Genomic DNA, 72,089 nt, shown 5'->3' with positions numbered 1-72,089 from the left:
ATTTGATATCAATTTAAGGAAAAATGCTCATCTAGACTTTTTACCCTCGATGTTGAATGTTATTTAAGATTAAGACCGGATTGATTGGTTATGCACGAGAACTAATTGATCGGTTCATCAAGAGTAGTCTTGAGTAAACACTCAAACGGGATTACAAGACGCAAGTGATGTTCTTGTCATCTAAGACCTCCTATTTGTAATCAACTAATTTAACTAGTCTAAAGACTTGAAGAATGATCAAGTCAATGGTGTGTTGATCATGATCCACTCCTATGCCAACTTATGATTTAGCATAGTTCATTCCCTTGGTCCGGTTAAATGCTCAATTCACCCAACCCAAGTAATCAATTTAGTGTGGTAATAAGATCCCTATAAACGTCACTAGATAAGGCAAATTACTAACACCTATTAGTTATATGGAATCGAGTAATGAAAATATGTATAACAATATCTAGGGAATTGATCGTTCACCTATATAACTACACATATCAATTAGGCTATCCTAAAGTATCTACAAGAGTCGTTCTTACATCCCTATATAAACTAACCATTTGAACTCAACTTATCCCTTTTGGTAAAAGATGGATAAACACATGTCACTAGATGTAAATCAATACATTAATTTAACAAGATGATGTTTCTTAATCAAATGAACATATCAACTAGTTGAATCGAAAGGATTAAGCTTTAACAAGAATGGTTCTTGTATTCAAACATCAAACTATCGTGCATAATAACATCCAATCAAAAGTAAACATTCAACATCTCAGTTATTTATCTAGATGAATACTATAGAGTTTAGCCAACAATCATAATTACAAACAAAATAACAATCAACTGATAAGTAGATTTCATTGTTGGAGGACAAGAAAACAACCTAATAGAGAATGAATCTTGGATGGAGAAGGTTTTGATCTTTGAAGACTTGATGTTGATCCTCTTTCAAGAGCTTGGAGTTCACCAAATTTGCTCCCAAAATCGTCTCAGTAACCTCTGGTTTCGTATATGATAAAACAGTCCCTCAATCAGTACGTTTTAAAGTGGAGAAAGTAGGTCAAAAGGCAAAAGTAGCTGAAAACCTACTACATGACGGCGTCCTAAAGGCTGGACGGCGTCCCGTTCTTAAGAGCTGGACGGCGTCCCAAAGACTTGGATGGCGTCCCACATTAAAAGGCTGGACGGCATCCCAAAGCCTTGGACGGCGTCCCAATGTAACGAAAATTGCTGTTTCATTTTCTTTTCAATCTTCTTTCATTTGGACGAAGCCTAACACCTTTGATGCCTTGTTTTACCATTTTAGAGCATAAATTAGACCTTAACTTGTATCGGGATCAACCAAGGTCATAAATCATCAAAACTCTTTATAAATCACTCTCCGATACAAATTTGCACATATTGGCCTATTACTTGTAGAAACGCCTTCATTATCCTTGATTCTAGAGCATTTTTACACGATATTGCGATAGATATATATGATGTTATTGAGCAATATGATGTGGCGCTGATGTGGAAGGTTAAGAGGATGAATAGTTTAGTTACGATAGGGAGTGGCCTAAGGTGGCTAAGACTATATTAGATGCGGAGTTTTTAGAAGTTTTTAAGACCACCCCCTCTGGTTAGTTACCCGTCCGTTACCCGCTCATTACCCGTCATTACCCGTAATGAACTATAGGCATGAGCTAGTTACTCGCTTTGGTTATAGTAATTGTGGGTCCCAATGGCTTTTTATTGTTTGGACTTGATGTTTTATTGCTTGTACATTGTATATTAAGAGGAGTATTTTTTTAGCCATTATAGGGAGTGTTTAGTTATGGGTTAGTTATAGAATATTGGTGTTGATGTGGCGCTGATGTGGAAGGTTAAGAGGATAAATAATTTAGTTACGATAGGGAGTGGCCTAAGAGATTGTAGCTTTTAGTGTTTATGAAAAAACTACTTTATATTATTTAATAAAAAACCCTGTTTGATTAATTAAGCTTAAAACTTTTGTACATAGAAAAAAAAAATTAAAAACTACTAGAAGTAGCGTTTAGTTTTTAGTTTTTTGTCATTTTACTCTTTATTTAACAGATTCAGTTACTCTATCAAACATCAAAATGCATCTAAAAAAACTAACAGCTATCAGCTATTAGCTATAAGCTACATGATACATGCTACCAGCTAACAGCTGGTTTGTCAACCATACCCAAAAGCTTTTAGTTTTTCCCCTATGTCAAAAAACTTTAAGGTCCTTTAACCAAACAAGACTTTTTATTAAATACAAGCTCTTTCATAAAAGCTAAAAGCTCTTAAAAGCTCAGTATCAAACATGCCGTGATGTTTGCAGTTTCTATTTACAATATATGGCAAAATTCACATTGTATTTTTTGTTCACTTTCCTGTTTTACCCCTTAATTTTCATTTATTTTTTATGTCTTACATGCATAAAGCAAGGGTATAAAGGAAATTTACCTTATTATTCTTATATATTTTTGAAAGTGCGCTATTAACTTTGGAAAATCCAAAAAAGAAAAAGAAGCCAATAAATTGGGGACGGATGGAGTCCAATATATGGCAAGAACTCAGCTCGAATTTATTGAAAGGCAATGTATGTGATGTGGGGAAGCTGGATGAAGTGCTTAAAGGCAATGTATGTGATGTGGGGAAGCTGGATGAAGTGCTTAAGTCAATAATTTGATTTAAACTTCTTACGTTGAGATCCAAGAATAATTCCCATCATGCAGCTCGTTTGAAGTCTATATGTGACAGTGTTGTAAACGACATCTGTTATGTCCGTTGCGACGCTCGTTGCAACGTTTTGGTGACCCCCTCGTCTTGACCTGTCTCGTGGTCTAATAAGTGGGTCAACTGCATGTCAGGTCAAATGCGAGAAAGGTCGGGTCAACGCTGGTCATAAGTCAAAAATTCAATTAAAATCGGTCAAAAGTCGATCAAATCAATCAAAATTGACGTAGTTTAGTGTTACTCTTTTGTAGTATTTTAACGATAATTGCGATTATAGGTAGAAATTTGTGCACGAAGGTTTTCAAGCTTTAATAAGTATGTGTGTGTGTGTATGTGTGTGTGTGTATGTGTGTGTGTGTATGTATATATATATATATATATATATATATATATATATATATATATATATATATGTATAAAAGTCAACGTCTGTCGTCTCGACTCCCGTCTCGACCCTGTGTCAACGTTTTAAGGTCCCGACCATCTCAACCCCGTTTCTCGTCTTTTTCAACCTTGATATGTGATATTTCATAGCTCTACTCCTTGTTGAGTTTGGTTTTTGTGTTAGTTTGAGGTCGCCTTTAACCATTTCCAACCGTGCCTGTGCTATCACAGGCGGATGGTGTACTTTTTGGTCAAAAAGTGAAATCTACATGTGTCATGACAATATCAGTTTCTGACATTTTTTAATCCTTGTGTCAGTTTTTTTGGGTCAAAATTCCTGTAAAGTCCAGCAGTTTATGATTTCATTAATATCTTTTACATAAAATTAATAATAAAATACATACAATATTAAAATTAAAATACATTTCATTAAAATTCAACAATACATAAAATTTAACGACTAATTAAGATGAACTAAAAAATATTAAAAATATAGATTACATAACAAACAATATATATCATAGGTCAAAATTTTGACGAGAAGGTTTCATATATGCTTGATTAAATCATCGGTAAGTTGGTCGTGTACCTCCATATCCCTTATCTCTCTTGTGATAATGTTTTGATCTCGTCCTCTATTCCTTATACGTTGGAGACGATTCTCCATGTCCTCGTTAATAAATCTTTCCTCCCACTTACAATAGTGCCATTGTCTTCTAAAATCACATTATGTAAAATGACACTATAATCCATAACTCTTCGCATCTTGTTCACTTGTATAGGGCATGCAGCGAGTCTTAAAATATGAAACCGGCTTTGAAGAACCTCAAATACCCTCTCCTTGTCCTTTCGGGCACTAGCTTAAAATCTTGTGAACTTAATCATTGGCTCATATGTGGAACACGACATTCCTATGATAAGTGTCACCCAATCAGGATATATACCGTCAGCAAGGTAAAAACCTTTGATGTATTGATGATCATTTACCTCAAATGGTGTGGATGGAGCTGTTTCGTTCTTTAGTTTATCGAAAATAGGGGACCGATTAAAAACATTTATATCATTGTTGGAACCTGTCATCCAGAATAAAAGCATGTCAAATCCACAAGTCATATGAAGCCACTACTTCAAGCATAATCGTCCATTTCTTATGGTCACCCATAGTGTATTGTCCTTTCAAAGCAACGGGACAATTCTTCCACTCTCAATGAATGCATCGATACTCCTGAGCATACCCTTGAAACCATGTTTCTTCTCGTGTGCACGATATAATCGTGCAACATCACTTGTAGTGGGAGATCTCATGTATTCCCTTTTGTATAAATCGATGACACATTTACAAAAGTTCTCAAGACATATTATTGATGTTTGCTGATATGACCAAAATGGATGGTTTTATTTATGCGGTGACGTTAAATCGCAAGACGTCAGAATAGTTATCTGGAGAGGATGCAATAGTTTTAAATTTATTTTTAGCGGGGCGTAAGTCGTACTACTCCTTACTATGATGAGTAAGGGAAGTATGACCTAGGGTCGAGTTTTTAAGAGATCGGTAGAATCGAACCTATATTTATAACTTATGATAATTCTAAAGTGGAGGAGTAGTTGTAAATTACCTAACTTCGGGTTTCCTAGTTTATAAGATAAAATAAAGTAAATGCGATAAAATTTGTAATTCGGATAAGGTTGAATCAAGTGCATACTATGATTTCGTTAGTTACTTTGCCGAGATTATAGAATGATGGGTCATGAATAGGTAGTGACTTTGTATTTATTACACTTGTCCTACCGCCCCTGTCATAAGACATGTCACTGGGTAATACGTTAAGCTTGAAGATACTGAATAGATAGCAACGTACCATACCCCCGACGCCCGTGCAGCTTGACTACATGCATACACGTTCAAACGGCTCATTCAATTGAGCGACTCGGTTAGGTGACGTATTAACGTTCCAAAAGGTCTAAACTTTCTTAAGCATAATGAAATACAAGGTATGCCAAATCTGAGAGATGTGATGTGTTTCGATACTTTCGTTAATGATTCGGTTTGAATGATAGTTAGGCCCTTAAAACTTAAAAGAGTTCAACCATAAAGAACACCATGGACAAGTCGGTGCGACTTCCATGAACACTTTCGGTTATCCTAACGGTCCAATCCTTTATTGTCATACCCCCCCAAATAGGGTCGGGGGTAAATATGACTTTTTCAATACCATCACACCGTTATATAAACGAGAACGACTCCAAATGAGACGTTTAATAAAATCAGTAATTTAATTGCAGCAGAAAACGAATTGTTTTACATGGTAAACCCAAATGTAATAAATATTTAACAAATGCTATAATATAAATAATGTGGACTCCAATGCAACAGCAAGCAAGCAACATAGGGCAGCACATAAGCTATTCTTCACCTGAGACAAACATGCTTAAAATGTCAACACAATGGTTGAGTGAACATCATAGGTTTAATAATTAATAAGTTTAGACCCCAAGATTTATTTCAAAACATCAAAATATTCAATATGCCATGAGTTATAATATCGAGCTAAACATTAACCCCTGACACTATACGGGTGTCGGTAATCATTATTATGTACCCCCTTGACGATCGATCAATGGGTAGAGACGTCGCTCTCAATAGGCCTACTCACAATAATTAAGCTTGCAACATTTTAATTCCAACAATTAACGATATTATGGCGGAGATTTTGCATGTAAGAATACAAGTTAACAATAATCTCATGAAGTTGCATATCAAAAGTTTAAGCACTTGTGTCTAAATTGTAAATCATTTAAAGCAAGCATGTGTCTCACCCCAAGATTTATAAAATACATTAAAATATGTAAAAAGCGGGGCTATGAGTTCACCTTAGTAGCACAGAAGAGTTATTCCATAAGAGAAATGAATTGAACGGAAGAACGTGATCGAGATATCAACCTAGAGATAGAATGTACAATCAGATATTGCCTAAAAGACTTAAGTATAATAATTATACTAATGATGATGGTTTTCTAAAAGAATTTCCATTTTCAGAAAGTTACTATTTATGGAAAGTTTCCACTTATAGCAACTTCCTAATTATAGAAAGTTCGGGTTATAATCTACAACAAGACGTTGTACACCTTTACCCAAATCTCGTTGCTATCATACAAGTCACTCTGATGGTCAGTTGTTACCGGGCGCCCAGGATTCTTGACCAGAATCTATGTCTTGGCATTCGAAATCTACAAGCGGTTCCCATAAGGCAACAAGGACCACCCTAGGCCATATGTAGCGGTGAGGTTCGTATATAGTGTACGTTATCTTGATTATAACCTTCACATATTATGGGTGTATAGCCTTTTATTATATAGCTAAGTTAATTATATATATATATATAGTTACTATTTGTTTTTATATAACTATTAATAGTTTTATAATTATATATGTATTATTATTCAAGCTATAATTACTAACTTATGACATGGATTAATTAATATCTATAATATACTAATCATTATCTCATACAATATATGTAACATAAATGTATTATATTAGTTGTTATTTAATTTACAAGATACTTAATAATATAATACTTTATTAACCCAATATTATCCATAAATATCTAAATAATTAATTAAATACCTAATAATCATATACATAATTTTTATAGTCTCAGTTAATTATAAAAATCAGTATAAAAATTTAAGAAAATATTTTTATTGAAATTTTGTATTTATATTTTTTTATCCTTAATTTAATCACAAAACAAGTTTAATTTCACATAAAATACTAAATAAACATAAATAATTATTTTTAAACTTTTTATAAGTTTATTATAGTTAAATAACCTGTAGAAAAATATTTATAAAAATATTTCTTTATTTTTACAATTATTTCCTTATTTACCTCCTATTTACATAATAATAGTGTTTAATTATGTAATAATTATTAATTCGATCCATAAATTAATTTTTATAATTTTCTCAGATCTAGACAAATTTTATGAACCCAGAATTTTTTTATTATTTTTATTTACTGTATATATTTTTATTACCAATTTCACCTTGTTTCTATAATTAATTAACACATAATTCGAGTTAATTCTTATAAATTATTTTCCGACCTAAATAATTAAGTTAAATATCATACTTTACTAGAAAAATATTTTTATAGCTTAAATAGCCTTTTCCCATTTTTTTATAAGTATATACGTATACTGTATATATATATATAAATAAACTATTTTAATTATTAAAAATATAAAAGCGTATTAAATATCAGAAAAATTATTTTTCCTAGATCTCATATTACTTAATAATAATTAACATGCATAATTTATAATTTATTTAACTCAATACATAATTAATATATATATATATATATATATATATATATATATATATATATATATATATATATATATATATATATATATATATATATATATATTCGGCCGAAAATAAACATAAACAAAAATAAAAATAATACAAAAATGAATTAATTTTCTGTAAAATAAATTTTTATAAAACTTATTCATCATGTAGTTAATTACCATGAATTTAGAAAAATTTTATAAAGTGCAAAAGTATTTTTTTTTTCTTTATTGGGGGTTTCGGTTAAAAAAAAACAAGAAAAAGAAAAAAAAATGAAAAAAAAGAAAGAAAAGAAGAAAAGAAACTCACAAATTTTTTTAGAGTTTGAGAGCTCCCAAAAGTTTGATGTAAAAATTATGAGGGGTTAAGGCTCTATTTATAGTTTTTAATTACTTGGGCTCCAAGATAAATACACATTTCTTTTTAAAATAAAATCAATTTAAATTTCTTTTTTTATTCTGCCGACTAGGCTTTTTCTTTTTTTTCTTTTTTTTATTTATTTGGAACAATCTAGAATTGTTTTGTATTTTATTTCCTTTTATCTAATTAACATAATTTATTATATATATATATATATATATATATTTTGACTTATATACATACACATATATTTTTATATTTATTTTACAAATTTAATATTTATTACCCATAACCTACTTAGTTTACATATAAACACATAATTATATATACATTTACATTTTATATGTGCCACGTACAAATTAATACATAATGTATACATTTAATAATAATAATAATAATAATAATAATAATAATAATAATAATAATAATAATAATAATAATAATAATAATAACAATAATAATAGGGTTAGGGTTAGAGTAATAAATACAATCATTTAATAAATTATAGTTAATGTAATACGAGTATTAGGGTTAGGGTTTAGGTTACGAATATTAATTACTTCATTTATTATGTCCGGATAACAACCCTAATATAATATACGAATCAACAATGAAACCCTAGGGCATTATAGTCATTACAGAGTGGAAAAATGAGGGTTGTTATAGTACCTTCCCGTTAATTTAAACTTCGTCCCGAAGTTTCAGGAAGACTTCTCTGATGTATCAGCAATTGGAAAAAGATGAGGATATTTTCGCTTCATCTGGTCTTAATGTTCCCAGGTATACTCGGGGCCTCTTCGTAAATTTCAATGGATCTTAACAATAGGAATAGAGCTTTGTTTCAAGCTTTTAACCTCACGATCCATAACCTCTATCGGTTCTTCAACAAAATGCATTTTATCATCAATACGGATATCATCCAATGGAATAATGAGTGTGTCATCAGCAAGACACTTTTTAAGATTCGAGACATGAAATACATCATGCACATTACTTAGCTCAGTGGGTAATTCTAATCGATATGCCACATGATCAACTCTTTCAATAATCTTGAAAGGTCCAACATAACGTGGACTTAATTTGCTTCGCTTACCAAAATGAACGACGCCCTTACAAGGGGATACTTTCAACATGACTTTATCACCAACTTGGAATTCTAAATCTTTCTGACGTTTATCAGCATAGCTTGTGACAACCCGGAAATTTTTGACCAAATTGAAACTTTATCTTTAAATGATTTAACGTTTCCGACACGATAAGCAAAGTCTGTAAAAATCGAATCTCAAAATTTTTGAACTCTTTAAGTACCCTTCGGTTGTTCTCAACGATTCGCGAACCATTATATGTAAATAGATACATATATATACTATAACTTGAAAACGTAACAAAGTTTTAATTGCATGATACCGTACATTAAACTTATTGGTTTATATATCTATTTGAATATATATGATTTCAAGTTATTTAGTAAACGATAGTAACACTCGATTATTGATTCGATTGATATTTAGATAAGTTAACTAAAACGTTTAAGATGAACCAGTAAAACACTAATTTGCTACAGTATTTTCGAATTGCTATAGTACCCGAAAAGCTACAGTGTTTTCGAAAATCACTATTTGCTACAGTAAAAAAACTTTGCTACTGTAACTTTGCTACAGTAAAATACTATTTCAAAATAAAAATGTATATGTATATACTACGAGAGTTTAAGATACACTTTGAGTGATATAGTTAATTGATAATTTAAGACTATATTTTAACAAAGGTACGAGTCACGAAACGTAAAATGCAAGTTTTCTCAGCGTACGAAAGGACATTTGAAAAACCGGAACTGGGACATAAGTCGAGTGATGACGTACGACTTATCGGAACAAAAATTACAAATCAACTATGCACGTGAATTTAATATAATATATAATTAATTATATAAATTAAATATATTATATTTATATTATTAAAACATGTCGACACACAAGAAAACAACGGAGTGTGAGCTGGTGAGGGAGGCCATGCGATCGCATGGCCATAGTGCCCAAGACCCATGCGATCGCATGGTGAGTCTGGTGGCAAAAACTCTATAAATTCGCTCGAAGTCTGATTCGTGTAATTCATTTTCATTTCATCTCATCATGCACTCTGTATAAATAAATATATATATATTAATATTATTATAAGTATTAATATTAATATTAATATTTAGTATTAGTATTAGTAAATGTATTATTAATATGTACACATAAAATACTACGACGAGGTTATGAGCGTGTCACTTTCAAAATGGTTTTCAAGCGGGATAGAGCTAAGGAAATTATGGGTTATTACCAAGGAGGTTATGGGTAATATTCGGGGTTATATTTGTAAATCAAACATAGTGTTTATCATCTCCTTTACGTCTACGTACTTTTCTGAAATATTGAATCACAATATTGATACGTAAGCATTTATATTTTATCTTTTATATACTAATAGTGTATCCATGTCTAGTGCTCGAGTATATATATTTATTCAAGCTTGTATGCTAAATTTCATCGTTAAACAGTTTATGATGAATCACGAATTAAATACATATATTACTGGTAAAAGGTATATGCTATACATGTTTTTGGAAAGCTGGCGAAAAATCAATAACTTTTCATTTAGACACCGAATAGTTTCGATGAACGGATTAAAAGATATGATCAACTGAATTATGATTGACGTTAATTGAAATTGTTTTTGAATCTGCAATTAAGATTTAAACAACTTGTTTACGAGATTGATAAAATGGATTTTTTGAATATTACCAACCGAGTAAATGAATCCTTATATAAGGTACATCTCGTTTTGTTGAACTATTGTCAAAATTGACGTTTTGAAACGACTTTGGATAACTTTTGTATGTCGATCTCGAGCATTAGGATTATGATACACTATGACCAGACCTAGTTTGATAAATATTGATTGACAAACATATGTTCTCTAGGTTGAGATCTACGATTAATTGATAATTCGAGTTTCGGTCACATTTTGGTGAACAACTTTATATGCTACTAAGGTGAGTTTCATTGATCCCTTTTTAATTGCTTTTGCAATATATTTTTGGGCTGAGAATACATGCAATTTATTTTAAACGCAATGGACACAAGTACATACTAAATTCTACACCGAGTTTGAATCGAAAATCCCTTAGCTTTGGTAACTAGTAACTGTCGGTTATAAGAACCGATGGGCGCGAATAGAGGTATATGGATCCATAGGGCTTGATATCCCCGTCCGAGCTAGAGCACTAGCCTTTTAACGGACGTATGCTATTTGAGAAGCGTATTCGTTCGTTTGCATGTATTATTAAGATGATTATCCAAAGGGTATAAATTATATATACGTTAAGTTTAGTTACCAGGGTGCTCAATCTTGTAGAATATTTTGATAAATGTTTGTAGATGAAACAACTGAAATCTTGTGATCCACTTTTATATACAGATTATGCGAAACACTAAAACTATGAACTCCCCAACCTTTGTGTTGACACTTGTTAGCATGTTTATTCTCAGGTTCCCTAGAAGTCTTCCGCTGTTTGCTTATATGTTAGACAAGCTATGTGCATGGAGTCTTATATGGCATATTTTTCAAGAAAACGTTGCATTCACCAAATCATCACCATGTATCTTATTTTGACTGCATTGTCAACGGAAGTACTGTTGTAAACTATTATTTATGGTGATTGTCTATATGTAGAAATCATCAGATGTCGAAAACCTTTGATTTAAATATTCATTTATGGTGTACCTTTTCAAAAGAATGCAATGTTTACAAAACGTATCATATAGAGGTCAAATACCTAAAAATGAATCGATGAATGACGTGTTCGTCCATATGGATTTAGAGCGATCGTCACATAGCTCTTTTGTCGGCTACGGGCAATCTCTAATCGTTTCTTAATCTGAACGATCTTTTCGGTAGTTTCATGAATGATTTCAGGACCAGTTAACTGTCTGTCCTCTAATTCATCCCAGCATAACGGGGATCTACATTTTCGTCCATATAAGGCTTCAAAAGGTGCAGCCTTAATATTTGAGTGATAGCTGTTGTTATATGAAAATTCAGCTAAAGGCAAGTGTCTATCCCAACCTTTGCCGAAATCGATAGCGCAAGCACGTAGCATATCTTCCAACGTCTGAATGGTTCGTTCACTTTGACCATCAGTTTGCGGGTGATAAGCTGTACTCATGTCGATTTGAGTTCCAAGAGCAGATTGTAAAGTTTTGCAGAATCTAGAAACAAATCGGCTGTCGCGATCAAAAATGATTGAGACTGGAACTCCATGACGTGAGACAATCTCTTTGTTATAGAGTTGTGATAATTTCTCCATCTTGTCAGTTTCCTTAATCGGTAAGAAATGTGCAGATTTAGTAAGACGATCAACTATGACCCAAATAGTATCGTTGCCGTTTGAAGTCTTGGGCAACTTAGTAACGAAATCTATAGTGATACATTCCCACTTCCACTGCAGAATATCCGGCTGTTGAATTAAACCAGACGATTTTTGATGCTCGGCCTTAACCTTCAGATAAGTAAGGCACTTGCTCACATAATCAGCAATCAGACTTTAGATTAGGCCACCAATAGAATTCTTTCACATCGTGATACATTTTACTGGAGCCCGGGTGAATAAAATATCTAGTCTTATGTGCTTCATCCAAGACTAGTTCTCGAAGATTTTCGAAAATTGGGACCCAAATTCGGTTATTGAAATACCTTGTTCCTGTGACGACCCGGAAATTTCCTACCAAATTTAAACTTAATCTTTTTATGTTATCGACACGATAAGCAAAGTCTGTATGTTGAGTCTCGAAAACTTTGAAACTATGTTCATATATTCAATTGACCTTTGGCTATTCCCGACAATTCACAAACATTTGCGTGTAAATAAATATGTATATATATATATATAGGTATATATAATATTGCTAGTACTAATATATATATATATATATATATATATATATATATATATATATATATATATATATATATATATATATATATATATATATATGTAATATTAATTAGAGATATTAAATAAAGTATTATATAATTTGATGATTTGAATTAATAATTTATTTGTTAATTAACATATATTTATGTAATTCAAAAATAAATGGTTTTGAATTCATTTAGGAAACAATAATAACATTCGTTTATCATTCAAAAGGTTAAGTCAAACTTAGGTGATTTTAAAATAAACGGTGATCTGAAAATGAGTAATATAAATTTTAGACTTATTAAAAATATATCTAGGAACTATTTGTTGAATCTTAAAACTTTTTATATTTTACTTAGGATTGGGAGTGAAGAATTAATGTAATTTTTATTTAATAGTTAATGATCAAATTTTATGCCATAATGACTAAAATAAATAAATACAGTTAATTTAAAAATATGAAATTTTTCTGAAGACTTTTTATTCGTCACTGATTAACAACGGAGGGCGATACAACACCCCGTGAAAACTGTCGGTAGTATACTACCAACAATAAGTCACGAGAGTGTAAACTTGATACTGTTTCCATTTCAATTTATATTCTATTACTGTTATTAATCGATTTAAATATCAATCTATTAAATATATACATATAATTCATTACATGATTGAACATGTAACAACCCATCATTTCATGTACAGCTAAAATTCGTCATTCTCACATTTTTTCTTTACCTTTTGACTTATTATATGGTATTATATATGATACCTGCACCACTAGTTTGAATCTTAAAAACTTGCATTACATATGTCATTCATTTTCTTTCTTTGATTACTTGCTTTCATTTGAGCAAGACCCGGAACCAAACCCATCATAAAATAACTTATTAGATCACCATCTCACGAGCCATCTTGCAACCATAAACCGCCCTCCTTCTCCACCCTACAACAACTTTGAACCATCACCATCTTCTTTCTCTCTCTCTCTCTCTATATATCATACTCTTTCTCCTAATCATGTACCAGAACTCCATCGCTACCACCACTTGTCGCCACCAACTACTGTTAATATCGACATGTGTTGTTGTTTTTGAATCGGACCTCGTCATCAAGAGGCCGAACCATAGTTGACTATTGCTTGTTCCTGTTTCTCTGCCGATCACACTCAAAACCCATTTAACTTGCAACCGGTGTACTCGACTTCTTTTGTTTTCTAGTTCTTTGAACACCATACAATCACCCATTGAACAAGACTGCTGTACGAAGGTTCACTTATTACTATTCGAAGTCGTCATCTATTCATGTTATTTGTTGCTTAATGTTGCCATTTATACTTAATTGTGGTGTCAACCGAGAACAAACCCAATACCACCCATATCATCACCTGTGGCTGCTATATATATAACCGAGAATCACCACTTAGAACCACCATACCTCCAGCTATTTTTTTGTGTCTATCGAACCACAAACCAAAAACCAAATCAACATATTTTTAATTGTCACCTTTTGCAACTACACATGTATCATCAAATAACTTAATATTTATCAATGATATTAAAGGAGATAAAGGCAGGGAACCAGTGGAAGTGAGGTCCAGCTAAGACACAAATTAAATATATGAAGATATTTTTTTTTTTAAAAGACCAGCATGTTTCGTTTTTTTTTCTTGCCATGGAGTTATACGCGTTTATTTTTTTTTTGTTAAATGGATTGCTAAACTTGTTGGGCCGTATGAAGTTTGTGTAGTTGGGCCTAAGGAGTTAGGCTTTTAAAACTTGGGCCACCATAAACTAGTCGGGTCGTGAGTTTGGTTGCAAAAGTGGGTCAATATTGCAGTTGGGCCGATTTTATAGGTAATTATAACAAGGATCGGGTTAATTGATTATGATAAATAAGTATGATGATGTTAAGATTAGAGGAATGATGATGAATGATACAGGATACTATGGAGAAGAAGTGATAAGTCGATGATGGTTATTAGAGATGGTGATGACGTTATGATCATTAGAATAATGATGATAATGTTATATAATATTAATTATAGTTGTGATTATAATTTTGTGACAATGATAATGAGATTGATGATGGTGTTGAATAATGAAGAAAATGATTACGATGTTAGTGATGATGGGATGCTAGGAAAATAACAGTGGTATAGGTTAAATATTTAATCTTGCAAAGTATTACAAGAAAGTGTCGGGCAGAGCATTGGTTGGGTGTGTGGTCATTGAACGAGAGGTCGCGGGTTCGAACCCGGGCATGGACGTTTATTTTTGGCTTGATACTTTAAGGTAGTATTACTTTTATTATTATTATAGTAATTACCCTAATACAAATATTTACATATTAGTTATTAATATTATTATCATCAAAATTAATATGAATATTAAGAATATTATTACTATTATTATGACTATAATTATTATTAGTATTAAAATTATGGTTAATATGCTTACTAATACAATAACATGATAAGTATAATACAATATAGATTAAGGACATAAATTTAGAACGATATAATATGACTATAGCTATTATAATAAAAATAACGATATATTAATATTGTTAAGATACCAGGATAATTATAATTATGGTCATGATCATTAAAAATATTAAATATAAATATATTAAACTCTTTATTATTATTATTATTATTATTATTATTATTATTATTATTATTATTATTATTATTATTATTATTATTATTATTATTAATATTATCATTATTATTATTAACATGATTATCATTATTGATGATATTATTATTATCATTATTATGATTATTTTTACAAAAATTAATATTTTGTCTTCAGTAAAACTATCAATATTATCAGTATTATATATATGTCAACACGTTTATGAAAATAAAAGCTTTAAAGATAATATTAAGGTTATAAGTACGTTTTAATCACATTAACAATATTTATATAAATATTCATATATATATAACAAGTTAAGATTTTTATTAAATTACTAACCATATATATATATATATATATATATATATATATATATATAACTATATTAAATATTAAACATTTTGAATATATATACACAAATTAAACATATAATATATAATTTAGGGTAAAATATATAAACTTGTTCAATTACTATTATACATTTTAATATATATATATATATATATATATATATATATATATATACAAATGATATAGGTTCGTGAATCCGAGGCCAACCCTGCATTGTTCAATGTTGTCATATGTATTTTTACTACAAAATACAGTATTGCGAGTTCATTTGATTCCTTTTTACTCTGTACATTTTTGGGACTGAGAATACGTGCGCTATTTTTACAACTGCTTTATTAAATGCTTTTGAAATATATTTTGAACTGAGAATACATGAAATGCTTTTATAAATGTTTGACGAGATAGACACAAGCAAAACATTCCTCGAATGAATTATTATGCAGACAGAAGTTCTGTGGATTATTATTGAATTAGTTGGACGTGATAATTGCCACTAATTGTTGTGAATATTTTTCCCTGATTATTATTGCTTGGTAACCTAAGAATTAGAATCGGGTATGGCCCTAATTCACGCTAATCCTAAAGGTAGCTACCGGGTTTAACACCCCCACCCAGAATGTTCACTAGATGGAAGGGCTAGTGGGCGTGGTGTTTAGTACTTCGAAGTTTATATGATTATTATACAGACGAGATGTTCTGTTTTGGGGATATTATTATGCGCATTATATGTTAAGGTCGGTTACCAAGCCAAGCTATGAAAGAAATGAAAAGTGAATGTTATGTATCGAGAGAATGATTTTATACACAGGTTATGTGTATGTTATTTTTGTGCACAAGATATGTGTACGGTTACTAAGATTTATGAAAGATGATTTCGTACACAAGAAAGATGTACTGTATTTAAAAGATATCGCATGTACATTACAGGTGGGTATAGGATTCTGGCCCATTTGTATCATGCAGCATTTAAATCTTGTGGTCTATCAAAATGATGAATTTTATTGTTTTATGATAAACCTATGAACTCACCAATCTTTTGGTTGACACTTGAAAGCATGTTTATTCTCAGGTATGAAAGAAATCTTCCGCTGTGCATTTGCTCATTTTAAAGACATTACTTGGAGTCGATCATCGCAATGGGACCAGATGTTGGTGACTTCGTCCAGATGGATTAGGACGGGTTATGACAGTTCCGTTTCCCTTGAGTTCAAGTTGCTTTTCGAGACCCTTCAGTCCCTCAAGTTGGACATTCTCTTCCTTCAATGCCTCAAGTTGTGCTTCACGAATTCGAGATGTAAGATTCGTACGAATACGTATATTTAAAGCTCGGACTCGAATCGGTTTGACACAATCCTTTATACTAAGGGCAACGGCTACTACATTCGCCTTGCCAAGATGATATCGAAGTTCACAATCATAGTATTTTAATAACTTAATCTAATGTCTTTGCCTCATGTTTAATTTCTTCTGGTCAAAGATATGTTGAAGAATTTTATGATCGGTATACACCGTGATTCTAACCCCATAGAGGTAATGTCTCCACATCTTTAGTGAAAATACCACGGCTCCTAATTCCAGGTCATGTGTGGTATAGTTCTTCTCATGTTTCTTCAACTGTCTAGATGCATAGTGTGATGACCCGGGAATTTCCGATCAAATTTATACATAATCTTTATATAATTTCGACACGATAAGCAAAGTCTGTAATAATGAGTCTCAAAAAGTTTAAACTATTTCATTTATTCAATTGACTTTCGACTGCTCCCTACGATTCACGAACAAATAAATGTAAATAGATTTGTGTGTATTAAATATATATGTATATATATATATATATTTAAAATAATTTGGAAATTTACTTTAAATATTATATGTTGTTGTATTAAAATTAATTATGTGAGATAAAATAAATAAATAAATATAGTTAATTTGAAAACATGGGATTTTTTTTTAAAGACTTATATAGGTTAACTGTTTAGCAATGGACCACGTTATAACACTCTGTGATTTGATAATAAGCCAAAGGTCCGGCTACTACACTATTACTCCTATAATTCATTGAACCTTTATTTCATATTATAATATTAATTATATCATTTTGTGTAGTGCATCATTTGTATGTATATGTTTGTTAAATGCATATGTAAATAGATAGTTACACAAAGACACTGAACCACCAAATACATTGAATCTGATTCAAAGTTGTTATGCTTTCTTTCCTTTTCATCCGACAAGCGAATATTAAGATTATTATTGTATTAGTATTATTAATTATTATTTGTAATTATCATTAGTATAATATGGTTTAAAGGAGGCCACTTGTTTATATATAAATCGATGGCTGCTGAATATATTGAGATATATATGGACATATGCATTTTCATGTTAAACAACACCCATTCATCTTTCTTTGTTTCTCCTTCATCAAATCCTATATAGTTTATATATACTTACACAATTGATACATGCGAGGACTTACACAACACCCTAACTTAATCTTGTTTCCTTCTTCATAAACACTCCTATCTATCTATCATGGACAACTACCAATCACCTTCTACCACCTTCACCATGGTAAGTCACTTTCCCCTTCCATCTTGATCAAACCGCCGACATCACTTATCTTATCTATCTATTATCTATGTATATATATAACACATAAATATACGTACACCCGATATATGTTTATCAACCCTTCACCACCCGCCATCCAACAAACCACCATTATCAATCCCTATATATATATTTTTTTTCTTTCTTGTTTCATACGTGAATCATCATCCTCCCTCACTACCATCGACAACTATCTTCAATCAAAACCCGCTTATATTTCTAGCCGACTATTACTATTTTCTGTTCTATAATTTAAACCCAAATAACACCCACTTAAACCCGTCAAAACTACTCGAACCTGATGCTAGTGATAGACCAAAACAGACTGTTGTTTGCAACTGTAAATCACACCAAATATCACCTATGACCACCATGATCACCAACCTAAAATAGCTGCTCCATCCTCCTGTTCTTACTACTAATTGCAGATGGAAAACCCCGCCACAAATGGCACCTGCAACAACCACTGTACTATTTCTATTCAGCTGTAACGCCACCTGTAACCTTCTGTTTCTACTGTTCGTCTACCATGCTGCTCGACTGCAGCTACTACTGCACTTTCTCTTCTAACTATAATGATAATGGAAGAAATATTGATGTACAGCGACGTGTTGATAAAACAGATAGTTGCACAATTTAAAGATGTCAACTTGATCATATTATATTACTACATGTTGGAACTAAATGGAATTTAATGGCCGACATTTACTAGCTTATAACCCCACTTCACCCACTTGATACTTTTCTTCTCAAAAGAATAACACAAATATTATTGTTGTCCTGTACGGGTTGATGAGAGAACAAAACAGCCACAAAAACCAACTTGGGCCGTGTAGTTTGTTTATTGGATCTTGTTCTTAGTATTAGGCCGAATCCAAAATTTTCTTAGTTGGGCTGAAAAATTGATTTAATTTGGTTGGGCCAACAAACGACCGGAGGAATGACAATATGATCGTGATGTTACACGATTAAAGTTAGAATAAGAATGATAATGATACAAGGGGATGATGATTAAATGATGATGTTTATGTAGACGTATGATGAAAGATTTCGGAATAATATGATAATAATGATTTTATGTCATGATAGGAATTGGTGAATGATGAGGAATTAGCGATTATGATTTTATAATAATGAAGAAAAGATGATAGATGTTAAGACGACGATCGGTGATAATGTTTTGATGATGTTGTAAGTCGATGGTGATGGATACGAATGAAGAAGAAAGGAAACAGAAAACTATAGCTTAAAAATAATAAAATGGAGATTTAATCAGATAAATTGAATTAGAGGAGTGGTGGAGGGTGTTGTTAGGTTAATAAAAGGTCCTGAGTTCGAACCTTTGCGCCTGCATTTTTTTACTAGCAATAAAAGCTTCTGTTGGGTTGTGCTTGCTGTTGGGCTTGTGCTCACAGTTGGGCCGAGATTTAATTACGGGCTGTGTTTATTTGGTTGGTGGGCCGAAAAGGATAATAGAGAGATATATAGAATGGTGTTCGCTATTAGCTCAGAATATGGGCAACAACCTAGCTGGTTAAGGGTAGTGACGGGTATTCGAGTGGTCGGAGGTTCGAGTCTGGTTCGCGACAACATTTTTTTTTCTAGTTTTCTTTTGAGGTAGTTATTTAACTTCTTTATTACTTTTGCCATTATTATTATCATTATTATTTATTATTTACTATTATCGTTATTGTTATTAATATTATTACTAATGTTGTTACTAGTATTATTATTATCAAAAGTATTACTAATAATATTAGTATTACCATTATTATGATTATGATTATTATTATCATTAGTATCATGAAAGTAATAAAAACTTATTATTATTATCATGAATATTAGAATTTGTATTATTTATAATTATAAGTATTATTATTATTAACATAACTACTATTATTATTATTATTATTATTACTACCATTACCATTTTTGTTATTAGTGTTAACATTATTAATAAAGTTGTTATTATTATTAGTAAATCATTAATATTATCAAAACTATCTTTTTTAAACAAATAAATATTCTGTGCATAAAATATACTTATTACGTATATTATAATTATATTAATATTTTACATAACTATATATATAAAACCTATTAATATTATTTATATAAATACTTACATATAACAAACTATTGATTTTTAAATATAACACTAAACATTTATATATAAATATGGATATATAAATATAACTATATGAATATTAATCATTATGAACATATACACAAATTAAACCTACATAATAAATTAAAGATATAATAAATAAATTTGTTTAATTACGATTATGTGTTTTAATATATATACCAATGATATAGGTTCGTGAATCCGAGGCCAACCCTGCACTTGTTCAATGTCGTCATATGTATTTTTACTACAAAATACATTATGTGAGTTCATTTGCTCCCTTTTTACTCATTACATTTTTGGGCTGAGAATACATGCAAATGCTTTATTAACTGTTTTACAATATTTATATGCGTGAGTTTCATTTGCTCCCTTTTTAAATGCTTTTACAATATATATTTTTGGGACTGAGAATACATGCGTTGCTTTTATAAATGATTTACAAAATAGACACAAGTACGTGAAACTACATTCTATGGTTGAATTATCGAAATCGAATATGCCCCTTTATAGTCTGGTAATCTAAGAATTAGGGAACAGACACCCTAATTGACGCGAATCCTAAAGATAGATCTATCGGGCCAAACAAGCCCCATCCAAAGTACCGGATGCTTTAGTACTTCGAAACTTATATCATGTCCGAAGGAGGATCCCGGAATGATGGGGATATTCTTATATGTATATTGTGAATGTCGGTTACCAGGTGTTCAATCCATATGAATGATATTTTTGTCTCTATGCATGGGACGTATGTTTACGAGAAATGGAAATATGAAATCTTGTGGTCTATTAAAATGATGGAAATGATTATTTATGTTAAACTAATGAACTCACCAACCTTTTGGTTGACAATTTAAAGAATGTTTATTCTCAGGTATGAAAGAAATCTTCCGCTGTGCATTTACTCATTTTAGAGATATTACTTGGAGTCATTCATGACATATTTCAAAAGACGTTGCATTCAAGTCGTTGAGTTCATCAAGATTATTATTAAGTCAGTTATAGATAGATATATTATGAAATGGTATGCATGCCGTCAACTTTCGATGTAATGAAATATTGTCTTTTCAAAAACGAATGCAATGTTTGTAAAATGTATCATATAGAGGTCAAGTACCTCGCAATGTAATCAACTGTTGTGAATCGTTTATAATCGATATGGACTTCGTCCGGATGGATTAGGATGGGTCTTCACACATAGACAATAACCTTTTCACATTGCATCAAAACACATCCGAAACCTTGATTCGAGGCATCACAATAGACTACAAAATTGTCGGTACCTTCAGGTAATGACAGAATCGGGGCTGTGGTCAATTTATCCTTCAGAATCTTGAAAGCAGATTTCCGTTCTTCGGACCACTCAAACTTCCTCCCCTTATGAGTTAGCTTGGTAAGAGGTTTGGCTAGAATAGAAAAATCTTTGATGAATCTTCGGTAATAACCAGCAAGTCACAAAAATTGACGAACATGTTTCGCACTCTTAGGCACTTCCCAGTTTTGAATAGCGGTGATCTTTGCCGGATCGACATGTATTCCTTCACAATCAACTACATGTCCGAGGAATTGTACTGTTCGCAGCCAAAATTCACACTTGGAGAACTTAGCATAGAGTTATTCCTTCTTTAAGAGCTCTAGAATCAATCGCAAATGTTGTTCATGCTCTTTCTCGCTCTTGGAGTAGATTAGAATGTCATCGATAAAGACGATCACGAACTTGTCAAGATAAGGCTTGCATACACGGTTCATAAGATCTATGAATATGGCAGGAGCATTGGTTAAACCAAAAGGCATGACAAGGAACTCATAATGTCCATATCGAGTTCGGAAAGTAGTCTTAGAAACATCGGTTTTCTTGACTCTCAGCTGATGGTAACCTGACCTAAGATCAATCTTCGAATAGATGCTGGACCCTTGCAATTGGTCAAACATGTCATCAATACGTGGGAGTGGGTAGCGATTCTTGATGGTTAGCTTGTTGAGTTCACGGTAATCAATACACATCCTGAACATACCATCTTTCTTCTTGACAAATAGAACGGGTGCTCCCCAAGGAGACGAGCTAGGACGAATGAAACCTTTCTCCAAAAGTTCTTGGAATTGGTTAGATAATTCCTTCATATCCGGTGAAGCCAAGCGGTATGGTGTCTTTGCAATAGGTGTAACACCGGGGGTCAAATCAATCTGAATCTTAACCTGTCGTTGGGGAGGGAGACCAAGGAGTTCTTTAGGAAATACTTCAGGAAAGTCTCTAATGACCGGCACATCTTCAATGCGTTTCTCTTCCGATTCGACTTCCTTAACATGAGCCAAAATGGCTTGGTATCCCTTCATTAGATACTTGCGGGCCTTGATGTAAGAGATGATGTTGAGTTTGGATCCACTCATCTCCCCTTGGACAATTAAGGTTTCCCCATTTTCAAGAGGTATGTTAATGGTTTTCTCATAGCACATGATTGTAGCTTTTAATGGGCGTAACCAATCCATCCCTACGACCACATCAAAGCTTACTAATTTGACTGGCAATTGGTCGATATTAAAGTGTTTGTCAGCTAAAACCAGATCACAGTTTTTATACACATTGTCTACTTTCATAACCTTACCATTTGCTACTTCTACAAGACGCTTAATTTTTAAGGCTTCTGTTTTTCAGTGAATAAGGCACAAAACTCAGTAGACACATAACTTCTATCCGCACCAAAATCGAATAAAACAGTAGCATAGAAGTTGTTAACAAGAAACGTACCTGTTATCAGTTATCACTTCATCATCATCACGGGCTTCTTCAGCAGTCATCACAAATGCCCGGATTTTAGCATTAGCATTTCCCGTGTTGCAATTTTTCTTCGGACACTGGTTGCGGAAATGCCCCTTTTCACCACAGTCATAGCATGTAGGAACGATTGCGTTGGCTTTGGTTGCAGGTGTATCCACTGGAGGAACTGCAACTCTACAATTCTTGACTATATGGCCAATCTTCTTACACTTGGTGCACTCAGCCTTGTACCACCCAGAATGGTGTTTCTCACAACGCTTACAGAAAGGTTGTTTCCCAGAGTAACCTCCTTTTGAATTATCGGCAACTTTCTTATTTGAACCTTGGTTCGATCCCTGAGCATATTCAAACTTCCTTTTGCCCTCATTTGTCTTGGCCTCAGCTTGTTTATTTGCCGTGGCCTTTCTCCTCTTAGCCATCATGAGGTTTTGAGCCATCAGTATCACTGCATATAAAGTCTCCTTACTAGCAGCAATGACATTTCCCTGAATCTCTTCAGGAAGGCCTTCTATGTACCTTTCTATCTTTTTCTGCTCAGTTGGTACCATCTCTAGGCACAAAGTAACCAACTCTATAAACCTGTTGGTATAAGCTTCAATGTCGGTTTCTTTTACCTTCAATTCCCAGAACTCAACTTCCAGCTTTTGAATTTGGTTTCACGGACAGAATTTTTCTGTCATCATTCGTTTCAGAACAGGCCATGGAATGGCGTTTGCAACATCTAGCCCCACAGTTTGGGCATAGCCGTTCCACCATGTTAGAGCTAGGCCACTTAGCATGTGAGTGGCATACTTTACTCGGTCGACATCCGCACAGTTACAGATACGAAAGATGGATTCGAGCTTTTCGAACCAACAAGTCAGTTCGACAGCTTCCTCACTCCCCTTAAAGGATGGAGGCTTGCAATTCATAAACTCCTTGTAGCTGCAAGAAGTGGGAGGATTTCCATGGTTGTTCCCATTGTGATTATTATGATTACCTTGAGCGGCGGCCAACAGCTGTTGGAATTGTGCAGGAGTCAGAGAGACATTTGGGATATTGGTAGCACCTCGAGTTGATTGAGCCATCGTTCTTCAATACATAAATACGATATTAGTTGAAGAGTTCATGGTGCTAATAAATGATAAGTTTTATAAATGCACAAGGTTCACACAACAAATACAACCAAACAGATATATCCAAACAGATACGAATTGAGGTATGATAAGTGGTAGGAATAACAAGATGTAATCAAAATACTTGAATTAAACCATAAAAACCACTAGTTTTACATGAATCAAAGAAAACCAATGTAACTTAGGCATATGCCTTTACATAAAAACGAAAATGGAAATAAATGAGAATCCTAAGATCTAATCTTTCTTAGGCGACGGAGGCTTAAAATGATCCTTAATGTACCCCTTGAAGTACATTACAAACTTTTCTTATTCCACTAGTGCATAACGCTGGCAGTCGAGCTCTCTCTCTTGCCTAGCAAACATCACGGAGAACTTGTCATAGACCCTTTTTACATCGCTGTTTGTATAGTCCATGCGCTTCTCCATCTTAGCCAAACGATCGCGGAACGTATCTCTCAAAGTTACAGTGCGACTCTATAGGTTCATGATATCACACCGAACTAGAGTATGTCCATACTCGATATAGACAAACTCGGAAGCCTTTGGCTTCTTAGATGAACTAGCATCATCGGTAGCGGGAGTCTCCGGCTCCTTCCTTTTAGGTGAGGGAGTCTTAGTAACAGGAGGTTCAACTTCCTCCTCGGAATCATCTTCTAAACTGCAGATAACTCCAAGACCATCATAAGCCGGATTAACCTCCTCATTATCTGGTTCCCAAACCACTTCCTCTTCTTCAGGTTCGGACTCTTCCTCGGGTTCCTCCTCGGAATCATCCTCATCTTCAATGTGTTCTTCAATCTCTTCATCATCACCCTCATTGTCCCCATCATAATCATTTTGAGTTTCTTCCTTCACTGATGAGTGTGGTGGAGTGGCAGGTGTGTAGACCGGAGATGCGGGTGGAGTAGCTGGTCGGTAAATTGGAGATTTTAGTGGAGAAACGGGTCCATAAGCTGGAGTGTGGACGGACCTCTCCATATCAGATTCCTCGGAGTCAGAAATAATGATCGGGTTGTGGCTTGACATCCTAAAAGAAAGGAAAGAAAGAAATCAGAATGTTTTTAAGATAGACGTAAAAGCACGAAAGGAAATAGTAAGGAAAGGCACTAAAATCTTAAGTCGGGAAAGGTTATAGTCCTATAGATTGCTAAGGCACCCTAACTAACACATAAGGCACACACAAATGCAATCCTGGTTCTCTATAACAAACTGTGCTCTGATACCAATCTGTCATACTCCTAGATAGGGCCGGGGGTAAATATGACTTTTCCAATACCATCACACCGTTATATAAACGAGAACGACTCTAAATGAGACGTTTAATAAAATCAGTAATTTAATTGCAGTGGAAAACGAATTGTTTTACATGATAAACCCAAATGTAATAAATGTTTAACAAATGCTATAATGTAAATAATGTGGACTCCAATGCAACAGCAAGTAAGCAACATAGGGCAGCACATAAGCTATTCTTCACCTGAGACAAACATGCTTAAAATGTCAACACAATGGTTGAGTGAACATCATATTTTAATAATTAATAAGTTTAGACCACAAGATTTATTTCAAAATATCAAAATATTTAATATGCCATGAGTTATAATATTGAGCTAAACATTAACCCCTGACACTGTACGGGTATCGGTAATCATTATTATGTACCCCATTGACGATCGGTCAATGGGTAGAGACGTCGCTCTCAATAGGCCTACTCACAATAATTAAGCTTGCAACATTTTAATTCCAGCAATTAACGATATTATGGCGGGGATTTTGCATGTAAGAATACAAGTTAACAATAATCTCATGAAGTTGCATATCAAAAGTTTAAGCACTTGTGTCTAACTTGTAAATCATTTAAAGCAAGCATGTGTCTCACCCCAAGATTTATAAAATACATTAAAATATGTAAAAAGCGGGGATATGAGTTCACCTTAGTAGCACAGAAGAGTTATTCCACAAGAGAAATAAATTGAACGGAAGAACGTGATCGAGATATCAACCTAGAGTTAGAATGTACGATCAGATATTGCCTAAAAGACTTAAGTATAATAATTATACTAATGATGATGGTTTTCTAAAAGAATTTCCATTTTCGGAAAGTTACTATTTATGGAAAGTTTTCACTTATAGTAACTTCCTAATTATAGAAAGTTCGGGTTATAATCTACAACAAGACGTTGTACACCTTTACCCAAATCTCGTTGCTATCATACAAGTCACTCTGAAGGTCAGTTGTTACCGGGCGCCCAGGATTCTTGACCAGAATATATGTCTTGGCATTCGAAATCCACAAGCGGTTCCCATAAGGCAACAAGGACCACCCTAGGCCATATGTAGCGGTGAGGTTCATATATAGTGCACTTTATCTTGATTATAACCTTCACATATTATGGGTGTATAGCCTTTTATTATATAGCTAAGTTATATATATATATATATATATATATATATATATATATATATATATATATATATATATATATATAGTTACTATTTATTTTTATATAACTATTAATAGTTTTATAATTATATAATTACTAACTTATGACATGGATTAATTAATATCTATAATATACTAATCATTATCTCATACAATATATGTAACATAAATGTATTATATTAGTTGTTATTTAATTTACAAGATACTTAATAATATAATACTTTATTAACCCAATATTATCCATAAATACCTAAATAATTAATTAAATACCTAATAATCATATATATAATTTTTATAGTCTTAGTTAATTATAAAAATCAGTAGAAAATTTTAACAAAATATTTTTATTACAATTTTGTATTTATATTTGTTTTTATCCTTAATTTAATCACAAAACAAGTTTAATTCCATATAAAATACTAAATAAACATAAGTAATTATTTTTAAAAATTTTATAAGTTTCTTATAGTTAAATAACCTGTATAAAAATATTTCTTTATTTTTACAATTATTTCCTTATTTACCTCCTATTTACATAATAATAGTGTTTAATTATGTAATAATTATTAATTTGACCCATAAATTAATTTTTATAATTTTATCAGATATAGACAAAGTTTATGAACCCAGAATTTTTTTTTTTATTTTTTATTTACTGTATATATTTTTATTACCAATTTCACCTTGTTTCTATAATTAATTAACACATAATTCGAGTTAATTCTTATAAATTATTTTCTGACCTAAATAATTAAGTTAAATATCATACTTTACTGAAAAAATATTTGTATAGCTTAAATAGCCTTTTTCCCATTTTTTTTATAAGTATATACGTATACCGTATATATATATATATATATATATATATATATATATATATATATATATATATATATATATATATATATATATATTCGGTCGAAAATAAACACAAATAAAAATAAAAATAATATAAAAATGAATTAATTTTTTGTAAAATAAATTTTTATAAAACTTATTCATCATGTATTTAATTACCATGAATTTAGAAAAAATTTATAAAGTGCAAAAGTATTTTTTTTTCTTTGTTGGGGGTTTCGACCGAGAAAAAAAACAAGAAAAAGAAAAAAATGAAAAAGAAAAAGAAAGAAAAGAAGAAAAGAAACTCATTAATTTTTTTAGGGTTTGAGAGCTCTCAAAAGTTTGATGTAAAAATTATGAGGGGTTAAGGCTCTATTTATAGTTTTTAATTACTCGGGCTCCAAGATAAATACACATTCCTTTTTAAAACAAAATCAATTTAAATTTCTTTTTTTTATTCGGCCGACTAGGCTTTTTCTTTTTTATTTTATTTATTTATTTGGAATAATCTAGAATTGTTTTGTATTTTATTTCCTTTTATATAATTAACATAATTTATTATATATTTATATATATATATATTTCGGCTTATATACATACACATATATTTTTATATTTATTTTACAAATTTTATATTTATTACCCATAACCTACTTAGTTTACATATAAACACATAATTATATATACATTTACATTTTATATGTGCCACGTACAAATTAATACATAATGTATACGTTTAATAATAACAACAACAATAATAATAATAATAATAATAATAATAATAATAATAATAATAATAATAATAATAATAATAATAATAATAATAATAATAATAATAATAATAATAATAATAATAATAAGGTTATGGTTAGAGTAATAAATACAATCATTTAATAAATTATAGTCCATTTAATACGAATATTAGGGTTAGGGTTTAGGTTACGAGTATATTAATTACTTCATTTATTATGTCCGGATAACAACCCTAATATAATGTACGAATCAACAATGAAACCCTAGGGCATTATAGTCATTACAGAGTGGAAAAATGAGGGTTGTTATATTTACGAGTTTAAACAAACAGTTCATTAATTAACTATGAATCCCTCAAGCGAGGTGCAATGCTTGAGACCGCGTTATGGTGAAGTGTACTAATCAGCACTGACCGGGTTCCATGGCCTTACTTAGTAGAGGTACAGCTTACAACAATCGTTGTGCTTCAGCCTGCACGTACGAAGTTTATATGCTTGGTGACTACAGTAGCATGGTCTAGGGCCGACAATGTACTATGGGCCTAGTTAGATGTTTCACTATGAAAGAGTCCTCAGTCGGAATCCAAAGATCGGTAGACTTACTACAACCGGTGTGCCTCAGTCAAACTTGTGTTGTTTTCGATAGACTTCTCTTACTAAGGGGTGACACAGATAGTGTACTTTGAATCTGTGATGACCCGGAAATTTCCGATCAAATTTAAACTTTAATCTTTATATGTACCCGACATGATAAGCAAAAATCTGTAATGTTGAGTCTCGAAAGTTTTGAAACTATATTCATTTAATCAAATACCCTTTGACCATGCCTGACGATTCACGAACAATTATGTGTAAATAAATATATATACATATGTGTGATTTTTAAATTGAGAAATATTGATAAAACATTGAACGGATTAGTTGATATAAATATAAGATATGAGATTTATTTTATGAACTTGGAAATGCGATCAAGGTATTGAATGAATAATAATACTTTACATAAACGTATTTGTTCGATATAAGTTTATCAACGAGATTGAAAGATAACATCAAATGATTGAATTATCAGATACATTGAACTATGATTATGAGTCTCTGTTATGAGGTCCACTTTGAATTAGGAAACCCTTACTTTTTAACGGTATTCAGAATAAATGGTAAAGTGATTTACATGTAAGAACAAAGTATCACTTATTGGGAGTTAGACAAAAGTTAGTGGAGAATTGAATTTCATAATAATCGATTGATCATATAGAAGGAATAATTGGGATAAGATTCATTGACTAGATAAACCCATTTGATATGTTATACTAAGAAAGTTAAGGAAATTAAACTAAACATTTACGCATAAAAGAATGAAATCAAATTAAGTTTTAAAGCATAAACGTTATAGGATTTTCGATTATGTAAATGATCTTAAATTATATAATTAGTTTTGAAAGGATAACTAGTATGTTATTAGATAAATATTTCAAAAATATGTATAAGATTATAAAATTTAATTTAAATTAGGCATAAAACGTCTTGATTTTAAACTAATATTAATAAATAGGCTTTGATAAATAACAAGATTATGAATTATAAAAGGAAATGATCAAAACACTCAAAAGGTTAAGTTACACTTTGAGTGTGTTAGTTTTTAATTAATTTAAGTCTAGTTATTAATAAAGGTACATGTCACAAAATGTTTAATTTAAAATAAAATATTTTGACAAACAACGAGACTTTGATTTATAGAAGGAAATGACCACAACGCTCAATTTTATAAATTACATTTTTCATAAAGTAAATTATTGATGAATAAATCAAACTATTACTAAAGGTACACGTCGCGTAACGTAAAAAGCTAGTTTTCTAAACGTACGAAAGTGCGCTCGAGAAACCGAAAGTGGTACATGAGTCGTGAGACCACGTCCGTGTCATTTTTGTAAAAATTATATTTTTACCATGTACGTAAATATAATATAATATTTAATTAATCATATAAATTAAAATATTATAAAATCTTTATATATATAAGTTTGGATTACGTTCATGTATGAGGAAGTAATCCGCAAATTGCGGTTCCATTTTCTTTATCAATCCGAAATTTCGGAGTAATGGGACCCAAATTTGATCTATAAAGTCTCGAACGTAATTTGATTTCATTTCATTCAATTCATCTATCTATCTTACTCCGTAGTATATATTTATTTTATTTATTATTATTATTATTTTATGATTAAGAAATATTGTTATTAGTAGTATCTAGAAGCATTATTATTAGTATTTTTATACATAAAATATTACGACGAGGTCATGAACGAGTCATTTAAAAACGGGATTTATGAGCGGGATAGAGCTAAGGAAATTATGGGTTAGAGCTATGGAGGTAATGGGTAATGTTCAAGGTTATGCTCGTGAGGTCAAACTAGTGTTTATCATCTTCGTTGCGTCTACGTACCTTTCCTGCAATATTGAATCTCAATATTGATACGTGAGTACTCATAATTTAATTTTTACATATTAATAGTGTATCCCTGACTAGTGCTCGAGAAAATAGGATTATGCATGATTGTACTTTTGATATTGCCCTTAGTCAGGTTATGTTAAATCTTGAAGTAGTTACATCTACGGTTAAGATAAGGTATAAGATATGCATGTCGTTGGAAAGCTAGCGAAAAATTAAGAACTTTTCCTTTAGATGTCGAATCGTTCCGATGAACGGATTAGAAGTTATAGTCATTTGAAGTTGTGTAAAAATGATTATTATTATCGTCGTCATTATCGTCGTTCTAATTTTTATTATTATTATTATTATTATTATTATTATTATTATTATTATTATTATTATTATTATTATTATTATTATTATTATTATTATATTATTATTATTATTATTATTATTATTATTATTATTATTATTATTATTATTATTATTATTATTATTATCTATAAAAAGTATTACCCTTAAAAATTGATATTTTTATTATTACTATCATTTATTATCATTAAAAGTTATAATTAGTATTATTATTATTATTATCATTAAAATAGATTATTAGTATTATCATTATCATAATAATTATTATTATTAGTATTATAATTAAAACTAGTAACAGTAACATTTAACTATTATGATTACTATTATATTCATTAAAATGAACGCGATATAAAAGATGATTTAAGAACCTTTAACAAATTAATTAGGAAATAATGAGTATGAGTATCATGATGAAATTTAATTATTGTAAGATAATGATTTAGGAAAAAAAAATTATCGTTTTTATTATTTTATCATTACTAGTATTATTAAAAGTATCGTTAGTATAAAAACTATCATTTATTAAAAAAAATTATCATTTTAATAGAAATGTCATTGTTATTATAAAATATCATTATTATTATCATTTTAAATAAAAATTATTACTTTAAAGTTAATATTAAAAAGTATCGTAAATATTAAAGTTATCATAATTAGAATTATCGTTTTATCATAATGTCATCTTAGTAATTATAAATAATGATATTTTTATAATAATAATTATTATTACAAAATAATACAACTTTTACTTACTATCATTATAGATATTATTTTATCAAATAAATATGTGATACAAACATATTTTACTACGTGTAATAACTTACTTTAATAATACCTATCATATTATCTTTATGATATTAAATGAACCCTATAAATTTTATTACTTAATATATATAAAAGTATATTTTATTATATAAATTTAATATAAAACTTTATTTATTAATAAATAAATTATATTATTTACTCTAATAAATCTTTTAAAAATATTTAAAAATATAAAACGACGATATTTAAACTATATATTAATTATGTATAGATTTTTGGAAATTATTTTGAGTCAAATTTACTTTTGTTGACTTTTGCATATTAGTCTCGAGCATTAGGATTGTGGTACACTATGACTTGACCTAATTTGTTAGACAAATATTGACCAACACATAATTATATATAATTAATTTAGGTTCGTGAATCCGAGGCCAACCTTGCACTTGTTCAATGACGTTATATGTATTTTTACTACGAAATACAGTATGTTGAGTTTCATTTGCTCCCCTTTTTAAATGCTTTTGCAATATATATTTTTGGGACTGAGAATACATGCGCTGCTTTTATAAATGCTTTACGAGATAGACACAAGTAATCGAAACTACATTCTATGGTTGGATTATCTAATCGAATATGCCCTTTTATTAAGTCTGATAATCTAAGAATTAGGGAACAAACACCCTAATTGACGCGAACTCTAAAGATAGATCTATCGGGCCCAACAAGCCCCATTCAAAGTACCGGATGCTTTAGTACTTCAAAATTTATATCATGTCCGAAGGAGGATCCTGGAATGATAGGGGATATTCTTATATGTATCTAGTTAATGTCGGTTACCAGGTGTTCACCATATGAATGATTATTTTTGTCTCTATGCATGGGACGTATATTTATGAGAACTGGAAATGAAATTCTTGTGGTCTATTAAAATGATGGAAATAAATGATTATGATAAACTAATGAACTCACCAACCTTTTGGTTGACACTTTAAAGCATGTTTATTCTCAGGTGTTAAAGAAATCTTCCGCTGTGCATTTGCTCATTTTAAAGATATTACTTGAAGTCTTTCATAGCATATTTCGAAGAACGTTGCATTCGAGTCATTGAGTTCATCAAAGATTATTATTAAATCAATTTATAGTTAGAGAGTGGATATTATGAAATGGTATGCATTCCTGTCAATTTTCGATGTAAAGAAAGATTTTCTTTTAAAAACGAATGCAATATTTGTAAAATGTATCATATAGAGGTCAAATACCTCGCAATGTAATCAACTATTGTGAATCGTTTATAATGTATATGAACGGGTCCTTTCAGAATTGGGGTTTGCAACCTCCCAATAACAGAGCCAATAACTACGTTCTATTAGTTGAAAAAGTGATTGAGTTTAAAGCATAATCGGAAAGCATCTCAACAACATACACAAACCATAACATTATTTCGGCATTATAACTAACTACATCATAACATACACTAAAGATAACTACTCGCTAATCATGGTAACAATATCGTAAATCATATTAATGAAAGACATTATATAAAGACAAATGATAGAAGTACCAGTAGATTAAACGAGTTCCGAAAGTACAAAAGTGACCACTTCAAACTCCAAACCGCTCCTAATACAATCTTCGGCGTTCTTCTCCACGTATTAATTTTCCCGAACGGAGTCGAAGACCTTGAAAGTATGACTAATTATTGTAGAAAGAGAGAGAAAGGAGTGAATTGAAGTGTGTGGAAAAATGGATGACAAATGGCCCCTTAAATAGTTGAAATTTGGATGGGAAACGGCTGGCAGGCCGGCGCCACAGGCCGGTGTGGGAGACCGGTGCCAGGAAAGCCATTTGCCCAAGCCGTTTCTTGTACCCGTTGGCCAAGCCAAGTGGCAGGCCGGTGTGGCAGGCCGGCGTGGGAGGCCAGTTTTACTCCTGGTCTTGCTGTTTGCTTGGATCGTCTTGCTCGTTCTCGGGATCGTAACTTGGTTTCCGGGGTCGTAACTTGGCTTTCATCGTTTTCGTTCTAGAATCTTCGTTTTAGCTCTGTTTTGCACGATTCTTTTTTGCATCGTCTTTGTAATTTCTCGATCTTCAATTTTAACCGACAAAGCGAGTATTTTGGCGATAAATCGTGGAACTTTATTGTTTTTGGGCCTCAATACTGGGGTGAAAACATGACTTTTTAGCCGATATCATTTGCTCACTCATTTGTAAATATTCATCGAACATATCGGCGCTAGTTTCATACACAAATTGGCGTATAACCGAAGTATATTTTGTAAAGTAGTAAACGACTTCCTACTGATAGTATCAATGCTTTCCGTAAAATAACTAAAATGCTCGGGAATATAATTACTAGAAAAAGCAGTTATACCTTGCGCTATTCGGAGGAATCATTGTATTTGCATACGAGAATGCATTTTAAATTTCTTTGTCGGAAAAATTGGTGTCTCACAAAAATAATCATTCCACAATCGTTGAGCGACATCCTCAAGATCTCTCGGAATGTAACCTTGAACTCTAGGAATACGTGGCGCGGACTCGACCTCAGACTCTTCCACTAATTCCTGAATAAGCTGAATAATATGAATATCCTCTGAATCGGAAGCGGAGCTAAGTAAATACGATGTCATAATTATATATAATTAATGTAATACCCCGTCCCACATTGATTTGTGTTAGAAAGTTTGAGTCGTTTATAAGATAACTTCCATCCTTACTAGACACAACGCGTCAGAACTCTGCAGTTAAGCGTGCTCGAGCGGGAGTAGTACTAGGATGGGTGACCTCCTGGGAAGGCCTTGTGTGGTCACCAAGAAAAAGCCGTGCGCCTACGGGCAAAGCGAACAATATTGTGGTTGTGATAAGGGGGATGTTACAATTAAGATTATAATTATAATGTATAAAATGATAATAAAAAAAAAAAAAAAAAAAAAAAAAATAGATGTTTTGGTATGTAAAAATTAGAAATGATAAAAAGGTATTTATACATAAATCGTGTAAGTTTAAAAAAAAAAAGAAAAAAAAAAGTCTAACGGCAGCCATTTGAAAACGATTAGCATGTTCCCACTAAGAAACCGACACCTGTCTGTGATCCTTTTTTTCCACCATTCCTTCGACTAACGACCGTCGTCCGTCAAAATTGACATCCTGTTAACGGTGTTAGTGGGCGTCAGTTAGACAGCTCATCTGGCGGATTCTCTTTGACACCGTTAAAATTGGTCTTAGTGCGGTTGGTTGGCTATAAAACTGCTTAGTTTCTCCTTGTAGCTTTTGAACTCTATCATTTAATGCTTTTATTTTTGTATTTAACTGTCATTCACGATTTCCTTAAGTGTATAAATCCCCCTGAAGTAATTAATTAATTTATGCAATAAAATGCATCAGAAAATATTCATTTCAATTTTCATCAACTTGTACGATACGTATTTCACTACATATCATGTATATTATTATGTGAGTATTTTATTTATTTATATGATTATAATCCAATATATATATATATATATATATATATATATATATATATATATATATATATATATATATATATATATAGTGGTAGGATCGAGGGAAGTAACCACTCGGGGGGAAGCGGGGGGAAGCAAAAACTTTGTTCACGAACATTATAGATGAGATGAAAATATGAACATTTAGTAGAGACACTTTGTGATAAATGTTTTTATTTTGGCGGGAAAACACTCGAAGAAGTAATATATAAACAATTATCGTATTTTTCGAGCGTATTTTGAGGTTTTAGCTATTGAGTTTAGATATTAGGGTTTAGATATTAGGGTTTATAGGGTTTAGATATTAGGGTTTAGAAATTTAGGGTTTAGGGTTTAGATTTAGGGTTTAGATTTAGGATTTAGATTGAGTTTTTAATACGAACGGTTTAGAGTTTAGGGTTTAGGGTTCCATAAACCCAAAACACCAAACCCTAAACCCTAAACTCTAAATCGGGCTAAATTTTACTTCACAAAACATGAAAAAAAAAACGTTCATATTCTTCACGAACAATATTATCTTGAATGTTATTTTTCTCGATCGTTTTTCCGCCTAAATAATAACATTTATCACAAAGTGTCTCTTCTAAATGTTCATATTTTCATGTGATCTTGATGCCGGAAAAAAAAAATTTAAAAAAAAAATTTTGCTTCCCCCGATTGGTTACTTCCCTATTGATCCTGCCCCTATATATATATATATATATATATATATATATATATATATATATATATATATATATATATATATATATATATATATATATATATACACACACACGAAACTAGGACAAGTGCATATCGTGATATCGACAAATTTTTATAGAAGGTCTATCTTTATGATGATAAGTTCTGTAACATATGACTGCATTTATGAAACTTGATCTGAGGTACTTTCTACGACGCGTTTTGAAAATTTGTTATCATGAAAAGGTAATAAGCAAGCACACATGTCTAAAAGCTAGTTGAGATAATTTTTAGAAAACTAGCAATTTTATTAATTATGAATCAAATACATGGGGACCAAGCTCACAAGGAGTGGGCTAATACAACACCAAACTACAACTTAAGATACAACGAAAAATAGAGAAATTGATCAAAATGTCTCAATTTTTCTGAGTGTTTAGTAATATGCCGTCAAAAAATTGTAATTGTAAAAAAGTTCTCTTTTCACGCACCATACACCGTGCGTGGTACTTGGTGCGGGGTGCATATTACAGAGATATTCACCGAGACGACCTATTTTCATCGCAACATACACCAAACGAGTGCGGGTGAGTGGTGTGAGTTGCACCTGAACTTTGAATGGATGTATCTTTTGATCCGTAACTCCGATTTAGTCATCGTTTTTGTTTTTTTAAAATATTGTATTTTTTTAATTCTATCAGTTGACAAACCGCCGTACATTCCTTGTTTAATGTGGTTGGTTGTGGGGCTTAGTTTACGATGGAAAACGGGCCTTATAGTGGTTTGAGACCAAATATTTTTAGGAAAAAACGAAGACTCCTTGTTTTTTTGAAAAAACTTAGTGATGGTCACATAATTTTCGATCATGACCTGGAATGTTGTCTTAGGAGGTACGGGTTTGCGTTTGAAAATTGATTATGCGTTTAAGATAATTAGAATCAAATAATTAGTTGTATCAAAACGTGTTATAAATTAGTAGTGTTTAGATTTGATTATACTGTTTGACAACGCAATAACTAAATAATCAATCAAATAAGTGTTGGGTAAATATGATTATTTATTAAATTAACAAGTAAAACGCAATAATATGATAATCACGTTTAGGGGGACTTACTTTTTCATTTTCACGTTTTGTGTTTTTCAAAATCGCAAATAATTGATTTTTTTTGTTTAACTTGCCAAACACTATAAACTGATTATTTACGATTTGAAAACGTGATAATCAAATAATCAAGTTCCAAACGCAAAGACAAACTCCCCCTTAGGCCCTTAGCCACGCACAGTAGCTCATATTTGGGAGAGAAAAAAATGGTCATATTATGATTTAACATTTTTAAAAAGTTTTCTGTACTTGCCAAAATAAAACAAATAAATAAAAACTAGAATATTTAGAACTCACGTTACAAAAAATAAATTAAGCTGAAAAAAATTTGATCATGTAACCCTAGACAACAATATACAACAATCGTGTTGATTAAGATCAGATACTCAAATCCTACTAAATAATGATGATGGCAAACAATAAAAAGTAGCATTACTTTTACATACACAGACATACATCTAAACTGCTTGAACAAAAAAACAAACCCAGAAAGCAGCAAAATGCAAACTTATTGTTTCTTAAAAAAAAAATTCCTACACATTTCTTGTGAATGAGATCTCACAAGAAAGAATACGTTAAACATAATCATATATCGCGTCTTCGCTTAGGTTGTTGTGTCGCTTAGCAAGCGTTTGTGGCGATTATATTGCTTCTCCATAAACATATGTGATGCTCCATCAATAGTCCTTCGCCAAGTCTAAAAGAGACAAACATAACTGTAAATGTTTGAACCACTATTTACTTTAAAACAACTAAAAAGAAGAGTGTTACAATGTTCAGTCCGACCAAAATGTATTGATATGATTCATATGTGAGCTATTATTGAGCTCGTATATGAATCATACCAGTACAAGTATGAAATTTTGGTCGGTCTCACTAAATTGTATCATGGGGTTTAACCGCAACTAGCAATGGCCAAAGCACAAAACGATACTAGAGATCATAGTGTCTCAATTCGACATGCATTGTTTCTAACTAGCATTTTTTTAACAGCAGTACGGGATCACCTAAGGGGACTTAATTACTCACGCGTTCATCTCCCACAGTAGCATAACCCGCCCCCAACTGCTGGCCAGGAGGAAACCCGACCCAATCCGAGGCCCCTCCCCCACTGGCCCCCGCAACGCGATGTGCGGAAGTCACCCTTGGATGAAATTCAAGGGTAAAGAGGCAACCTTGTGTGCAATGCTGCACCCCAAAGAAGTTGAACTTCTGATCTATCGCTAAGAGAGACATGTCACTATCACATGAGCTACAACACAAGGTTTTTCTAACTAGAATTTAATGTTTAATGCTAGATATAAACAATGCACACCATTACAAAATTGAAATAAATATTATCTATCTATAGTATCTATTAAATCTCTAAAATGATGATGTCAAAAATAAGGATTATCTAAGCTTAAAGAAAATTCAAAAAGAAAAAGAAAAATTGTAAGCCCCTCATGATGATGTCATTAATATAATTAATTTTTTTAATAAAAATATTAACATGTTAATTATACAATATATGAAGCATTATGTACAACATTATGATAAAACACCTCCATTAACATTAACATATATATAATATATGAAGCATTATGTACAATCTTATAACACCCCATGACCATATATACAAATCTTAAAACAACATGTACAATCTTTACAAAACACTCAATGAACACATGTACAAATTTTGAAGCATATTATACAACCTTTATATAATAATTGTATTTTAATCTTTAAAAAAAATTTCAAAAGGCATTTGTTATTACTAATGATTATTAATTATTATTAAAAATATAAAAATACTCAATTTATTATTATTATTTATTTTAATTATAATAAGTATTATTATTTTTTATTATTAAATTATTAATATTCAAATATGGATTTTCTTTACGGGATTAATTACGTTAATATGTATCCGAAAATACATGTCTCAACATGTTTGTAAAAACGACAAATTTCTTAGTCGGAATTCGTAGTTTCACGGGTCTTTAAACTAAATGACTTTAGCATTTACATTCACTTAATAACTAAAATATATCATTAAACTATTTCGTTTAAACAAACCCGTAGCACGGATCATTTCACTAGTTATTCACATATACTCGGTCTAATCAGTTCCGTAACTATTTTCAATTATTTAGTAGTAGCCATCATAAGATATGAGGCTAATAATGTTTCAATTCTTAATTATCTAACGTCTACTGGCATTATCCAAGGCTTTAAATAACCAATTAACTTATTCTAACTAGCATTAATCACTCTAAAATCAACCTAATTAGAGATAAGCATGCGCAATTTAAACCAAATATACAAATACAAAATTAGGGCTAAACTAAACCCTAAATCAAATAGAATTCAATTCAATTCAATTACCTTCTCAATCGTTCCAAAAATCGATCTGTTCCTGAAAACTCTAGACTTAAAATGAGTTTTCCCAACCCTAACCAACGCTCCGGCACCAGACGATCGACGAGCAGTTGGAACCGGAATAAGCAGCGATTTCCGTTCAACAACTCCACCGGTAAACTCAGAGCTTTCACGGCGTTTAGTTACAATTGGCGCAACAGATTTCGCGAATCGCTTCTGTCGTTTCATCAAACGCAACGCTTTTTTGGAGCTGTAATTATCATGCGAATCTGATTCGGCGAATTTGCTTAATATTTGATCAGATGATGTTTTAGTTACGTGTTGTACTGTAGCCGTAGTTGTTGGTGTTGGTGTTGGTGTGACAATTGCGGTTTTCATTTTGGTTGTTCGAGATCGAGAAATCGAGAAAGAGAAGGGTTTCAGAGAGGGATGAACAGAGTGTGAACTGAGATATTGTTATTATGGTGGGAAAATGAGAACTTAATTACCGTTGGTAGTGGTGGTTGGCTGGTGGAGGGAATATAGCCGTTAGGGGGTACAGTCTGATAAAAATGTATAAATTTTTATGTGCTAATTATATTATAATAATGGACAATAATAAATAATTAAAATTAAAATATTTAATAATGATGGATCTAATAAAGGAAAAAAACAGACGCGCCTCTTAATGATGAAATGAAATAAATGTTTTAAGGGGATGTTGGGACTGAGGGATGATTTTTATAGTTTGATCATTATCATTATTATTACTCTATGAATCAACTTCTCGAGATTATATATCTAGAAGTTTTTTTTCACCTTTTTTGAAAACGATTGTTTAGGACTCTCAAATTTGAAATTTTTTTTCTATACATACCAAGGTAAAAATTCATGGTGAATACCTGAAAAGAACCAATACTCAAATATTTAGTAAAAAACTATAATAATATAAATAATAAATAATGGCAATTAATATATATGTGCTATTTGTTTTTTTTTTTTTTTTTTTTTTTTTTTTTTAGTTTTTAAATCAGATTTGATATATGGCTTATAGTAAAGATTTGAAAAATACGGTGACCTCTTATATATAATCATTATTTTTTAATTATTATTTTATTATCAATTTAGAGTTGAAACTGTTCAATACTGGAACGTTGACCATCGTCACATAAATACATACATAACCTTCGTCTTGTACTGACTTGCAGAGAATGGAGTGTGCAAGAACCAGTAGCGAGACAAGACAACGTCTATGACACCCAGTGGCGGATCCAGGAATCCGTAACACCGGGAGCAAAATAAAATAATTCAAAATTTTAGGATTTGAGCTAGGGGCAAAATAAAATAATCCAAAATTTTAGGCTTAAAATTTGCTTGTCCACGGACAGCACCTGGCACCCCCCCCCCCCCCTATTTAAGGCTAGTTCCGCCCCTGTTGACAACGTCTAGAAGATGAACCCATAGGTGGTGGTCTTAACGTTTATTACTTTTTCGGTATATTATCGAAATACATAAATTCTAATCGGGCTTGAACAAAATCAGCCATTCATAACATCAAGCATTTAATCATTTTGTATCTTCTAACCTCGTCTAGACAACGTAAGCGAGCATAATGGTTCATTACCATTTTCAATCTAATGAATTAGGAAAAAGAAAGTGTAATAAATAAAACATATGTGTAAAACAACAAACTGAAGCGGAGGATTTGAGAATGCAACATAACAAAGGGCGAACCAATATGGTTGTCTTAATACCATTATACTAATGATAAGCTTTGATATAGTATATCAAGATTAACAGAAAAACAATTAGTCTATATCAACTAATCTAGCAAACAAGACTTATGTTTTACAAAAATAACTACAAATTCAAATTAAAAAATTTGCTTATATCAGATAAATGCAACCGAGATATAAATCACAAAGATATGGAGATCAATTTGACATAACTTGTAATAAAAATTCACATCGTTAAAACAAGGATCTGAGTACTTAAAAAGTTAAATACAATTCTTAAAACGTGCCAACCAACGCCTAATTTTTTAACCAGTCATGTGCATCAGTAACTTACAGTAATTCATACCTCTAAACCAACTAAATGAGTAGAAACATAACACGTTAAGAGCTTAGCGAAGTACCAAAGCTGAGAGTGTGGCACTCGAGGTTCTTCAGGTTCACCTGCATACCAAATTCATTAATAATAAACTCTTTAAAGGATTTGCATGACAAGCGATACTGTAATTACAACATTTTAACATCTGTACTAAATAAAATTGGCAAATTACACAAGAATGTATCCAACTTCACAATTTTTTGCTATTGTTTGTGTTCACCTTAAATAAGTTCTATAGTATGCATCAGCTTTCCCAAAACTCTTTAGTATGTATCTTATAATGCATGTCATAGAAGATTTTATATACAATACATATAGCAGCAAAAATGGTCAAGTTATATACGTTTCGGTGTAACTTTTAATGTTACCTATATAATTGGCTTGCCATTTTAACTTTTCTATAAACTTATATCAGGTTTACTTGGTGCGAGGGCTTACCATAACAGCAATGCCTGTTTCACTAAATTTTGGAATGCTAATGAGTCTCACTACCTGACCCTCTGATCCTGCACGAAGGTTTTACCGTAGTTAATGATTATTACCTACTTCAGAGAAGAAAAAGGTAAATAATTTATGATGTTTCTGACAAGAACCTTTCATTATTCGAGTAGCAAATTTATCTTGATTACCAACGAAGTAAACGTGTGGACAGCTTTCAATGAAGAAAGGGTCCCTATCAGTGAAGGGATAACATCCTGACAACCAACGATTGTAGAATGTTAAGAGTAAACTGAGCATTATAATCAAACAACACAATCGAGATTCATCATTTTAGCACAATATATGTTATCACGAATTGTCAATCAAATATGTTACCAAGTGTATTTGGTGCAGTTGGTGCAAGGTGCCTCCACCTCAGTGTTCTTTCCATGAACTCTAATGTATCTTTTGCTTCTGAATACTTTTTAAGATCGTCAATATTTTGACCAGATGTTCCAAGAAATCTGAATATCAGTGCATGTATAAGTATAAACACAAGTGCTAAAAACTAATACCGTGTTAAGTTGTCTGAAATGGAATAATAAAAGAATGTAAAGAAAAGCATAATGTGATAAAAGTAATGGAATAGATCTTTACAAACTAAATACCATACTTGGTTTAGAAAGAATTTTTATACATAAAGGAAGTGTATAACTTCATGTTTACTTGATGCATTGTTTACAAGAAGCCATTGACCTTCCTACGTACAAATGATACACACTAAGCAAGGTAAAAAGCTCATTATGACCTCAAATGATGTCTTAATAAATAATGAGTTTATTTAGTTATGCACGGGAAACAAACACTTACATAAAGTTATTAAGATTTTTACAAAGTATGTGTTATTGGATTATGTTGTTTCTTTTCACTCCATTCCATGATGCAATTAAAATAGAAAAACTCGTGGCAGCCTGACCATAATATGAAATTTAACAAACAGAAAAATTATTACATCTGCTAAACTAGACTCATTATGTTCCATCGGACAAAATGAACAGTTTTCGTTCATTATGATAGAATTAACCATTAGATTCCCGCTCTAAATCCATTACATCAAATGCTAAACTAGATTAAATGATTCGTATTAAAATCTCTTACCTCACATTGTCCACGTCAAACAGATGAGGATTAGTGCAGGACCTAAATGTGTTATAGGCTGATGATCCAGGAAAAAGGCATCTGTTCAAAGGCTGGATAAACAAACAATTTTTGAGAAAAGAAAAAAAAAAGAATTAAAAAATACTGCATGAGGTACATGATGAATTATTATACAGTAAGACAACCTGCTGTGGGAGAGCAAAGTTTGCAGGGTCATTGTATCCGGCCATGATATCTATAGGTATACCTGCAGCAATCTGTGTACAGCTACAGACGATTAATATCTGGCTTACATTCGTTTTTGAATCTGAATGTTACCGATTAATGGTAATTTGATCAATTACCTGAGTCAAAAAGATATCCAGCTCTTTGATTGGCTCAGATAACTTTGATTGGTCCTTGGGGGCCAGATTCTGCAAAGAAATAATTGCATACATGTTTTTGGTATTCAATTTCATTTTGATGTATGTACTTAGAGTAATACTGCTATTGTGTGGTTTTTACATGCTAATAGAAAAGAAAAAAAATGAAACTTGAGAGAAGGCTTCTGAAATGGCTAGATGTTGATTTCAGCCCATTTACATGAAAATGGGTCAACTTGAGTTCAGTTTTACTAATATAATAATGATGGGTCAAACAGTTCAGATTGGTTAAATAAAGGAAAAGAGGTCAAATGTATTGAACAGGTTGAAAAGTTCCTAAGTGTATTATGAAGTTTAGAACCTTGTAAATCCGCCATAAAATTCATATTAGTAATAGAGTTTTTGAACTTCAAAAAACTGATAGAAGGTCAACCCCACCCAACCAATTGGACGTGTTCTTTGGGTTTAACTGTTTTGACCTAAACCCATTCTGAACCGTATCCATTTTCCCACATCTAGGTACGGCTAACAATGGCAATTATCTTTATTACCTGACCATTAAGAAGCCCATTTTGAACTTCAACAGAATTCCCAGCAACAACTACTTGAACTATTTGAGCTGCCAAGCTTTGCTCCTGTTCATTGATACATACATATGAGATATAATTACTTAAAATGAGTTATAATTACTTACTTATTTATAATAAATAAAAAAGACAAACCATAATAAGTTGGTCTGACCTTCTCATCTCCTAAATGACCCGTGATATGATCAACAAGAAGTTGTAATTGAAGTGGGTTAGAAGAGCTGCTACCAACATTTAATCCAGATACCAAAACTACATACTTTTCTTCTCCTGTTATAATAAAAACATAAATTACTTATGGCAGTAACAAAAACATTAATGCAAATTCAAACAATGCACATAATGTGAAAATGAGCTCAATGTATATGATATAAGTACTAGGTAGCACATTGTTGCACATGTTAGTTACACAACAGCAATATAAATGTAATCATAACAGCATATGCACGTACCTAAGTTATTTGGTAAATCAAACTGTGGTGGTAAGCCGGGTTCAAGAATATCCTCAACAATAAAATCACCTCCACTAGTTTCCTTTCCGTGTATAGCAACAACATTGCCTTTGCAAACCAACACAAAAATACTTTTCATCAATATAAACTTTTGAAATACCACTTCTCATTTTTGGTTACGCAAAAAAACTAACATGGTGTAAGCATTCTCGAACATTATTCCAAAAACATGTATAGCCTTAAAGTCATTTTAGAATTTATCAAGAAATATCATTAAGAACCTGTTACATATACAGACGGAGATAATACGTCGCCTTTTAGATTTACTCTTCCACTCTCATCTTCAAGAACCAAATTATCATCTGGGTGCACGAAATTATCAGGGATTACAAGTGGAGTCGCAGACCTCTGTGTACATAGAACAAAACGAATTTTATGATTATGATCCAAAGAAACTGAATATAAGCATTAGATACTATGAAAACTTATACCTCTTTTGAATACTCACTGAGGATGGTAGGTTTGAGCTTCATATGTTTATAGAGTGTCCCAACAATAATGCACTGTTTACCTTCCTCTAGTCCCAAAACCGTACATACTACATCATAACAAACGTACAAAATGATAAGAATACTAATAGAAAAAGGTATACCTTAAGAATGGATTATTTGAAGAAGAACGTTGCAATCATAAAGCTGCAAGCTAACTTGGTACATGTACATTTAAACACATAACGTTAAATTATCTATGATATAAAATAAGTGCAAGGGGGTTATTGTAGATGAATACATATGCAGCACAGAAAAGAAAATATGCTGATTTGTGACAACCAAAAGTTGCATAGACCATCAATCCGTAAATATATGTCAAAAACAACAAATCATCGACAATGACTAGCAAAATCTGACTTTAACATTAAAAAAAAAAAAAAAACATTGATCATTCAAGTAACACCTCAATAAACAAAATCTCTACATGAAGCATCCAAATCAATTAAACTTCACTTTATACAGAACATATATTTCAATTTGATTTAGAAATAATACACTAATACATCATAAATATGACACGTTAAATTGAAAGTCAGTACACATGATTTGATCATCCTAAACTAATTTAACTAGACACAAATATCATTTACGTGTACATGATACATCCATCAAATAATCATAATCATCATTAATATATCGACACAGTTTAAATATATATATAAAACCTCAAACCCTAGAACACTAACATCACAAATAAAATTTCATAATTTAACAAGCAATCAACTTTTATTACAACCAAATCACAAAATGCAATTCAATTCAACATCACTAATTACACAAAAGGTCAATATATGTGTAAATGAAAAGATCTACCTGGTAAATGAGGTTTCCAATTAGGAAGAAGAGAGTGAATCAGAGTTCTGATTAAATGTAACCTAATATAATATATTTGACTATATTGTTGACCTTTATACATCTCTTTCTGAATCTCAAATATTTCATCCTGTTTATTCAAAATCAAAATACACACACGGTATAAGTTTTAAGTACATAAATGTGTAAATAAATACAGTAATAATTAAGATACTTAGCAACTGAAACTTTGTAACTGAGAAAGTCAAAGTTACCATGGAGTGATAGAGCGATTGTTTTCTGTGAAGCGACGCCGTTTCGATATCCATGGCGGAGAATTATCGGCCGGCGAACGGAGGCAAAAAAAAAATTGGGGGCAATTGTTTAATGAGAAAGCGGGAAATGAAACAAATTGGGGCCGTAATAAATTATAATAGTATAGGAAGCCCACTTCGTTGCTGGTGGATTTAAAAATTTCAGCCCAACATTTAAGTTTTCGGGCCATGATTTTATTAAATGAATTTCAGCAATAAAAGGTCGTGTCCTTTTGCAAAACACGTGTTGAAATGGTCCGACGGCATTGATGAAAATTCAACTCAAATCATACGAGTGAATCTCAAACCGTATCAAGAACAGAAGGATTGATTGGTTAGATTGGATCTCAGATCCATGGTCATGCTTAGTTTAATCATTTGAGTTTAGTTGCACTCTTACTAACTTAACTATGGTGTGAGTCTTTAGTCAGTATAATGCCTACAAGTCCATAATCTGGTTCGAGTGGGCTTCGCGTCTGTTATATTTCATATCCCGAGTCTGTAATGTAATGGGTTGGGTCTCCTTGATGGCCCATCATCTTGAGTTTATAAAATTGTTGCATTTCAAAAAAAATAAATAAATAAATAAATAAATAATGAGAGATGCTTATGACAACAAAAGAAAATTAAAAGGAATAACTGGGTAAAAAGGTTGAAATCATAGAGTTATTATTATGGTATATATATAAATAAAAATAAAAAAATGAATAGATATCAGAAAACTAAGCCTACTCTTTATCCACAGTCGAATATGGGTTTTGAAGTCGAAAACATTAAGCATAGCAAAACATGGTTTCTGTGGTGTAGTGGTTATCACGTTTGCTTTACACGCAAAAGGTCTCCGGTTCGATCCCGGGCAGGAACAATATTTTATTAAAATTTATTTTTATTTTATACGTATATATAATCATGTAATACTGATAAAATAACTCATGATATGAACTGTTGAAGTAATTCAGAAGAACATCCCTTGAACGATAGACATGTAAGATGAAAAAAAATAATTCTTCTTAGTAGAAGTTAGTTATTTTTAGCATCTCATGATATGCAATATTTGAAAAGATTTATATGTAACTGGTTTTTTCAAAAAGAATTATATGTAATTACAAGCGTCTGCTCCTTTAACAATCTGCAAATTTTGCTGTTACAATGAATATCTTTTAGTTTTGTTCCTGAGTTTTTCATTAAAAGTAATGGATTGAAATGGAACTAAGTGAAAGGGAAGGAAATGTGATCCCTTCAATTTAGAAGGAAGAGTTGAAAGGAAAACTAGGCTAAAATCACCAATCCACTTTTTTTCTTTTCTTTCGAGTCAAAACAAAGGAACACCAAAAAAGATTATATTCTTCCAGTTTCTTTTCCTTTCTCTTCAAAATAGAACTCTGGAACAAAGTTAGTTTAAGCAATAAATCTAGAACATGATTAAATTCATCCATCAATGAACTTAATAAGGTCCAGGTCCTTCGGATAATAATGTGATGCTTTCTGATAAAATCAGTTGACTACGTACTGCGCATAAATATATGTATATGTATTCAACATTAAAAATATGGTGTATATGTAGTTATTATGTACAATATTCAACATTAAAAATATGGATCGTATTCATGTTAATTTGCCATGTACCCAGATTATGTTCATCGATCATCAGGCTGAACAAGCTGGTGGGACAACTTGACCAACGATTTTAGGCTTGATATTAAAACATCGAGATTTAGCAGGTGGTCCCCGCGTGTGAACCAAGTTGACATTATCCAACTCAACATTGATGCAGGGTGCCTCTGCGCTACAATTAAGTTTCAACGAAATTTGTGTTGTTGATGTTCCTTTGATATTCCTAAAGCTCACATCCGATATCTTCACTTTTGACGGACCACTTGTCTGACAATGGTAAACAGATAAGGTTTTTCTCTGTTTGAGTTACACGAGAAAATAAACTACTTTTATTCAGGTGCATACGGCTTAATTGGATTATCCCGTAACTGTTTCGGACCCGTTTACCAGAGCATCTCAAGATATACGCTAGTGATGTTTGCACACATTATTGATCATGTTAAAGAATAATAACGTAAGTGCTTAATCTGTAACGTTTGATACCTGCACACAAGAACGAAAAGGGCAATAATTTTGATCGATAATAATCGGATTTGCTACTTTGTCGACAACAATATCTTCAAAATGCACGTCGCTAACAGTTCCCGGGTAACCACCAGGCCAAGTCTTGATCCTGACTCCGTTATCGGTGCGAGCTAGGGTGCAGTTCTTGACCCAAATTCCTTGTACAGGTTCTTCATTTGGGGAATTACCTAAACTTCCAATACTAAAGCCATGTCCTGGTCCACACGTCACTTTTTCCACGTGGATGTTCTTGCTTCCCTCCCCAAAAGAAATGCAATCATCGCCCGTTTTTATATCCGAGTTTAGGATTTTAAGCCCGTTTAATTTGGATGTGTGAACTCCATCAGTGTTGACACTGTCTCCCGGAGCATTGATGGTGATGTGGTCCAGTGTCGTGTTGTCACAACCCATCATAGCGATGTGGAAACGTTTACTATGAATAGACGTCACATCTTTGATCAATGAGTGACTAACGTGACGCAATCTCAAATTCTGAAATAACAAGTGTACAAGTGTTGTTATCTCTAAAATTATTATTAGAATATTACTGAATCGATTAATCAGTTGCAATGGCAGGGTTTGGATCAAAAGGTGTATCGGGACACCTCGACCCCTTGTTTCCTTTGTAAACCCACCATACCCATCCCGAAAGAATAGGATGCCGGAAAATTACCGGGCCCCCACACATGACAGGAGCAACTATCATCCCACTGGCAACAAGAGTTGTGAATTCTTGTCGCAAGTGGGGATCGAACCTGTGCCATTTTATGAATCAAGCTTCCACATGGCGGGTCCCGGCTTCTAAGGTACCTGGGGTACTACTAAGCTATTGAAAGAATGCTTATAAGCTTATATAAGAACCTACCTCTATCACCAATCACCAATTGGTTTTAGAGTATTAAAGAACTCAATGGGCTTATATGTATAACATGTTATTGGGCTTATGGGAACCTCCCTCGATCACCAACTATTTTAGAGTACTAAGGAACTCTGCGGGCTTATTTGTATGACATGTTGTTAGGCTTAAAAGAGATCGTACATCGGTTGCAGTGGCAGTGTTTGGAAACGGTCACGGACCTTTCCGGACAGGCCGCGCATATCAGAGTAAAAAATACTGGAAACTCGAACAGGAAAACCTATTAACTTTATTAATCGAAACTTACGACTGGCTTTGTGCAAGCCGCTTTATCGTTATTACAATTTTTAGTTCTCCATGATTGTTGTCCTTGGCCATCAAAAGTACCACCGGTCATAGTTAATCCATCGACAAACGAGATGTAGATCCAAGTGTCTTTTTTAAACAGTGTTAGGTCAGACGGGGCCTTTATCGTTGCACCTGTAGCCTTGATCTCTATCGGACCCTTACATGGACCAGTCAGTTTAATATGAGGAAAGGCCATATATGTCCCTGGTGGAAACAATAGTGTGTTTGGTGGTGCTCCTCCACATGCTTCGTTCCATGCGTTCATTATCACCTAATTGCAACTCGTTGACAAGGATTAACGTTACAGTATTAATAATCGTCATAAAACATTAATTAATGTACGTGTAAGAAACACATAAGATGAGAAGAATATATATTACCGGACCATCATCGGTTACTCCATCTCCCTTAGCACCTTTAGTTTTTACGTCAATAACAGCAGCATGATTCTTTACAGCCAAAGACAGAAGAAATAAGCAGCATAATGCACTTTGAATTAACTTTATTATTATACCCATTTATTTATTTATACTGATGTATCCAAGGATATTATGTTTATAGAGCTTTCCTTAAACAGTATTTGATAATGGAGGGAATTGTAACTAAGGAGTAATTTAGTTAATTATTTAGTAGTAGTATTTATATCTTTAATTTTACCTAATTAATTCAAAGTAATGTTTGTAAACCATCTCGAGATAGTTTAGTAGATGGAGTCCTTATATATTATTTCAAACATCAGTAGCAACATCTCTTGGGGTGACCAGGAAATGGGTCAAAATCGGTCACGGATAACCCAGTTAGACCATGTACATTTTAGTAAAAAGACTTAGTAAACTGAATAGAAATTTTTTTATCCATTTTATTTAAAAGTAATGTTTGTAAGTTAGATTTATCTTCTTAAAGTAAAAATGTGCAGTGTAACAACTCCTTAGAAATTCATAAAACTATAAACAATGTGTTATTACTTGGATTTATATATAGGACTTCTTGTAACCACCTAAAGAGATTCTAAAACTTATGTAATATATGGTAGGTTTACCTAAAAATGTCATTCCAATTGCCAAACATCAGTCAAAAACTCAATGTTTTTCATTAGGTAATAATATGTATAGTAAAGTAATAGTAATTTATACTGATCCAAAAACTACAGATTTGATAGCACTGCTGATCTACTTTTAGAGTTTCCAATAGCCTTATGATATCAAACTTGTGTCGACTACATAAATCCGTTTTGATTTAAAACTCATTGGTCATGTTGCTTTAAGCCTAACTAACCTACAAATACACTAAACGTCAAACTCTAACACATATATATACTGGAAAAAAATTGGGGGTCAGGGGCGGCCATGATTCCTCGCAATCAATGATGTTAAAAACAAACAGCATACTGCTTTTCTAACGGAGTTATTTATATCCATTTTACTCGAGTTTTATTACTTGCTTGTGATAAGAGAGATTATATATTGGAGATATTTAAAATACCTAACTAAAGCTAGTTATTTTTTTATTTTTTCAATTTAACTGATCTTAACTATTTACCAAACATATTAGGCAAGCTTATAAGATTCCGAACCGTTATCGCAGGTGGTTTTCACGGGCATGAAGTGTACGTACGCGCTTTGCCTCTCTTTCCGTTAATTAGGCTTCATATAACATTGAGATTAAACTAAACAATTAGCGTGTTGATGATGTCATGATGATGTTCTATTGATTTTTTTAAATCTCTAAATGCCCAATTGATCAGAGCTAAGTTTTACTTACACCTTCAAATCTGTTCCGTTCACATCTCGATCAATGTTAAATTTGAGTATTAAACAGGTCTAATAAATAGTGTAAAACTTTGCTTATGTAATTCAGTCGTGTCTTCGTTAGAAAGTACCGAGTTAAGGTTGAAACTCGTAATCTGTTTCTCATTTCAAGTCGTGTTCAAGATGAGTAATTTCAACCCAAGCCCAAATTGCCACCCTACCAAGCTCAATCTTTGAGTTATACTTTGAGTTTCAGTTTGTCTTCAACCAAAATATATGAAACTCCACAACAGAGATACAATCATACGCAGAATAACAATTCTAATTTTAATTCAACCAAATTATATGAAACTCTGCAACAGGTACGGTTATTATAAAGGTAACAACTTCAAATTATATAAGTTATAGATCTCTACTGAAACAAAGGTCTAACATTAAAATTAAGATCAATCCTTAATAATTTTATTTGAATTCATCTTGTAAGGAGTTACCTTTAGCACCTCATCTTTCACAACATTATCATCGTTCTTTCCCACATTATCGGCAATAGATTTATCATCTTCAAGTGAATCTTTGTTGTAAAAATTTATAACTGGCCCATCATCATTCCAATCCCGGTCATAGAACTCGTAACGTTGATTCTTCCCCAAAAGAATTATACTCGTGTAATATCTATCGAATCAATTACTCGTGCATAATTTTACTCATATAATCTGTGTGCTAAAACATATTCGAATTTTTTTTTTTTTTTTTTTTTTTTTTTTTTTGTACTCATTGATTGCCATATTTAGTATTAATTAAATTTATTAATTAATCATTATGCTGAGATAACAAAGTTTCTGTGGTGTAGTGGTTATCACGTTTGCTTTACACGCAAAAGGTCTCCGGTTCGATCCCGGGCAGGAACATTATATTTTACTTTTTTATATTTTCTCCCAATTTTCGTAATCTTCCAACTCCCCTTTAATTTTACTATTTTTTTGTCCAAAAATAATAAAATAAAATAAAAATACTCTTGCAAGCTCCAGAAAGTTCCCATTTTATTTTAGATATATCTTTGTATTTATAGTTCTATTAGTTCACAATAACTTGATTATGAACACTAAACTCTCAATAAACAATAGATACAAATTATATTAACAAAATTGAGAGAACACGAATGATATATAATATGAAAGACAAAGTAATCGTGCTTGAGAGATACAAAATACAATGAACATCGTACCCCTATTTATACAAGGTTAAACCAAATCTCCAAGATTTGATTTCCAAAACTACTTGACTAAAAGATAGGAAAAGATAAACTAAAACTTATTAATATTCTAAACAAATCAGTGTTTATCTTCTAGAGATAATATCAAATCAAAACGTGATCTTCTAAATATTTATCCAGATCTCCAGAATTCCCATAGCTTCTTTACCAAGTAATTAAACCGTTCACACAAACAGATTCTGCAACTTGCATCTCCAGACTCTAACTTCCAGACTCTAACTTCCTGCAAAACATTTTGACTCATCAGATCTTATTCCAACAATCTCCCCCTATCTGATGATGTCAAAAACTACCCTTTCTACTTCTTCAGTTTTGCAAGCTCTTTTTCGATCAACCTACACTTGCTCTTCATTGACTTAATGCTCTTCAACATAAACAACTTACCTTCCAAATGTTTCAACAATTTAACCCGAAAAGGATGATTCTGTTCATTCGTACACCTAGTTAACAGTCCAAGCAACAAGTTAATGTCAGCACCTTCAAACTGCTCTACTCTAATCAGCATCCTTTGGTTTCTAGTCGTTTTAATCATCAGAGCATCTAAATATTCAACATAACATTCATCAATGAACTGCAAATGTTCTGGAACAGAGTATCTACCAACATGTCCTCTAAATCTTCTCTCTTTCATCTCCAAATTGAACATACTACAGAAAACTTCATAATCCTTCGAGCTAATAAAACCTTCTTCAAACACAAGATGAACTAAATTACAAACTTTCTTAAACACTTCATCAACAATTTCCTTATCTCCCTCACATCTTTGAATACAAATAGCCAACCCTCTCCATTCACAAAAACCAAGTCTCAAAATATGACTCACTTTCACCTTTATTCTTCTATCAGACAAATGGGTCAAGGTTAATAACAAATTCACCTCAGTTTCAATCTTCACAATCTCAACACTGACAACATCTCCTTCATACCTTTTAAACCTAAACCTTTTATTCATCAAAGACCTCAGCCTCTCTTGAGCAGCAGCAATATCAAGAACACTTTCTTGACCACCAACTATGATTTGAGTACCACTTTCACCAACATCGGTTTGAACACCAGATTGATCAACACTAGCACCACACTCTTCAACATTCATTTGTACATCGGTTTGACTTACATTTGCAACCACAACTTGAACATTTTCAACATTTTCTTGAGAAACTGCGTGATCACCATCATCTCTAACTTGATCACCATCATCTCTAACAACAATCTCATCTTCAACCATTGGAACAACTTCAGCATCAACAACTTCAGTTTCGATAACCTCAGCTTCAGTTTCAGTTCTTTCATTATCATTATTCTCCCCCTCAACCTGTAACTCCCCCTCAATACGAGCCCTTTTGGAAGACTCACCATCACCACCTGCAGCTAGCCTCTTTCGTTTCTCCCCCTTTTTGACATCATCTTGAGAGAGAGCAGATAAGAATCTCCAAATTTCAGCTTGATCATCCTTAATAGACTTGATATCTGAGGCAAAACCAGCAAAACACTCTTTAATTTCTTCAACACCCTGCATCTTAGCCTCCAAACTGCTCAATCGATCACCAAAACCTGCAATATCACCAGAACCCTGTACAATCCCAACCAACCTCCTAACCTCCAACACCTCATTATTTGAAACCAAATTATTATTAAAGTTAGAATGAAGTTTATTAATTTGTGACTGCACACCCTGAAGCTTGTCATCAAACTCCTGAGCCATAGAAGTCAAAGCTTGAGAAAAGCCAACCTCTGTGACTGGTGCCTCAGCCTGCAAAGTAGAACCAGTTGGGATTAATAAAGGTTGTATGTCCTCAACACTTACCTGTTGTGAAGTAGAGTGATCCTTGGACAAAGAAGTTATTGAGACTTGTACTTCATCCTGTGATCTGAATGAAGCATTGGCAGCCTGTGCAAGGATGTGTAAGGATTGGACATTTGGAGAGTGGAGTGGCAGACTGATGTCTGAGGTAGGTTTAGCCATAGATTGGTCTTGAGTTTGGTTTGATAAGTCCAGGATTGGGACTTGATTTAAGTTATCTGAGGGGGTTAATTCAGTAACTGTAATGAGGTTATCCAAGCTCACTATCCTAGATGGTTTAGGCTGGGTTAAAGTACTCCCCTCACCAACCTCTAGCAGAGGTGATGGAGTTGCACTTGCAGCACCTTGCCTAATAGATGTTTGATGTGCATCTATGGGTGCTGAAACAACTAGGTTTTCAGACATGTGAATATTCTCAATATGAGTTGGTAAGCTCATAAGGTTGTTTAATGGAGAGTGTACCTCTTGAGCAGTGGGAGAAGGTGGGTTTGAATCAAGTTGGAGTTCCTCATTCATGCCTTCTGCCTGCTCTGCTTGTTGATCATTATGTGGTGGAGTAACTGGGGGTGCAGAATCAGAATGATCAGATTCTATAATTGGTTGATCAATGTTTTGATCACCTGCAGACCCTGGTTGATCAGACCCTGCATGTGATTCCCCTTCAGACCCTGATTGCTCATGATCTAAAGGTTGATCTGGTTGACCAGGTTGAGCTGGTTGACCATTGTTGATCCACTGAAGCATAGCTGGAGTGAGTCCAATTTCATTGTTGTGGATGTGACTGTGAAACATCCTTGTGCTACACTCAGGAACAGCTGTAAACTCATAAACCCTGAACACCCTCAACCCATCATACAAATTAGGAGTAATAGCCTGTTCTATCATCAAACTTAAAACCCTTATGAATGGAACATTATGATCTCTGGGTGTTCTTTCAGCTAACAACAACATCTCATTGAAATACAACCTTGCAAAATCGATATTCCTCCCAGTAACAATAGCATGAAACAAGTAAGCCTCAAAATCATTGATTTCAGTCAAGCTACCACTTTTGAAACTCAAACTCCTTACAACATTCGACAAAACAAACATCCATCGAGGTGAAAACATACTTGTTTTAACAGTTGAATCAGTCACTTGTTGACCTACCATATTAAAGCTTAATCTAGCAGCTGATTTAGAAGTCGTTCTAACATAATCGTTTCTCATTGGAAAGTTTAAAGCTAACCTTAGATGATCTTCAGTAAGGACAAGTGTGTTGTTACCGTTTCTGTAAGTCCCTGTAAGCGTCCATGCTTCTCTATCACCAACACAGGTGTACCAAAATTCGGCTAACAACTCAGGAAACATTATGGTCGTTTTGAAGAATGCATCCCTTAGTGGATGATTATGCATGAACTCGATCACCTCTTCATAACCTTCATTCACAAAATTCTCTGGAATACTATCACAAGCAACTCGATTGTTTGCTGAAACCATAACATCTTTGTTTGCTTTGATCTCTACAGCTCGGATCATGTTTGGAGTGGGTACCAGAACATAAGGAATGTACTTTGTGCGTGCCATTATAATCGATCGAAGGAGAATTGCAGTAAAATTGAGGGAATTTTGAACTTGAAGATCGAAAAGGGGATTTAGGGTTTAAAAGATTGAAATCGATTGTGACAGATGGAGGGATATTTATATCTAACAAGATTTCAAAAAGTTACTTTTAACCCTCCAACTTATTTACCGTTTACCCCTTTTAAAATAACCCTTTTTCCTTTTAAAAACAAAAATAAAAATATACTAAAATACATAATAAAAAAAAATAAAAGAAATAAATAACCTCAGACTCTGGATAAATATGACGTCATCCAGACTCTGAAAATCAGACTTTTTTTTTTTTTTTTTTTTTTTTTTTTTTTTTTTTTTTTTTACAACAACAAGATTAGAGAGTGTCTTCACATATCAACATTTCTGTTGATGGATTTATCATACCAAGTTTTTCTAGAAGATAGAAATGCCTCTCTTCAGGAAGTGCCTTTGTAAAAATATCTGCCAGTTGATCTTTTGTGCCAATATGTTTTAAAACCACTTTGCCTTTCTCAACACAATCTCTTATAAAATGATGTCTGATCTCTATGTGCTTGGTCCTGGAATGAAACACTGGATTTTCAGTAATAGCAATAGCACTTTCATTATCACACATGATTGGAGTTTTGGTTAATGATAATCCAAAATCCAATAACTGATGTTGCATCCAAAGCAATTGAGCACAACAACTCCCTGCAGCTACATATTCAGCTTCTGCTGTTGAAGTAGCAACTGAATTCTGCTTTTTACTTGACCAGCTCACCAATTTGCCACCTAACAATTGACAACCACCAGATGTGCTTTTTCTGTCTAACTTACAACCTGCATAGTCTGCATCTGTATAACCAATTAGATCAAACCCTGAGTCTTTAGCATACCAAAGACCCAGGTTAGGAGTACCTTTCAGGTATCTAAAAATTCTTTTCACAGCCTTATAATGAGACTCTTTAGGATCTGACTGATAACGTGCACACATACATGTAGCAAACATTATATCAGGTCTACTAGCAGTTAAGTATAACAAAGATCCAATCATACCTCTATAGGTTGATTGACAAGTTGGTTTTCCAGATTCATCTTTATCAAGCTTTTCAGAAATACTCATTGGGGTTCTTAAAGTGGAACAATTTTTAAAACCATATTTGGTAAGCATATCAGAAACATAATTACTTTGGTTAATAAAAATACCCTCTTGACTCTGCTTAATTTGTAGCCCAAGAAAATAGTTTAAAGTACACAAGTTACTCATCCTATATTCTTTAGACATTATATCTGAAAACCATTTTCTCAAAATTGGATTAGTAGACCCAAAAATAATGTCATCAACATAAATTTGAACCAGTAACACATCACCTTTCTCCTTTTTGATGAATAAAGTTTTGTCAATAGCTCCTCTAGAAAATTTCTTTTCCAAAAGAAATGTTGACAAAGTATCATACCAGGCTCTGGGAGCTTGTTTCAGACCATACAGTGCTTTCTTCAATCTGTAGACATGCTTGGGAAACTTCTTATTTTTGAAACCAGGAGGTTGCTTTACATACACCTCTTCTTGCAATATACCATTCAGAAAAGCACTCTTTACATCCATTTGAAACACCACAAAATCTTTATCTGAAGCATATGCTAGAAACAATCTGATTGCTTCAATTCTAGCAACAGGAGCAAAGGTCTCATCATAATCTATACCTTCTTCTTGTCTGTACCCTTGAGCCACTAGTCTTGCTTTATTTCTAACCACAATACCATCTTTATCAACCTTGTTTCTGTAAACCCATTTAGTACCAATTGCAGTTTTACCTTCAGGTTTTGGAACCAATTCCCACACATCATTTCTTTCAAACTCAGTCAATTCTTCAGTCATAGCTTCAGCCCAATCATTGTTAGCCAATGCTTCATCTACTTCTTTGGGTTCAATGAGTGAAAGAAAATTTGAGAAGAAACAATAATTAGCAATTGCAAAATCAGACACAGGTGTCTGAGATGAAGAACCAGTTTTAGGTAAACCAGTAGGATCTACAACATAATCTTCAAGATGCTTTGGAATAACAATATTTCTAGAAGATTTTCTGATAGGAACAACAGGATTCAAAGTAGTATTAGAAGGTTGATCATCTTCATGAGTAACACTTGGCTCATCTTCTTGTTGAACTTCTTCAGTGAGAGCATTATCTGCAGAATTTTTCAATCCAGACAAATTAAATTCATCTGTCTCAGACTCTGAATCTAGAGTCTGAACACTGTTTCCAGAAATTAATTTAGACAATTCACCAAGTGCAGAATGCTCAGAACTAGATGATTGATCCATTTCAATGGGACTTTCATCAAAAGAAACGTTAATGGATTCTTCAATCTTCATTCTCCTCTTATTATACACTCTATAAGCTTTAGAAACAGAAGAATAACCAATGAACACACCTTCATCAGATTTTGGCCTCATCTTCTCAAGCTGATCCCTTTGATTCAAAATATAGCACTTACATCCAAATACATGAAAGTAATGAATAGTAGGCACCTTTTTATGATACAATTCATAGGAAGTTTTGCCATGCCTCTTCACAATTAATGACCTGTTTTGAGTATAACAAGCTGTATTGACAGCTTCTGCCCAGAATCTGAGTGCAATATTTGATTGGCATAACATGGTTCTGGCTGCCTCAATAAGTGTTCTATTTCTTCTCTCAGCAACTCCATTCTGTTGTGGAGTTCTAACAGCTGAGAAATTTTGACCAATTCCAGATTCTTCACAAAATTCAATTAAAGTAACATTCTTGAACTCGGTGCCATGGTCACTTCTCAATTGTTTAACAAGAACACCTTTTTGAACCTGCTCTTTCTTGATTAAATTAATGATTTCTTCAGGAGCATCACTCTTTGCAGCTAAAAAGATAACCCAGGTAAACCTTGAATACTCATCAACAACAACCAAAGTGTATCTTTTCCCACCTAGACTACTAGTGTTCATTGGACCAAAAAGATCCATATGAAGCATATGAAGTGGATCACTAATAGTAGCTAGGGATTTTGAGGGAAACTTTGTTTTGGTTTGTTTACCCATAATGCAAGCAGAACAAGGTTTATCTTTCTTGAAAGGTTGCTGAGGCAAACCTCTAACAAGCTTCTTTTTGGAAAGCTCATTAATATTTTTAAAATTCAGATGAGATAACCTTTTATGCCAAAGCCAATTAAGTTCTGGAACAGTTTGAGAATACAAGCATGTTTCAATTTCAGAATCAACAGAATCCAAATCCAGCATATACACATTTTGAAATCTCCAGGCAACAAGAGTTGGTCTTCCTTTAGGATCATAAATAATTCCAGCTTTCTTTCTTATTCTGATTTCACAATCTTCATCAGCAATTTGACTCACACTTAGCAGATTATGCTTTAATCCTTCAACTAAAGCAACTTTCTTGAATGACACACTTCCAGCAATAACAGTACCATAACCAATAGTTTTTGCAACAGAATTATCACCATATCTCACAGAAGGACCCTTTTCTTCTACAAACCCTACAAGATGCTCTTTGCATCCAGTCATGTGTCTTGAGCAACCACTGTCTAAATACCACTTATTACCCTGCTACACAAGACACAAGCAAGAGAAAAATGATTAAATCTTAGGGGGAACCCACTTTGCAGTGGGTTCAGATGGAGTGCATTTAACCCTCCAGACAAAAGCTTTATTACCAATCCAGATCAACTTATCCACAACTGTTTTTAAACCACCTTTATTTTCACAAACTTTAGGTTTCCATACCTTTTTAAAATTTTCAGGAAAACAAGATGATTTTGAGAATTTTTCATGACCCTTTAATCTTTCATTAAGCTTTGAAATTCTCCTTTTCAGTTTTTTTATAGTCTTAGCTTGTTTTGACTCTGACTTTCTTTTAGTTGACCATTTAGGATCTGGACAAGTGTCACTATCAGAAGATGATTCAGTATCACTTATGCTACTTGATTCTTGGGTGTAAGATACTAGGTCAGAACATACACTTTCACTTTTAGAGACTAAACTGTTAGAGTCTGAAGGTTTCAATAGTTCAGACTCTGATGGATTTCTACAGTCTAAAATTATAGTCTCTGAAGGTTTAACAGGTTCTAATGATTTTACAAACTCAGTTGATCTTACAAAAGCATTAGTTAAAATTTTTCTCTCACCATCAAATTTTATAAAAGTATTTGGTAAAATGTCAGGCTTAAATATAATAGGATCAACTTCCACATTATTATCTAATGTGTAGTTTTCACCAAGTATAGCTTTGACATCATTTGGTACTTGCTTAGCAATAGCATCAGAATTCTTTTTTGAAGAAACACACCAAGATTTGCAAATATTTTCATAATGGTTTGCCTTTTTAATTGATCTTCCTAATTCAGTATTTAACCGTTTAGTTTCTTCTGAATATGCCATTTTGTATGTGTCAAGTTCTACCTCACATTCTTTTAATACTTTAATTTCAGCATCTTTATCTTTGATGGTGTTCTTAAGCTCAATGATCTGTGTTCTTAACCTGTCACTATCTTCTAAGCACCAATTGAAATCAAGCAACAAATACTGAAACATTCTCACTTTTTCATTATTAAGATAGTTTACAAAGTTTTGTACCTTATAGGCAGAACCTTTGTTACAAGTAGAGTCTTTATCCATCTTCTCAATAGCTTTCAAATCTTCCTCAAACTTGCTAGACTCACTATCCTTTTCAATTATAGCCATCAGACACTTATCCTCTTCATCATCAGATGATGAATCTTCATCTTCCCATGCTTCTGTGTACAATGCTTTCTCCTGTTCTTTATTCTTCAACTTTTCTGCTTCACCTTTCATCTTCTTGTACTTGAGTTTATACTTTCTTGCTTTGTCAACAGGTTTGTTGAAACTTGAACCTCCTTCACTCTTGGACCAGCAATCAGCAGCTATATGACCTACCTTGCCACACTTGAAACATTTAGCTTTCTTTGGATCAAAAGAACTCTTGCCTTTACCCTTCTTAAAACCAAACTTCTTCTGCTCAATCCTTTGAGTCAAAAGAGCCACCTGACTTTCCAGATCCTGAATCTCCTCATCTACATCAGAATCACTATCATCAGAGGTCTCATCACTTTCAGAATCAACCCTACTAGAGTAACTAGAGAACAATTGCTTGTTCTTCTTAGTAGTAGCTATCAATGCAGCTTCTGGATCTTTAACAACTCTCTTAGCATTGATCTTGTTCTTCAACTGTGATTCTTCAAAGTTTGACAATATGCCAAACAACTCACTTAGTTCATAAGTGTCTATCTTTTCACTGATTACCATTGATGTAATCACAGATTCAAAGTTTGAAGGTAACAGTTCAATGAACTTTTGACACAACACTTGTTGTGTTTTCTCTACACCAACACTTTCAAGATCATTAATCAGAACCTGGAATCTTGAATGAAGATCACTCAATGATTCTTTAGGCTGAGCAGCAAAATTTTCATAACACCTTATCAGATTCTTTTTCTTCTGAGTCTTAACAACTGTGACACCTTCATAGTCATTAAGCAAGAGATCCCACATAGCTTTTGCAGTTTTAGCATGACTGATCTTCCTGAGAATTGGAACAGTAACACCATTACCTATAATACTTCTTATCTTGCTATCAAGCTTGAACTTTATGGCTTCTGCTTCTGTCCACTTATCTCTTGGTTTTTCACGAAGATAAGCAGGTTGAGCAGAAGCAGTACTTGTAGCAGGAACAGCTTCAACCATTGTACCAGGTATAATAGGTCCTACTGTAAGGACTTGTTCAGCATCTTCATGAATCGAACCAAGAAACCATAGAACTTTTAGTTTCCAGGTTGCAAAGTCTGTGCCATCGAAAATTGGCACTCCTTTACCAGCCATAACTGGAGTTGGGATGGTACTGGAGGACATCTTTGAACAATATATGGATCGTTTTAAGATTACCGAATTGGATTTACACCAAACCCGCTCTGATACCAGTTATTAGTTCACAATAACTTGATTATGAACACTAAACTCTCAATAAACAATAGATACAAATTATATTAACAAAATTGAGAGAACACGAATGATATATAATATGAAAGACAAAGTAATCGTGCTTGAGAGATACAAAATACAATGAACATCGTACCCCTATTTATACAAGGTTAAACCAAATCTCCAAGATTTGATTTCCAAAACTACTTGACTAAAAGATAGGAAAAGATAAACTAAAACTTATTAATATTCTAAACAAATCAGTGTTTATCTTCTAGAGATAATATCAAATCAAAACGTGATCTTCTAAATATTTATCCAGATCTCCAGAATTCCCATAGCTTCTTTACCAAGTAATTAAACCGTTCACACAAACAGATTCTGCAACTTGCATCTCCAGACTCTAACTTCCAGACTCTAACTTCCTGCAAAACATTTTGACTCATCAGATCTTATTCCAACAAGTTCATTAAAAATTTGGATTAAACAAAATCAATACCAATCTTATATAGTATTTTCGATTAATTTTCAAGAAAATAGACTTAATAACGTATAAAGAGCTATATTTTAGGCCAAAATAACTTCTAATATATAATCATTGGCACTTTTGGGAAAAGTGAAAGGGTCCAAACCAAGAGATACAAATGATCATCGTACACGCCTTAAAACTAAAAACCCCACTCAAACTACCTAAAACGTATCTACAATCAAAGCTTCCCGAAACTAAAGACTAATCCACAAACCAAAACGGAAAAAAATAGCCACTAAAACAATAACAAGAAGCCTAAACTAAACAAATAATCCCAAAAGGCGGGCTGAGAAACATATAAAAAAAGACCGGCATCCAACTCATCACTATTCACTAGCCTCCTTGTTTAACTGCCGGACATGTCCGTTTTTTTTTTGTTTTCTCATAGTTTAGCTTTTAGTTGTGTATTACTGGATGATAATAATCATAATTTGTCATATTAGTGTAGCCAAGATCTTGTTTTCTTAGGACCAAATAACTTTAAGTCACTAAATTAGTATGTTCCAATACAAAAGGATGCTATTGATTCATACAATTATTGTTTTATCTGTTTTCCATTAAATATACCTCTAGATCATTACACATAGTCTATGTTTATTTCTTTACTGTACAATATCACAATCACAAAACATATTACTCACACACATATTACTCCGTATTATTAGATCATAACTATATACTAAACCTCATGAACTTATACTTGGATATTTTTGTCTTTACTTCCTTTATTTACTATTACATTCTTTGCCACCATCACTATACCTCACACCACAACCACCACTATACCTCCGGCCACCATTCCACCACTCTCGGCCACTTGCCACTGCCATCATCAACCTCCTGCCACCCACCACCATCAATCTCCTACCACCGTCACTGTTTAATTACAAACGCAAACTTACTTTTTCAAAAGGATAAATTCAATTTGTACTATTTTCTCAAATCTTGGCAAAAATCGAATTCACTAAAGTCTCTTCTCTGAATCGGACGCAACCAGGGTATCATAAACTTGACCCAAACTACGTGAACTTGAAAATCAAACCAAAACTATATTGAACCAATCAGAACCGGTTACTCAGGTTCTGATATCAATCCATTCACATGGATAACATATCTCATTTAACCACAGAGCTAGGCGTGGTTAGGTGAAACTAGTTGTAAAATCAGAACCGATTTTTTACTACCGTTTTATTGCTCTAAATATAACTTAGATGATATGCCAACTAAAAACACACAGATTCGAAATAAAATGCTAAAACAGATAGTCTAGAAACACAATGTTCTTAGTACAAAGTTATTCATCTGACTGACTAGTACAATTCAATTCCATGTCCATCTTAAACATGCATCAAAAACCAAACATACACTAAATAACACAACTTAACAAAAGGAAGACGATTTTGCCATTCTCTTAATACTCATGCTTCGAACGATCAGATCTTGTTACTGTACCAGTAAACCCCATCCTTAACCTCAGCATCTTTATCGACGTAAATGCATTCCTTTGTTTCCCTATACATAGCCTTGAAAATCGACGTTCCATCAAACTGATAATAATCTCCCAAAATCGGCTTGATTATCTTTGTGGCCTCCATTGCGTGATAATGTGGCATTGTAGAGAACAAATGGTGGGCCACGTGAGTGTCGGTTATGTTATGGAACACCTTGTTTAAGACCCCGTAGTCTCGGTCAATAGTGGCTAGAGCACCTCGTAACCAGTCCCATTCGGTTGAGTCGTAATGAGGTAACGATGGGTGCGTGTGTTGCAAGAATGTGATTAATACTAAGAAACCATTGACCACAAGTAACGGGCCCGCGTACATGGTTAATACCCATGTTAGTCCTTTAACCATTGCGATTCGAAAGAGTACGAAAAGGACGGCTATTATCCCGACATCGGAGATGAATATTTGGGCCTGTTCACGGTTGGAGTAAATGGGACTATTTGGGTCGAAATGGCACGCGAATCGATCGTAGTATCGGCCCGAAACGTTGAACATTAGGTATAAAGGCCAACCTAGGGTTAGTGTGACAAGAAGGGTGAGGATACGGCCCGGTGGGTTGTTAAGATATCGAGCGGTTGACCGTACACCCGATTTTAGTTTCGGGACGAAAACCTCGTCGTGTTCGATCGAACCCGTGTTGGAGTGATGTCGGCGGTGACTGTATTTCCATGAGAAATACGGGACGAGAAGGGCGGAATGTAGGATAAGGCCGACAGTATCATCGAGCCATTGGTAGTCACTAAAGGCGTGATGGCCACATTCGTGGGCTATGACCCAAACCCCGGTTGAAACACAACCTTGAACGGCCCAGTAAACGGGCCACGCCACGTAGGCGAGCGGTTTAGGGAGGAGTTGGATGTAGTTGTTAGCAAGGTAATAAAGAATGAAAATGATGGTGAGGTCATAGATGACGTAAGAGAAAGAACGGATAACGGATCGATTGAAACAATGAGGTGGGATGGCTTTTTTGATGTCTCCAACCGTGAAGGGCGGTTTTTGGTACGGGACTCGTTGGATAGTTTCGGGTTCGGTTTTGCTGTTGCTGTTGGCGGGATCTGACATTCGACCACCTGCACCCATTGTTCAATGATCTGCAAAATAACAGAGGAAATTAAATATTATAAAATGTATTGCATGATCCAATTATTAAGCAACCTTGTAGCAACCATGTGCTGATGTCAACTTCATAAGGTAATAAGTCATGGTAACTTACAAGAGGGCCAACAAGTAGAACATAAACTTACAATCAATAGATTGAATTTTAAATACTATGCATGATTTATGAGTTGGCGTACATAATGGTAAAAGATCAAAGATAAGCTACATTAATGCATAGACAAACAAATCAAAAACTGAATACCTCAAGTACAAATTTTGCCATTAAAGAGCTTGTGCTTTCTTAGAATATATACATAGATAGATATATTGCAATGATCTAAAAAAAGTTTAAAGATGTAAAAAAAAAAGTGCTAGTCGTGCTAGCATAATAATGACTGCAACTTCTTCAAATATATACAACTATTGAAATTTTATTTGATGAGAACGCTCAACAATGTAAGTAATTAGTAAAAGTATATCTAATAAAGTAAACTTTTTTGATGTTAAGAGTTGTTCAACTAAGAACAAAGTTGTAAAAGCCGCGAGTCGGTCAAGTCAGAGACGAGATGGTGACGAATCGGGCGTTGATAAACATTGACTTTTAGTAATAAAATACATTAATCGTATATATACTACACATATATATATCAAACATAACACACAAATATCTCAAACATGTAGATATTGCAAAAATATACTCACTTCGTCTCAATTTAGTAGTCAGTGTTTGACTTTTCAAATATTTCTCATCTACTTGATATTAAGACAATTTTGAGACGGATGGACTAATTATTTCACCTAACTTTGACCGACTCAAACCGACTTTGACCCTACTTTTAAGCATAGACCGACTTTTAAGGCATTTTTTGACAACTCGGGACGGGCTAGTCCCCAAACCCATGCGTCGGCCGACTATTATAACAGTGACTAAGAATTTACATCCATGTGAAAGGAAACTTATAAGAAAACAAAAAAATTAAGTATATGTCTAATTGAAGGAGAGAAATAGGAGACTCCTAGGAAAACACGAGTATTTGATGAAACAAAACTGATCTGAGAATATGCTAGTATAAAAATGAGCGTAGTTGGCCTAACAAAAAAAAAATCTATTCACTAAGTTGCAAAATTAGGTGAGGCCCACATGCCTAGTAGTTTGAGAAATGGAAAAAGGACAAAAACAAAAAATATGCCAAATTTAGTACTCGTGATGTGTTGCATAACAAATTGCTTAGTCATTGTATTACTTTTTCCTAGGGCTATAAATGAGCCGAGCTACTCGTGAGCTACTCGAGTTCGATTCGTTAGAAGCTCGATTCGAGTCGAGCCTAAACGAGCTCGAGTCCGAGCTTGAAATTTATTAGAAGCTCGTTTAGTAAACGACCTTGAGCTAGAACAAGCTCACGAGCCTAAACGAGATTCAAATTAAGTTCAATTATATACACAAAATATTAATTTTTAAATAATTAATATAGAGTTATATAATGAATAAGTAATTATATATTAATAATAGTTGACAGAATAATAGTAAATCTTATTTTATGTTGATAAATAAAATTATAAAAACAATGAATTTGGAATATAAAAAATATATATATAAAGAAAAAATATATTATAAAACTAACGAGCCGAACACGAGCTTGTAAAATACCAAACAAGCCGAGCTCGAACTTAAACTATTAGGCTCGAATCGAGCCAAACTCGAGCTCTATGAAATTTAAACCGAGCTCGGCTCGACTCGTTTACAGCCTTACAGTTTTTCCAGTGTTAACACTCATAGTTTAGAAAGATGGAAAAATTGAACTTAAAAGGGTTGATGATATGTTTAGTAACTCGTGTTCTACTAATTCAATTGATCTTAAAAAAATGTGCACAAGCAATTTTTTTTTTTTTTTTTTTTTTTGTTATCAAAATATATAAACAAAACATTTTACAATTTGTAAAAACTTCAACGAATTTTACGCCTTTTCTTCCACTATTTTGATGAAATACAGTAAAGAACTTTATGTTAAGCAATATAAAACAAAAGAGAAAATCGAGGTGTCAATTATTTTATCTAAATCTAAATAGGGAATTAAAAGTCACCAAGTAAAGCAAACAACAATCAAATTCCTCAATGATCCAATTAGAAATACTTTCACAAAGAAAAAAGCTAAACAAAAAAAGTAAAGTTGACAAAAATAGCAAATTTAACAAAAAAAGAATGAACATATCCCAATTTACGCGAACATAGCTTAACTCCCATTCTACCTAAAAAATTGTAAGCAGTAAAACTATGCAATTTTTAGATCTACTGAATATATCAAGTTTGTAATAAAATTCAGACCTTAAATTGTTACAATTGCAACAAACCAAACTCAAATTCAAGATAAAAGTATCCTCAGATAAATCACCATTTGAAGCTATTAATCTCTGAACTTTTAGATTAAAAATTAATAAATCGTCACATTCAGATGAAAAATTGACATATATCATACAGATTCAATCTCTATCTCTATTACGAGTAGTAATATCAATTGAGAGTCATACTTAAATAACCGTCAAAAATTGCACAAATTACACAAAGATAACATGCAGATTCAATAACAGAGAGTCTAATATCAATCTGAAATTAAGCACCTAAATAATAATTTTAGCATTAATTATCCTTAAATTAACACATTTTAATCAAATGTTCCACAATTAAACGTACAGATAAAAATCGATATATATCGATTATTATAATTATAATAAAATTAAGCAATATGAATAAAAATTTGTGCGTTAAATCGGCGCATTCAACGTCAATATGATATAATATATAGATATAGAATTTGTATATATCGATTAGTAAGAAATATTTACCGGAAGGAAGAAAGGAAGGATTGAGAGTTAGATTTGTTGAATTGAAATGTAAATCTGGATCTGAATAACGAAATGGCCGTCCGGCGAGTTAAGTTGCCGGCCTAATTTTATTGCGGACGCTAAGTGGGCTGCTATTTAAGCTTTTTGAAAGGTTTCTGAGTCTCAATATGTGTGCTTGATTTACATTATGGTGTGGCCCACATAAATTAGTCGTCCCAAATAAAACAACGCAGTTTAACAAATTCATACACTTAATTTTTATTTAATTTACCGAGTACTCCGTCCGTCCATAGTACTCGTTTTTTATTTTATCTCTCTTAAATTCAATAAATATATAAGAATAATTGATTAAAATATTTTTACATCTTTACTTTATTTAAGTGAGACAAAAATATAGATAAAAAATAAGAGATAAAACTGAAAAATAGACAAAATAGTACATGTATGTATCAGTCACTTTTTTTAACTGTGTGCTTTTTGTCTCGGAACTATTAAATTAGAACGGAGGGAGTGTACTTTTTCTATTTATGTTTACTACAAAAGTATTTTCTCGTCCCACTTCATATGTCCACTTTTTCATTTTTGAATTGTCGCATTTCAAATTTTCATTTATATTTTCAATCAATCATAAAAGATTATCCTAAAGAGAGAAAAAAATTTGATTAATAGAGAATATAGTTGATATGTTTTAAAACTGTGTGAAAAAATAAATGAATATTAATAATGACACGAATTTAGTATTATTTTTTTTCTCTCTTATATTCAATATGCAATATAAGATATAAAAAAAAACTATACACATTTATTAGCATATAAGTAGACTATTAATTTAAAAAATAATAATAATAATAATACAAGACTACAAATATGAGATGAAAAAAGTATTATTATTTTAAAGCAAACACATACACATTATATAATGCACGACATGACTCGAACTCATAATTTTAAGATTGACAAGTTATCTTGATACCACTAAGTCACAAGTCATTTGAAATTTTACTATTATTTTTTGTATATCGTTAGAAAAAAAATTAAATTTACATAAAATTTAGTAATAAAAATAAAATTATATAATTAAAATTATACTTCTTCTGTTCCAAATCTATTGTCATGAAATAAAAAGACACACACTTTAATAAAAAATAATAGTCAAAACTATTTTTTTTTAACTTTTCAGTTTTACCCTTTACTTTTTACATATCTTATTGTCTTATATATGTATAAAGTAGGAGCACGAAAGAACTCGATTACATTATTCTTATTTATATATAAAAGTGAACAATTAATTTGAAAAAAAAAATTGTCGACAATATATTTGAGATGAGTGAGAGTAATAAAAAAACTTATAACTAATGGATGATAATAAATCCACCCCAAAGTCCAAAAAAATATTAGACACAAAAATATAGCCGTTTTCTTTTCTCTGACCTGAAAACTATGCCTATAGTTTTCGGCCGGAATCTGCTCCTTCCATTGGAGTAAACCACCAAGCTTCAACCACTTCAACCTTCAATCTTCTCTAATTGTTAGAACGAATTCTTCTTAGAGCCTTCATCGTTCTCAATTATGGATCAATCACCACTTACAAACCTTAACCCTAACTTCCATACACCTACACTCTTAATTTCTTTTTCACGGCCACAACCTGCCACTTTTGGGGATTTGCTTCCTCCCAACTTTTGTAACATGTTCGCTGACGATGATTCACCACCGGGATTCTCGAGGTAGGAATTCCAGACGATGGCATAAAGGGTTTCCGACAATCAAAACATGTCTGTAATGATTTCGAGGGTGCAAAGGACTAAAAGTTCAATTTTCGCGGGGAGGATTAGAAAAACTGTCACCAGGCACATGATGGAGGCTACGTTCAGTAATTTTGGGCCTTTGATGGAAATCAAATTTTGGATGAATAAACGATATTCCTTTGTTTCCTTTGTAGATGCTAAGGATGCTCTTGCTGATGTTATTGCCTTGAATGGTTCCAAGATCTTTGGAAGTTCTATTTATGTCGGGTGGCATGTGGTTCGTACTTCTGGGGTATTTAGCCGCAATAAAACTTTAACGGTTAAACCGTTGCGCTCTAAGATCTTTCCCAACTCTTCTATGCATAATCAGATGAGGTTTTCTATTATTGTGGTTGATTATGTCCCTCTGGTTGAAACCAAGGTTTCTAGCTTTCTAATTACGTCTTCGATCAGGTTTCTCATATTAGTAAATTTGGTGTTTTTAGTTGTATCTGCATTTGAGTGATATTGGTAGTTTTAATAATTTAATTAATGATGTTGACCATGATTTTGTGTTAGTATCGCTGTAACGATCCGGAAATTTCTGACCAAATTTAAACTTAATCTTTATATGATTTCGACACGATAAGCAAAGTCTGTAATGTGGGGTCTCAAAAATTTTAGAACTATATTCATATAATCAATTACCCTTTGACTGTGCTCGACGATTCACGAACATTTATGTGTATATAAATATGTATATATAATATATTGTTATATTAATTGAAACGTCAACAAAGTATTAGATGTATAATGCTTTATATGAACATATTTGTTTCAATATAGGTTTAATATATTTATCAACGGAATTAAAAGATAATATCAAATAATTGAGTTATCAGATACATTGTGTTATGATTACGGGTCTCTGTTGAGAGGTCCACTATAATTTAAGAAATCTGTTCTTTTTATCAATATTAGGAAAATGGTAAAGTGATTTACAAGCGAGAACAAAAGTGTCAATTATCGGGAGTTAGACAAAGGTTAGTGGAGATTCCTATTTGATTTCCAATACATGCTTTACCATAATTTCCTCGTGACTTTGATAACATAACTATTTAGCTTTTATATTTTTTAATGTGAAAGTAAGAACGTGGAGTGTAAATAACTTAGATGTTGGATATCGATAAGTAAATCGATATTTTACATTAAGAAGATTTCATACGTTTATTTAACCTTTAAACTTTATCCCACGCTTCACCAACAAACTGTGATTTAAAAACTTGAAACCTATTAGAAATATATATAATTTTACCTTTCTAAAACATTTTATGATATAATGATTCCATTATTTTAACATTTTAACATTTTAACAAAATGATTTTTAAATATATTTAGTTTGGAGAACAAAATTTTTATATTTATTTGATTTAGTTTTAAACGTACTAAAACGTTTCCAGTTTAAAAAGAACTTTATTATTAAAACGTTTTATAAGGTAATTTGTTTATGATTATAAAATTTGAAGAACTTAATTTGAAAGGACCCGTCCTAATCCACCTGGACGAAGTCATCAACATTTGGTCCCATTGCGATGATCGGCTCCAAGTAATGCCCTTATATTGAGCAAATGCACAGCGGAAGACTTAATTCGTACCTGAGAATAAACATGCTTTAAAGTGTCAACCAAAAGGTTGGTGAGTTCATAGGTTTATCATAACAATCATTTCAATATGTTAATAGACCACGAGATTTCATAATCATAAACATAATACACTCGCAAGTGTATGTAAAGCTTTCTAAGTGGTTGAGCACTTGGTAACCATACTTAACATTTAATCAACGTCGCATATTCCCTTTATTATGAAATCTCACTACACCGTACCAAGTGTAGTCACCAAAACGAAGTACTGTGCAACCGTTGAATACTGGTCGTCCAGTCCGGTTGGGGTTGTCAGGCCCGATAGATCTATCAACAGGATTCGCGTTTACAATACCCATGTAAATAGTAGTTACCAAGCTACAGGGAAATATGCCAGTGGTACAACTCAACGTAGAATATATTTTTAAGTACTTGTGTCTATTTTGTAAACATTTATAAAAGTAGCGCATGTATTCTCAGCCCAAAAATATATATTGCAAAAGCAATTAAAAAGGGAGCAAATGAAACTCACTTTTGCCTTGAAGGTATTTAATTCGACTTGGTCTCCGATAGATATCACGAACCTAACCATATATATAATATATCAACATATTTTCTTTTTAAGTAATCGTTACATATATATATACTTTTAATATTTTCT

At 32.5% G+C, this 72,089-nt stretch overlaps 3 protein-coding genes and 2 non-coding genes across 8 annotated transcripts; 2 read left to right on the top strand and 3 right to left on the bottom strand.

Annotated features, from left to right (window-relative positions):
* Nucleotides 1-41,587: 41,587 nt before the first annotated feature.
* On the bottom strand, nucleotides 41,588-46,477 carry LOC139840305 (DNA polymerase delta small subunit). Its single transcript, XM_071830569.1, has 14 exons — nucleotides 46,363-46,477; nucleotides 46,109-46,238; nucleotides 45,236-45,342; nucleotides 45,026-45,152; nucleotides 44,745-44,852; nucleotides 44,447-44,562; nucleotides 44,257-44,340; nucleotides 43,688-43,756; nucleotides 43,529-43,600; nucleotides 43,344-43,435; nucleotides 42,582-42,709; nucleotides 42,359-42,460; nucleotides 42,204-42,271; nucleotides 41,588-41,830 (listed from the first exon to the last, which is right to left on the bottom strand). Exons 1-14 carry the CDS (start codon nucleotides 46,414-46,416, stop codon nucleotides 41,771-41,773), a joined length of 1,317 nt encoding a protein of 438 aa, XP_071686670.1. The 5' UTR covers nucleotides 46,417-46,477; the 3' UTR covers nucleotides 41,588-41,770.
* Nucleotides 46,478-47,193: 716 nt separating this feature from the next.
* On the top strand, nucleotides 47,194-47,266 carry TRNAV-UAC (transfer RNA valine (anticodon UAC)). The gene has a single exon. It is a non-coding gene; the product is annotated as a tRNA-Val (tRNA).
* Nucleotides 47,267-47,958: 692 nt separating this feature from the next.
* Nucleotides 47,959-52,063, bottom strand: LOC139840302 (polygalacturonase-like). Of its 4 annotated transcripts, none has more exons than XM_071830566.1 (6): nucleotides 51,963-52,063; nucleotides 51,297-51,494; nucleotides 50,104-50,172; nucleotides 49,683-49,994; nucleotides 48,499-49,011; nucleotides 47,959-48,282 (listed from the first exon to the last, which is right to left on the bottom strand). In XM_071830566.1, exons 4-6 carry the CDS (start codon nucleotides 49,986-49,988, stop codon nucleotides 48,049-48,051), a joined length of 1,053 nt encoding a protein of 350 aa, XP_071686667.1. In that variant the 5' UTR covers nucleotides 49,989-49,994; nucleotides 50,104-50,172; nucleotides 51,297-51,494; nucleotides 51,963-52,063; the 3' UTR covers nucleotides 47,959-48,048. The 4 variants fall into 4 exon arrangements, with proteins under 4 accessions (XP_071686667.1, XP_071686669.1, XP_071686668.1 ...); XM_071830568.1 differs by having other exon boundaries at nucleotides 51,338-51,494; XM_071830567.1 differs by having other exon boundaries at nucleotides 49,683-50,172; nucleotides 51,338-51,494.
* Nucleotides 52,064-52,306: 243 nt separating this feature from the next.
* TRNAV-UAC (transfer RNA valine (anticodon UAC)) lies at nucleotides 52,307-52,379 on the top strand. The gene has a single exon. It is a non-coding gene; the product is annotated as a tRNA-Val (tRNA).
* An 11,416-nt stretch (nucleotides 52,380-63,795) lies between these two features.
* LOC139904031 (delta(12) fatty acid desaturase FAD2) lies at nucleotides 63,796-68,200 on the bottom strand. Its single transcript, XM_071885966.1, has 2 exons — nucleotides 68,062-68,200; nucleotides 63,796-65,213 (listed from the first exon to the last, which is right to left on the bottom strand). Exon 2 carries the CDS (start codon nucleotides 65,200-65,202, stop codon nucleotides 64,051-64,053), a length of 1,152 nt encoding a protein of 383 aa, XP_071742067.1. The 5' UTR covers nucleotides 65,203-65,213; nucleotides 68,062-68,200; the 3' UTR covers nucleotides 63,796-64,050.
* Nucleotides 68,201-72,089: the final 3,889 nt, after the last annotated feature.

This window comes from Rutidosis leptorrhynchoides, chromosome 4 (assembly GCF_046630445.1).
Source record: "Rutidosis leptorrhynchoides isolate AG116_Rl617_1_P2 chromosome 4, CSIRO_AGI_Rlap_v1, whole genome shotgun sequence".
In the NCBI taxonomy this organism is placed as follows: Eukaryota; Viridiplantae; Streptophyta; class Magnoliopsida; order Asterales; family Asteraceae; genus Rutidosis; species Rutidosis leptorrhynchoides.
Note: the sequence above shows the minus strand (reverse complement) of the source record. Positions and strands in the feature narration are given on the sequence as shown.

Bases quoted from the DNA above. Each gene is read 5' to 3' on its own strand.
- LOC139840305 (XM_071830569.1), bottom strand. From the start codon at position 46,416: ATGGATATCGAAACGGCGTCGCTTCACAGAAAACAATCGCTCTATCAC. The intron at 43,601-43,687 runs GTAATTGATCAA...AGCTGTACACAG, and splicing joins TGGATATCTTTTTGACTCAG to ATTGCTGCAGGTATACCTAT. The intron at 41,831-42,203 runs GTAAGCCCTCGC...TTTGGTATGCAG, and splicing joins AAACAGGCATTGCTGTTATG to GTGAACCTGAAGAACCTCGA.
- LOC139840302 (XM_071830565.1), bottom strand. From the start codon at position 50,241: ATGGGTATAATAATAAAGTTAATTCAAAGTGCATTATGCTGCTTATTT. The intron at 49,995-50,103 runs GTAATATATATT...AGTTGCAATTAG, and splicing joins GAGTAACCGATGATGGTCCG to GTGATAATGAACGCATGGAA. The intron at 48,283-48,498 runs GTATCAAACGTT...TACCATTGTCAG, and splicing joins CTTTTCGTTCTTGTGTGCAG to ACAAGTGGTCCGTCAAAAGT.
- LOC139904031 (XM_071885966.1), bottom strand. From the start codon at position 65,202: ATGGGTGCAGGTGGTCGAATGTCAGATCCCGCCAACAGCAACAGCAAA.